General features: G+C 32.5%; 1 protein-coding gene across 8 annotated transcripts; it reads right to left on the bottom strand.

Annotated features, from left to right (window-relative positions):
• Positions 1-14,585: 14,585 nt before the first annotated feature.
• On the bottom strand, positions 14,586-48,462 carry LOC127732634 (uncharacterized). 8 transcript variants are annotated; one of them, XM_052241713.1, is made up of 6 exons: positions 48,133-48,441; positions 26,137-26,199; positions 22,831-22,992; positions 18,839-19,196; positions 17,225-17,381; positions 14,586-15,183 (listed from the first exon to the last, which is right to left on the bottom strand). In XM_052241713.1, the coding sequence occupies exons 4-6, from the start codon at positions 19,174-19,176 to the stop codon at positions 14,653-14,655; spliced, it is 1,026 nt and encodes a 341-aa protein (XP_052097673.1). In that variant the 5' UTR covers positions 19,177-19,196; positions 22,831-22,992; positions 26,137-26,199; positions 48,133-48,441; the 3' UTR covers positions 14,586-14,652. The 8 variants fall into 8 exon arrangements, with proteins under 8 accessions (XP_052097673.1, XP_052097676.1, XP_052097677.1 ...); XM_052241716.1 differs by having other exon boundaries at positions 22,848-22,992; XM_052241717.1 differs by lacking the exon at positions 48,133-48,441 and adding an exon at positions 45,738-45,874.
• Between the last annotated feature and the right edge of the window lie 23,627 nt (positions 48,463-72,089).

The following is a 72,089-nucleotide window of genomic DNA, read 5'->3' as shown; positions in this document are numbered from 1 at the left end:
AACATTAAAACGTGGGCACGACTTCACAAACTGCATACAAAAGGATTAAACCTACGTAAAATTCCAGCGATCATTATTTTTATAAATAATCACGATTCGTTGGATTTCTTATTTTCAAAAAACCTGTTAAAGTTACCGTAAGTCTTTAAAAACACGTGGATTAAAATAATTTAACATGCATGCTTGTCATTAACCATGTTTCGCATAATTTTAGTTTTCGGTTCCAATTTCTGGACCATTGAACAAACGATATTAAAGCTCCACTCAGAATAACCGTGGTTGTAGGTAAATCCAGAAAAGCGCTTCGGAAGCACTAAATTTATAAATTGTTATTTTCATTTAAAAATACATGAACAGCATTACTCAGGTACAGGGTATGAAGACTACCCAAGAATCTTGTGAAATTAATGATTTAAATTTTAGGAGATTATCACTTTTGAAATAAATCCAATAGTTTTGAGCTTCGATACATTGCAACTGATTTTCAGATTAACTCGCATATTAAAAAAAAAGTTGTTTGTCACTTAATTCAAAGGTCGCCAGTGATAGAAGAGAGGCGAAATATACCAAAGAGACATTCAAACTCATAAGTAGAAAATAAACTGAAAACGCCATGGCAAAAAAAAGACCAAAAGCCAAAAAAACAGTACACAAAACATAACATAAAAAACTAAAGAATAAGCAACTCGACCCCCACCAAAAAAACCGGGGGTGAACTCGAGTAAGCAGATCCTCCTCCACATGTGGCACCCGTCGTGTATAAATACGTAAACTACCACAGTACTTAAATTAAATTAGTTTGATTAAAAAGGACGGTCAGATATTTGAGATTAAGAACCAGGTTCTTTTATGATAATTAAAAGACTAATTATTATGATTTATTGAAGGTGCCCGAAATGACACGTGTGTGTATAGATTTATCTTTGAAGTACGGTGTTGTTTCTTTTTGATGGAGGTATGGCTGAAATTTATTTCATTGGCAAAATTACTTCATAAATACGTTACAGGCGAAGTATACGTGGTTGAATGGCATTTCGGGTTTTGAAATATCGCTTTTGGAAGTAGTAGTCACAGGTCTGACTAGTTCCTGGTCAGCAATTTTCATAGGTATAGCAATAAGGCTGTAATAGGTAGAAGTTGAATCCAAAACCCGAACATCCTTTGGGTATTCAAATAATGCATTGAGTTGAGTTGATGGAACTACATATGTCGTCAATACCTGAAGGCCTTTTGATTGAAGGCAATATCTATCATATACATTTATAAGAAAAACTTTCTGAGTAAATTTTGTTAATAAAATAAATTTTAGTCAAAACGAGAATTCATTGGCCTATGACCATACCAAGCAGCACATATAAATTTTGATTGGCTAATCGATGATTTAAGGCTTCTATATTTTCGAATTGCATCTGTAATTACCGAGGCGCCTATCTTATTGTTGAAAAATGTAATTACTGACACAAATCTAACATATTTACCATCATCAAACGGGCCTCTCAAGTTAAACGCTCTCAAATGTATTAATGTATCATGTACTTATACCATATATCCCTATAATCCTAATTTCAAACGACGTATATATTAAGTTACGTAATATTGTACAGAAAAAATATTGTTTTTTTTACTGCAGATTGATGGATTCAAAAACTCGACACACAAGAAGAAATCAACTTAAATTTAACATGGGTTTTATTTCAAACGATTTTTTTTAGTTTACCACGCAAATTTATTACACTTTAGGTAATGAAGCGTTGTATTTTATTTGATTATCACTTTTAACACCCGGCAATCGTTCTATATGATTGGTTTGCTCTCATGCATACAAGTATACAATGAAGTTTATTCCAGAAATCCCTTCGTCCTGAACATGTATGAAATATTTACCATTGGACGTTAAACAGCCAACAATCAATCAATTCAAAACCCGTGTCGAGCGCACAGAAACAGTTATCATATACGGTTAAATTTAAATGATCCAATAAATAGAAGTCATGCTTATAGCATCATTAATAGTGTTTGACCTTTTTATGTATAATAAATATTTACTGGGACTAAATACAACTGAGATGTACACGTATTTGATTGGAATGGAATCCCACCAAGGAATATGACATAACAGAGAGGATGGTTCACTATGGCATGATTATATATCATATTCCAACTAGTGAAAAAGGCAGACAATCATATGAGAGTTTGTATTTTATTTATATATAGCTCTTTTCCCCTGAAGCTTCTAAACATGAAAACTTATGAAATATATGAAATTGTTTAAGCTTGGAGTATAGATCATACTAACTAGCCAAAGGGCAATTGGAGAAGTAAAATTATATCAATCGAATACCTTTTTAACTGTTAGAATTTATCGTAAAAACACAAATTTAATATTTCGGTTACATACAATTCTTTGATTGTTTGATTGCAGTTTGCTTTGAAATGTGATTGAAATAACCACAGAAATCAGATGTCTTATGATGGAAAGACGAATAAAAATAGCTTGAACTCCAAAAGATAAAAACTGTGTATGCTGAGTCGAAAAATTTCAAGTATACATTGAGGATATAAGCAAGCAATTGGTGAAAAATGAACAAGGAAGCAAATGGTGTATGTTTTTTTCTGATCGCGATTTTGACAACGATAGGATGATAGCAAACGATCGACATTTACTTTTTCCACGTGTTCTATATAGACTGAGCTCACATGGCTAAAAAAAGAGCGTCGGACGCTAGAGCAACATCGGACCAGTCCCTTAGATGTCAGTGTTACGAGAATATTGCATACACATAATTGCTTGCTTATCTTTGTCCTCATATAAATAGTCTGTTTCTCAAATACTTTTCCTCGTCAATGATCAGCTTAAAAGGTCTTAAAGAATCAAACTACGTGGTCTGTCCGTAAAGATATGCATCTAAAATTGTTCATGTGACAATAATCCACCAAAGGCCAAAATGGATAAAAAATTAAGTATATATATACTCAAAAATACATCTGTGATCCGTTTATTTGGCAATCGCCATGGCAGTCAACAGGGTTTAAGAACATCCGTTGTTCGACCTGCTAGTCAAATGCGTTTTGTTAAAATATACTTTTCACTTTTTGGTATTTTGGAAAATGTTGTTTGTGCTGTATTTAGACCCCTCTACTAAGAAATTTGTTTTGCATGCACACGTATAAAAATTGCGGTTTTTATCCAACGCAATCATAGGTTTGAACGTTGTTTTCAATTTAGACTTGTTTATATTTTTTCGTTTGGGCTTGTATTATATTTGCCTTCGGGTTTATATGATCCGTTCATCCTATTTCGACTCTTCAAAATTCAAGAGTCAATTCCAAATTGAGGTAAATTATATGGCCTTCCAAATACCGTTTCGATTCCTAACATCACTGAAGAGACATTAATTGTCGAAATCCGGATATGGTGTACAAATTTTTGCACCTCATGTTTGCGGTATACCCTCTTTTCCGCAAGTTTATTGTTTTCTATTTGGTGTTTGATTAAAATTAAGATCCATTTTGTTACATCTGTGATCCGTTTATTTGGCAATCGCCATGGCAGTCAACATGGTTTAAGACCATCCGTTGTTCGACCTGCTAGTCAAAAGTGTTTTGTTAAAATATACTTTTCACTTTTTGGTCTTTTGGAAAATGTTGTTTGTGCTGTATTTAGACCCCTCTACTAAGAAATTTGTTTTGCATGCACACGCAAAAAAATTGCGGTTTTTATCCAACGCAATCATAGGTTTGAACGTTGTATTCAATTTAGACTTGTTTATACTCAAAAATATATAGTGTATGGCTGTTTACGGTTATGATTTGGATAATTGATGATGATGATGGATGGCTGCTTAACGTCCAGCGGCAAATTAATATGCATATTCAGGACGAGAATTTGTTAATGTAATATGAATATTAACCCTGCTTTGTACTTGACCGACACGCTGAGCCGGATTTTTAACATAATATAGTTCACAAGGTAACAGTCCGCAGGAAGACACGTCACCTTACTCGGACCTATTATTCTGAATCCGAGCCGACCAGTCTTTGCTTTTACTCCTTAATGCCACGTGCTTAGCAAATGCTAATTTTAAGTCTTTGGTTTGACCCGGCGGGGATTCGAACACCGCACTCGAGGCGAACACGCTACCACAAGACCACAGAGGCGGTCAATTTGGATAGGTTTATAGCACACAAAACAGTCGCAATTTACTAAAATCGTAAATCCCAAATTCAGAGAAGACTGTATTAATTAGCAGATATTGGCCCATCGTCAAATCAAAACTTAAAATAATATTTATTATAATATACAAATTCATTCTATTTCTTTGAAGTTTTCCTTGTGGTAAGTTACTTTTAGAACTTAATACATAGTAACATACTGATTTGAAACCAATACGAGGCTAGGGATTTCCCAGAATTGTATATAAATAGAATTCAGACTAATACATTAATCAGAAACAATACTTATAATTTTGGTAATCTGAAAAACCGCCCAAATACGCATACCTCGCCTTAACCGGTGTTGCTAGGTTCAACTTGCTATCTCATTGACGTTAACTTCACATATTTTTTTATTCAGACGAACGTCTGCTATTTATGTATTCTTTATATACATCTTTTTATGACTTTTACTAGCAAGACATTTAACTCAAGTAGTTTGTTAAAAAATATACATTTTCAGCAGAGTACGTATAACTAAATAAATGTCTTTCCTCGAAAGGTTTACAAATATTTAACAGCATATTCTGTAATTCTGTAATAAGCGAATCTGACAATCTTTTCCCATTGATATACTAATTTGTATATAAAATATCGTAAGTTTTCCTGTCTGTTCAATATCAAACTAAACATCCCTATTGATTCTGATTGTTTTATATACATTTTATATGACTCCTAGGAATAATGAAATTATAAGGTATTTAGCATATGTAAGCATTTCACACCACAGTATTTGTATGGTAATCTATTGGACAGCAAATTGTTCCAAGATTGACACCCTTGTTAATTTTCTCTGATATCAAAGTATTGTGTTTCTGTTTGTTAATTCCATAGAAATTCCATGGGAATAATACAATTTCAGTTATGTGGGAAATGAATGTCATTTAGGATTAGACAAAGGAAACAATTGGTAAGACTTCAAGACAAACTTGTCACGATGACTAAGACAGTAAATTTTGTTAGAATATAAGTTTGCAGTGCAAGTTATATAATTATCATTATAGTATATAATACAATTTTTTTTTTCATTGTTAGTGCCCAGACTGTAAGGTATGTGTGATTGTCTGTTTTCAGTACAAGTGGCGCTCCAAGACCGCAATTCAGCCTGACGTGGCAAACAACAAATAGCTTGTAGTAAAGCTAGTTTCTTTTTTTATTCATGATAATAAAAAAAAATGCATTTGCATTCGCCATTAACGATCAAAATGTATGCGTTTAGTGCATATTCATATATTTTCTGTTTTTAGTAACTGGTATTTTTTATGTTGCAAATACGAATAAAAGTTAATTAAGGTCTATGAAACAGATCACGGCAAAAAGCGACTGCCAAACCAAATTAATATAAATGGATCACCATTCCATCATGACATCAGTTATATTCAAAAATTCAAAAATGACCAGTCACCCATCATATAAAAACAGACTTGCAAGAAAAACCAATCAAAAACTAAATTTAGATACAAGGCTTAATAATTGTTACGGTAGACGCGCGTTTCGTCTACATTAGACTCATCGGTGGCCCTCAAAACTGTTAGGTAAAATATGAAAAGGTCAAGAAAAATGATAATTGCAACTATAATGAATTATTCAGCAGTAAAGCCATGCAACCATATCTCCATATTTAAATCAGTTCCGTTATAAAATTTTGAGCCAAAAGTTAGTACTAGTACATTGTATGTCCGAAAACTGCAGTTTTCTGTTCAGCCGATCATTTCCCTCATGTATGTAACAAGGGTGTTAGTAGCTACAGATCCCATGTTTATTACATATTTTGCAATTACAGATGATGAATTAACATAAATGTACGAATGTTATGAAAAGTATAATAGAGAGAATGTCACAAGAATAGCCGATAATAGATAACGTATATGTCAATTTATTTCTGAATATGGGTTACTGAACGGACTCTGCCATTTTCTAACTAAATATTTGTTAACAGTATTTGTTGAATGTTTGATAATGATTCACGTCAACCTAGAGTTACGTACAATAGAATTTGAAAACCGTGTTTTGACCGTAAAATAAAACGTCGGTTTTATGCAAGGTTTTTGTCATTTTGTGAGCTTTTTTTTTTGCAGATAGGAATACCGGCTTGCACAATGTTTTCATGGAGGGATATGCAGTATCATCTTTACATTTCACAAAATAAAACACATGCTAACATGAACATGTTGAGCTTATTCATACGGTTTAACGGAAATACAATGTACATGAGTTTGGTATTTTTCCGCTCAGAAGTCTTCTGATATCAGTTTCTATTGTTGGTTTTTAAAAAAAACATTATACATATATAACTTTCTCTTCCCGATATAGCCCCATCCAAACAATTAGGCAAACTAGAATGGGGGAAACAATGACATAACAGTTACTATCTACCAAAGATGGTATTAGCAATTAGTTACATAAAAATGACTTGCGTTCTTCTAAATCTACTTGATTGACGATTCTGACAATACAATTCGAATGTGTTTCGTGAACATAAATTACATGCATAATTTTAAGATGAAGACACTAAAGAGAACATTTGTTTCAACTTATTATTTTTAAAACGTTCATCATATTAAAATGTTTTGTCGAAAAAATTTTCAAATCATATTTCAAAAAGGAGAAAGGAAAATCAATATTTATAGAAAGAACATCCATATAGTCAAACCAATAAAAACTATTTATTTTAATCTGTATATTATTTTTTCCATGGAAATATGATATCATTAGTTTCTTATAATGAACAGAATCACTGAACCAATATTTCAAAGACTTTTTGTTAATCTCCTTATAAAAGTACTATAATTATTGTTCCTGGTTCGTAAGATATCATTCTAAAGACGCCAATAAATTTGCCTTGTTTTTGTATAATATTTCATATGATAATCAGAAAAAAAACCATTTCACATAATTCTTTTCATCTGAACACGTATTAAATTATTAACTCGATTATCAAACGAACATTGGGAATGGAGATAGCTCCTACAATCTAATATTTATTACGCATTAATTTTCGTCAATAAAATAACTTTCATAATACTTAGTCAATCTCGATAATTCTAAAATTGAAGAAAATGAGGGTTTATACCACTATACTCACGTAGATAATTATTGATAGGAAATCGTAAATGAAACTCACTTGGTGTAGGCGATATGGTGCCACGTATACCTATAAAAGAAATTGTCAAAGTATTCAGTGACATGTTTCTAAATTTGTGTAGCATTATATTTATTTAGGTAATCAGCAGAGTTTTTTTTTCTCAAGAAAATGGTGAAACTAATTGATTGTTGTTTGCCTAGAACGTCTGGTGGCAAATATTTCATGCGTATTCAGGAGGAGCAATCTCAAAAAGGGCAGAAGGGAACAGCTAAGTCCATCTAAGGTCAAAACTGCCTGATGGAATCAGAACTTAAGTTTTTGTTTAATAATTCATCAATTAATAAACGGAGAATTTATGTTCTATATCATGTCAGTACCTTTATATAGTATGTACAAAAATAAGTAATTATTCGTAATTCGTAATTTAACAGCAGTGCCTACAAAAAGCAGCTTCGCATTTCTTTCATTTGGTTGCAAATTCGTCTACACCGTTAACAGATACAAATAACTTTTAGAACAACAGATAATCCAAATATTTGACTGAGGTATAGATATATGGTCATCCTTGGACTTCTCCACACCAGCAGTAAAACCCATGCTAAAGAGGGGAGTACGTTTGTGTGTACTGGATCAATAAATAAGCAGCCATTTTCGATCTGAACAGGGACCTTTAATCCGGTGTCTGGTGTAGAGAGTGTGCCACTTCGTCTGCAGTTAAAGAACTCTTTGAGGATCGAAATTTCGGCCCCTTTTCAACATGCCCTCATTTTCCAATGTCAGTAGAAATTTTTCCTTTTCGTCTAAGTTGAGGACCTCCTTTGTAGAATCTAGCTTTTGGACTCTTTAGCCGAGTTGCGAAGTAGTCGAAATATGATAAATGTCGTCCGGGAAATTTTAATAATGAAACATAAAAATTATTTTTAGTGGCATATTAAACATCATCGCCAGACTGTAGTACTGTTTATTTGTGTTACCAGTATTCAACTTGAACATTTATGTAATAGTCAAAGAGACCCTTTCAAAAACAATTACAATAATTACAAAGATTTGCAAATAGAGCTATATATATAGTTTTAAAAAGAAAATGAGACAAATAGGCTGTTTATATACAAGAAAAACAAACAAACATTTCAGAAAGCGAAATGTAAAGAAAAAGCATTATTCATATATACTTGCCACGTTTTGAAAATAAAACACTTCAAATCCTCATTACTGTATTAATGAGCAGTCACTGTAGATTGACACAACTCCTGGCATGGTACAGCACTACAAAAGAAAGTGGTGGGTTGCACCAGGTTTAACTACGCACCATCACCAGTTCCAATTTATAAATCTTGCGCAAAACGTCAGACATTAAGTTACATAGATGTACGTGTCAACATTGAAATTCACTTCTCAATAAGAACTTTCTTTACATTAAAAACAGTACCATATTTACTTTAACGGGAAGTGCCATCTTTTCAAATGAAAAGGTCGCATGAATATCTTTTATATAAAAAGTTGAATCCAACATAATGTAACAAGGTTTGGTCTCACTTTTTTATCATTTGCCGGTAGATCACACCAGGTTTTTGGTGGGTCCGTATTTCTCAGTCTTCAGTTTTTTATGTTGTGTTTTGTATACTGTTGTTTGTCTATAGGTCTTTTTTTTTATAGCTATGGCGATGTCAGTTTATTTTCGACTCATGAGTTTGAATGTCCCTTTAGTATCTTTCGCCTCTCTTTTAAAACTCTTACATAAAGTTTCCTTCTGTCCGTCATCACATTAGTGCGCAATGCTAGCGTCTTCGTTTTTTCTCTGGTACTCTTAAAATTTGAACGAAGGTTTCCGCTCATCAAAACAACGGGTAAGTTGAAAAACAGAAAAATCTGAAATGGGGAACCAGTTTTTTTTTTGGGAGGAAAGATTGTTAAATATTCCATATTACTTCTTGTCTCCGGAATAGCCGTAAATATTTCGTAACAGATCTTCTCCAAATTTATATGGAGGTTCCCACTCGTCAAAACCTCGTTCAATATACAAAATTGAAATGGAAACCATTTTTCGGGAATGGGGGCTTATAAAAATATCATCCTGAATTATAAATTTTTCTCATCGGGATAATGCCATCGTTTTTATTTTTTATCAAATCTTTTTCAAATTAGTTGAAGGCCATACCGTGACCAATGAGTTTGCTTAAAGGTCCACGTCATTTAAACTCTGTTGGATAGTTGCCTCATTGGCAATCATACCACATCTTAGATCTTTATCAACATTTTCATTTTTTTTATTTTCCCTATGTATCATTAGTTTGAACAAATCATAATAGAAAATGTTTTGCAATAAAAAAAAAAGTTATGAAGAAATTTATGCCATTTTTGTCAATCTTTTTTTTTATGTACTTCCTTTTTAATTTAACATGTGAATAAAGTATTATTTTGTGTGGTTAGGTCGATGCCTCACTGACGTTTTCCAACCATTATATACATTTCCTCTAATTCATAGAAACGAGCGTCATCCGGTATAACATTTACAGTGACCTAACACGTTTTTTTTTAAAAAGGTTAATATCTAAAGTTTTTATGAGTCTGTAGTCGAACCAGTTTTTTTTTTTTTTGGCAAAATTTGATTGTTTGAAAGCGAAAAATAACCGATATTATCGGTCGTCCCACTGTCACTCTGCTCAGCTCTCAATAAAATTGCATATCACGGCTTTGTGACGTCAAATACGTTGACCCGGCCTTAATAACTTTGACCCGGACATATCAGCGACGTCATAATGTTTGAACCGACGTTGACAAGTTTGACCCGAACTTATTAAGTCATCTTCCAGTTTGCTGATGAAACAAAGAAAATACTTCCAAAAGACGCAAATACAGCCCGATAAATCGATTATCAGGTTAACTGCATATTGCGATTGTAAAATATCAGCTTCTCGACACAATATGAAGGATTTTTGATCTCGTTCGCTGCGCTCACTCGACAAAAAGCTTCATATTGTGACTCGCAGCTGATATTTTACAATATCAATATGCAGACAACCTGATAATCGGCACTTCTCATCGAAACCCTCAGTCAGACAATGTGTTATATTGCAAATCATCCTATCACGAAAAGAATATTGCCATATAACGTCTGCTCATATCAAACGTTTTATGGTCCCTTTGAAAACGCCTATTAATTAACTTTTGTGACACTCCGAGTGTAAATAATAGTGAAAACTAGTCTCGTTGACAATTTTCTCTTGTTTTTATTTCTTTCAAACGTAATTTAGCATGAAATATTTAATTGGAAGGACAGAAAAATTGCGCTTTTCTTTTGATAATACCTTGAATTTAGTCGCCAGAATGGTGATTCTGTATCGAACTAATAGATAACGTTTAAGCAGTTTGATAATTGTAGTATTAGTGTCAGCGACATCGCTTTTATATTTCATTTCGATTATTCATCTGTTTAATCTTGGAAAGCCGATTACGTTCTTGTGGAATATTACAATTTAAAATGTTGCCACGTGCTGACGGAGAGATGACATAAGTTACTTAGTATAGAACAATTCATTTATCTAGTTTACAAGATATTTGTTGACAAAAGAATAGATAGAATTAAAGAGACCTATGAAGAAAAAATATTGTATTAAGATATTCTACCGACTAAGTCACATGAATACTCCAAAAAAACTTTGCAAACGTTTAATACGGATTAAAATGAGAAATCCTAAAAAAACAAAAAGGTGCAGATACCTTTAGGTACGTCACGGTTCTATAAAGATAACTAACAAGACATCTGGAGGTCACTATAACATTTCAAGGAAGACTAAAGTTTAATACGATAATTAACAAATTTAGAAGAAACATTGTAGATTTGTATCACTATTCTCTGGTTTTCGCTGATCTTTGAAGTTATAAATATTGCCAAGTTTCAGTGTGATATTTAGCTCACCTTGCCAAAGGGTCATGTTTTCCGTCGTTGTAAACTTTTCAAAGTCTTTCCCTCTAAAATTCCATAACCAAATGTTTTGATCTTAGTAGTTATAATGTATGACCTATCTTCTGCATACGATCCTCATTTTGTTCCTATTGGATGAAAATCGTGTCCGACACAGTTAAAAATAGAACATATAAGGGGATTACTGCACTTTTTGCTTGAATCTAAAAGCATATTTCGAATTTTGTACATTATCTTGGAAAACTATAATAGATAGAGAGAGACATTAAATAGCAAAAATATCCAGAAAGACAAATTTACATATAAATCAAAAAGGTCGATATCGTAAATCGGCTCCTTATACGAGATATTGCCATTCAAAGATAACTTTTGCATTATTTTGATTTCTCTGAAAATACAATGTAAAATATTTCGAAACTTAGCATTGATGTATTTTATATCTTCTATACGATTCTCATTTTGCTCCTATCCAATTTTAACCAGGTGAGCGACTCTGGCTCCTAGGAACCTCTAGTTTTAATATTCTCACGGTAAACAAGTTCCAATATATCAAAATAGTTTTTGTTAAAATGTTACCCTGTCACACAAACTTAAAGACCAATAGAAGTAATATGCTTTTATGTTTTCCGTGACTTTTCAAAATCGTTTTGTTTTTGTTTATTAGTGTCTGTGTTGTTAATCTTCAAACGTACATCGCCAATGTTTAGATAGCAATTCTGTCTTATAATGCTATTATACAGTCGATTAGACTTATAGGCGATTTTTTTCAATCATAAAAACCACTTACAATGTTTGCAAATTTCACCAAAAATGCCAATCACGTGCAAATATCATGGATATATATTTCGGCTTGAAACTGTAATCGGACTTCGCTTGACAAATCATAGATATAAAAAGATGTGGTATGAGTGCCAATGAGACAACTCTCCATCCAAGTCCCAATTGGTAAAAGTAAACCATTATAGGTCAAAGTACGGCCTTCAACACGGAGCCTTGGCTCACACCGAATAGCAAGCTTTAAAGGGCCCAAAAATGACTAGTGTAAAACCATTCAAACAGGAAAACCAACGGTCTAATCTATATAAAAAACGAGAAACGAGAAACACTTATGAACCACATCAATAAACGACAACCAGTGAACAATCAGGTTCCTGACTAAGGACAGGTGCAAACAAATGCAGCGGGTTTAAACGTTTTGATAGGCGCCAACATTCACCCTACCTGAAACAATAGTGTAACATCACAACATAGAAAGACACACTATACAATATCAAGTGAAATGGCTTAACTCAATCAAAAGACATACTAACAAAAACAAGTGAACATACACTGAACGAATAGATTTGATCTATGACACTATGTAAATACAAAAATAATAATGCATGGGGGTTAGATGTAAAACAACATCAGAAAGACAACCATAACCTTGAACAAAATGTCGCCAAATAAAATAACGTACACAGGTAAATAAAAATAATTTTGTTGTAAGGTATACATGGAGTAAGGAAATAATTTTTACAAAATAAATAATTTTGTTGTTCCTAGTACGAAAACAAAAGTGAAAATTTATCGTCATACTAAACACTTATCAAATGTGGTATATATTAAAAATAGTAAGACTAGATATAACACCGAATAAGTAAACGTTAAATAACAAAAATGCATTACAAATTGTATCAACAGGCCAAATTAACACGAAAGTACGATTTGAGAGTACTCGCAGTTACTGAAAGCTAGTTAAAAGCCAAAAACAATTAATAATAAAAAAATCATGCATCAGAGACTAAAATGAACTAAATCACATCCCAGGAATTTAGTGTTTTAACGTCATGTACAGTCAAAGAAGACATGACTTGTGCAATGCCAAAAAAAGTATCGACAGGCAGTAGGATAGTTAGGAGTTAACCTGTTTATAAATATGTATAATGTAATATATAGATAGAGTAATCACTATATAGAAAATGAACCTGGATGTGTATTTATACATAAAAAAAAAATCGTTTTAAAAGAATACAAATTTAGTTATGTTTTAATTTGCTGATGACAACATCGATATTTGTGCCAATGTAAACTATATTCAAAGATCTAATTACAACATTGGTAAGATAACCTATACTAATAAGTTTGTTTAAAGGTTCGATGAGTTTACACGGATCACATTATGATTTCCGCAATTTATATATGCTTTGCGGAGGAACGGATAAGAATAAAACAATGTCTTTCTGTACCGTCGCGAGGAATAGAAATTCATAGTAATGGGTTTGAGCGCCTGTTATACAAAATAAAATAGTTACTTTATGTTTATTTCACACAAATCCCTCAGTGTTGCTCTTTTATGGGACTTTGTTTATTTCACACAAATCCCTCAATGCTGCCCTTTTATGGGCCATCTCTCTGCAATATATAACCTTAAACTGAAATGTTACTGCAACAAATGTGCATTTTTTTCTTTTCAGTGATACCCCAGGCCAACGTAACCTAAAACATATGTTGAAAAGCTTATATTACTGTAAAGGACCTACATATTAGCCAAATCCACATAATGAATCAAAGCTTTTTATGACGGAGAAATATTCTTTCATTTTAAATGATTTTCTAACTTTTATAACAGAAAATTAAAATCTAAAAAACAACATTAAAAATCGAACTTAACTTGAAATTCAAATAAAAAGTGTCGTTATAAAATACTGTCACGAGGTAAAAAAATTTAAAGTTCATAGAGTATAGATAATTAATTTTATCACCAGGAAACCATCCATCTGAGTTTTGTAACAATTCTAGTCGAATATAACTCTGAACAAACTGTCAATACGATAACAATTAGAATCGAATTTTATATGAAATTCGTGATAGAAAATAACGCTTTAAAATCATAGTATCCTACTTCATGGTAAACGGGCGTTATCCGGAAACAAATAAGTTTACCATTTGAGAAAATTCAAGGGCACAACTCTTTAAAGAAATAAAACAATAGTAACGGTGCAATTCATGACAGGAAGGCATTTTGCAAAGTTATGAAAAGATCCTACTCCATAACCACTCTGGCGGGGAGGCAACAACTTCAAGTTACCCTAAAGATTTCTACTGGGTGGGGGTAAACAAATAGTGGATCTCATAATCTTAACAATGCATCCAAAAAATGTTAAATTTGCAATTTTCATCGTGGTTTTTGCAGAAGTAGAAGTAAAATTTTACATTGTCCGAAGTTCATGTAGAGGATATTGCTCTTCCTTATTTCGGAAGTTTGACATCATAGTTTTCGATATCTACGGTTTGAAGTATAATGCCAGATACACTATATGTGTATTGTCAGTTGCTGCGTTATTCGAGACTGTGTATACTGGTGTTCAAGATATGAAGTCGTTTGCTGTAATAAAATACTTCATTTAATTAAAAAAATATATATAGTTTTATTGCAAAACGAAAAAGTTTAGGTAACAGCATTCATTGAATCTGACTCAGAAGAATCGTTTCGAAGAAGTGGTGTCCCAGAATGTGCGGAGATATTTGAATTGAGACGTTCAAAGCTATTTATATTGTAAGTGTCATTAGAGAGCAAAACAATGCATTCATTCTCATCTATTTGTCGTAAATACAATTCATTCGGTGATTCGTTAAAACAAACCGGATTGTTATTATCGACACCATTTGCATCTTTGTTATTTCTGGGTTTCTTCAGTGTTTCATAGTCATTTGAGGGAAAGTTGGAAATGTTATTGCTACATATTTCCGCTGTTGAATCACATTCATTTCCTTCTTGTTTCATTAGCACTAAATCTTCATCTGTGTTGCAGTATTTTCGATACGACTTTGAAAGAATCCCTGTATTCTCATTTTCGCCTTTGCAACTGTCAATGTCTTCATATATATGTTCTGCTAAACGTTTACAGATACAGCGAGAATCGGATGAATGTTTGTGAATGGAATGTTCGTTGTCTGAGCAGTTATCTGCAACAAAAATCTGCAATAAAAATAATCAGTACCAGGTGAAAAATTTGTCATGCAAAGTCATAAATCATTAACATATGAAAGACATTTTGCCAGTCAACTCGTATGAAATAAAAACAAAAAAGATATTTCTCGTACGAACCAATAGACCTGCAACATAAATAAGACTTAACGATGTCAACTTCAAAGAACTGTATGATGTAATAACCAATGTATTGAAACGGGACAACTCTTTTGTCATTTATTAAAAAGCCCATGGTATATAATATATAATGACTTAATATACCAGAGAGCTGTGAGACATGCTAAACTGATACTAGAGAGCTGTGATACGTGCAAAACTTATACCTGCTGTTTAATTCTATCATCTGGGTAATAACTTCTATTAAATCTATTGTAAGACTAACTTCATATTTAATAAAGAAACATAAACCATACAAATATTTATAATAAATTACTTTTTTTTCTATTAAAGCTGATGTCTATTTGTTTTTTCAATACAAGGAACAATGCAGTTACCAAAGGTTAAACTATACTTGTAATCGAATTCAAAACAATATTTTAACATTGGTATATATATATAAACGAAAACAACACGTTTATCTAGAAGACTTGTCATGATAAGCCGGATTCCACGAAACTGCCCGAATAACGAACGATGAAACATTCCTAAACGGAGCAAATTTTGAATGAATGTAGATAAACTAATCAGTAGTTACAAGCCACTACAGATTGTAGAGGGAAATACGGCAACTTTAAAACAGCGATCTACACGGAGTTGTTCCATCACAGCAGTAGTCCTTTCACTGATGACCCCATTGTCTAATGGGAAATATTTAATGTGTTTATATCCCGAACTTTAAGTCACCCGCTTACTTGATGAATTGCATTTAAGAAGATAGTTTCAAACCGTGAGAGACCTTCATGGATAGTCAAGGTTGTTAAACATCGCCAATGTAGTAGAAACGTGTTGCCGACGGCGAGAGACCCTTATGAGTAGACAGTAAAGGTTGTTAAACATCGCTAATGTAATAGCAACGTGTTGCCGACGGCGAGATCCTAATGAGTAGGCAGTCAAGGTTGTTAAACATCCATAATGTAGAATCAACGTGTTGCCGTCCGTGAGAGGCAGTCAAGGTTGTTAAACATCGCTAATGTAATAGCAACGTATTGCCGACGGCGAGAGACCCTAATGAGTAGGCAGTCAAGGTTGTTAAACATCGCTAATGTAGTATCAACGTGTTGCCGTCCGTGAGAGGCAGTCAAGGTTGTTAAACATCACTAATGTAGTAGCAACGTGTTGTCGACCGTGAGAGGCAGTCAAGGTTGTTAAACATCACTAATGTAGTAGCAACGTGTTGTCAACCGTGAGAGGCAGTCAAGGTTGTTAAAAATCAATAATGAAGTAGCAACGTCTTGTCGACCGTGAGAGCAGTCAAGGTTGTTAAACATCACTAATATAGTAGCAACGTGTTGTCGACCGTGAGAGGCAGTCAAGGTTGTTAAACATCACTAATGTAGTAGCAACGTGTTGTCGACCATGAGAGGCAGTCAAGGTTGTTAAACATCACTAATGTAGTAGAAACGTGTTGTCGACCGTGAGACACCCATATGAGTAGGCAGTCAAGGTTGATAAACATCGTTAATGTAGTAATAACGTGTTGCCGACCGTGAGAGGCCTCCATGAGTAGAAAGTCAAGGTTGTTAAATATCGCCAATGTAGTAGGAACGTGTTGCCGACTGTGAGAGACCCTCCTGGGTAGGCAGTCAAGGTCGTTACATATTATTGTAGTAGAAGAGATGTGTTGCCGACCAACGTGAATGTCGCTATTTAGAAACAAGAATTTAAAAGTAGAACGAACTCTTATAGTATTTAGTAAATGAATTCATCGCCGCAATGACTAACCCTTGTATATAAATGGTGTGTTTCTGTTTGTTTTGTATGTAGTTTAAATATAGTAAAAAGTTCTCATACTTGAGCGGCTTTACAAATAAACTATACAATACATATGATATACTAGCACATATGCTAGATTTATGAATAGCTATACTACCTTGAACCATCTAGCAACATATATTGACGATAACTCATCATCCTGACTTTTCGTTGTAAATTTGTATTCACTTCCATTACCATCTTCGGATATAATTGTACTTATATGTTCAATGACATACTTATCACGTGATAACTGGAACCAACCACACTCACGCCTGTAAAAAAACATTATCAATTATAATCTATATGAAAAGTTTTATTTATGTATATATATATATACGGAAAAAGTATATAAGAAATCCAAATATTTTAATGGATTCCTCCATTGTAAGTACATAAAACTAGATGCTTATGAACAATGTATCGCTCACCTGTGTTCATGACCACACTTCGGATAATAAAATACGAGTGCACCTCAAAGCAGAAAATAACTTTGCAATTCTTGACTTGAATGGCTTATTTATAACGTTTTCAGGTGTCCTTGACTTTCGACCTATTCAAACGAGTTTGCATTCTCACTTGGAAAGATTGTTAGCGATAAGATGTCAGTGATACAGAAACTTCAGAAGTTTAAAAAGATTTGATGTAAGATATAGTTTTCCTTTGTAACGTATAAATAAAAGGTGAGATGACAAAGGGATATTCAAAGTCATACGTCCGGCGAAGAAAAACTGACGTCATGGCAAAAAACAAAACAAAAACGACGAAAAGACAAACAAGTCTACAAATTAAAACACAACATGAGACTGAGCAAAACGAACCCGAAGCTGATGTCACGTTTACAGGAAAAGTTAGTAGATCTGCTCCACATGTGACACCTGTCGTTTTACTGCAATGAAATACCATGATAAATTGTATCACTGATTTGACATCGATATACTTGTATTTGATTATCTAATCCCAGTACCCAATTCGTAAACCATCGGTCCTGTAAATTTTCTACCTCTTAAACTTGAACGATTGTCATTTTTTAAAAACTAAAACACGCTTTTCAGGACAAAAGATAGACAAGACTGTTACCGGTAGAAACAACACAGACAGACAGATATTGAAAAAATTAAAACGCACAAAGCACAACACTAATAACTTAAGAAAAAGCGACACGAATCTTTAAAGTGATATATCATCAATAAGACAGCATCCTCTTTAATCTTTTTTTTTTAAATTTAAATAGTTTATGTTGACCTTTGAGCTCTTTGCATTGAGATAAAACTGTTTGATACAAGAAAACCCGGCCAATGACAAATCCAACCGAATATTTTCGGAGAACTACATATATCTTGACGAGCAGTCCTATTTGAATTTAAAAATCTACAGTAGTTTCTACAACAGATTTTGTGCAAATTGTTCAATTAAGTAACAATTTTAACTGGTATCAAAACGCATATTGTCTCTTTTTTCCCAAAAGAAAAAACCAGCAGCAAGCAATGTAGTTGTAAGTGTTGAAAAAGTACTGTGTTGCTGAGTCTTGAGTTTCGGAAGAAGTGGTTTATGGACAGTTGTTTAATATTTCGTCTTGATTTGCTACATGTCTATTGACATACAGTATTTGCTTACTCAGTTGGACATCCCAACATTGTATATAAAAATATGTTTATGACTTTAATGAAGTATAAAATTAGATTGCGGCATTATTCTTATTATAAATATTAAGTCAAATATTATCGCTTACCTTGCAAACCCTGCTAGTGTTATTACAACCATGACTAGGAGAACAGAAAGACAAATTCCAACAGTAGTAGAGATACAGTCCTGACCACAAGTGTCAAAAATCCAAGCCCCACTCACGTGACCCGATGTTGGAAATAGTTTTGGCACTTTAATATCACATCTTTTAGCTATATTCAGAATTATTGACATCCCTTTTTCTGGTCCCAGTTTGGTCAGTAAATCGTTAGAGAATAAATCTTCCTTAAATTCTTCTAGTGGGCAGGGTATATGTTCCCAGATTGTTAATGGATCTATTGGAAGTTCTGGTAACTCACAAACTTCACAAAAATCTGACGTCATCTTTCACATAGTGATGTCATCTGAAACATATTAAACGGGGAAAATAAAAATACTTTTATAGCTTTCACTTTCGGAACTAACTTTCAGAGGGGCAGAATATGTTATTTTTTTTAAATTCACAAACATAAATGATACATGTTGTAAAGTGATTCAGAACAGACATCGTATATCCAAATGTTTAAATGTATAATACATGTATGTTTCCAATGGTTCTATGATAGATGTGAATATGGTTTTAAAATTAGATAAGAGCATACAATTCGGTCCACCGGCCTGTTAGAGTAGTTCCTTAAATGTAAATGTACCTTGTACATTTGTAAGTATACCTTAACCCGTTACTATATGGAATGTGAACGCTTTAACATATTCTAGAACTGGGAATTATATAAAGAACCATTTCATCAAATTTAGAATTGAATTAATCACTAATGGATAAATTTGTCTAAAGCCTATAGCAAGATCTTTTGTTTCATTATTTTATAACAAAATGAAATCTGTCTCACAAATAGTTAGAAGGAAAGATACATTTCTAATAAGCCATCTTTAATTAAATTCGTTTATTTTAACCCAAAGCTAGTTATCTTGTTATTGTATTATTTGTATTTGAAGGATTAAACAGTCTGGCTATTTGTATCAAGTTCTATTCAGATAGACTAGACAACATCCATCGCTTATTTGTTTTTCCGCCATGGACAGGATGGTACGAGCCCTACAGTTAATTAATATTTTTTAGAAATACTATAGAAAATGCGCATTTAACCATGTTTTATACATACAACCATGAACGGTATGGTACATGTATAGATGTAACATGGCCGCCATGGAAGAACCGTAATTAAGAAATCATGCACTTCTAAAACCAGATTTAATACACCGGTTTCTACATAAGGAAATGCGTGTACCAAGTCAGGAATATGACAGTTGTTTTCCATTCCTTTGATGTGTTTGAGCTTTTGATTTTGCCATTTGATAAGGGACTTTCCGTTTTGAATTTCCCTTGGAGTTCGGTATTTTTGTGATATTTTATTTCCCGGTGATTTTTAATAACAAACATACAACAATAATTTGGGAAAAGCTTATATATTTGTAACGGTTTCAAGAACTTTAATACTCGTCTTTAGACAAATTAGTTCGTTCTTAACCTACATAAAATATTTGCCACTAGGCGTAAAACAACCAACGATCGACCAAGCACAAATTAATAATATGTACTCCAGAAAACCTTTAATCAAAATGTTTAAGTTACATCTAAAAAAAATTCACGGACAAATACATATATTCAATCTTTCAATCAGATTAATTGAGGTCTGGAGCTGGCATGTCAGTAACTACTAGTAGTCCTGTGTTAATTTATGTTGATCATTGTCATTTTGCTTAGTTTCTCCTGTTACCTATTCTATAGAACCTCGGACTTCTTTTAAACTGAGTTTTACTGTGCGTATTGCTATGTGTTTGTTTATTCCACATTGGCTAGAAGTATAGGGGGAGGGTTGAGATCTCATAAAACATGGTTAACCCCGCCGCATTTTTGCGCCTTTCCCAAGTCAGGAACCTCTGGCCTTTTTTTGTCTTGCATGTTTTTTAAATTTTGGTTCATTTATATGTTTCGGAGTTTAGTGTAACGTCTATTTTCGCTGAACTAATATACATTATTGTTTAGGGGACAGCTAAAGCCCACCTCTGGATGCGGGATTTTCTCGCTGTGTTGAAGACCCATTGGCGGCCTTGGATGTATTCTGCTCTTTGGTCGGGTTGTTGTCTCTTTGATATATTCCCCGTTTCCATTCTCAATTTTAACTATATAAATACATGAAACCCAGTTAAATTTTAGAATATATTTTAATCCCGGCGAGAGGAGATGCATATATACTTAAATCTCCTTTTTTATCATTATAAATGTTTTGGAGATATATTTCAGCGTGATCCGATATGCATGTAACACGAGTACCAGAATTATCGACAAGCAATCGATTGAGTTATGTGAAGTATTTTTATTTGAAGACGGTATGATCGATAGTCGAACAATAATACAACATTGTTCAGGAGTGAACATCTGTATACTTGTCCATGATTACATATTGTGCGACATAATATGAAATTAATAAGGATCAGAAATGCAAGATAAAATCGACTTATCCTTACTTAATGAACTAAAAATAAGAAGTCATTGTATATGTCTGCAACATTTGTTACATGTGAGATATCAAATATCAAATTCTTAATTAATTTTATGTAAAACATTTAATAAAAGTAAATATCATATCAGTATTTCAATATCTATGACTGCTAGATTATATATGTTGCAAATGATTTTTTTTTTGCCACATTGAGGAAAAGTTTTTAAATAATTAGGATGACCAATCTAACTCGGCACTTTTTTCTGATTATCCCTTTGATATGTACAATGACACACTAATAGAATAAGGTTGCCACGTTATCTTGTCAAGTAATGTCACTTTTGAAAAGATTCATCACTTAGACTTGTTACATAAAATGCCCAGTATTATATGAGATATGTAACAAGATTTTGGATAGATGAGTTGGACTAAAGGGGTATCTTCTAGAGCTATTTCCGACCTTTGGTAGCTATCTATTTTTCTTATTTGTAGATTCTACAATTTAAGACACTAAAAAGCATACAGACTGGATTCGAACTTGAGTGATATCAGTGCACGACACGTCTTTAAAGAAAACCTCCATATGATATAACAACTATTATGAATTGTTAAAATACTAAAAATGTATATGCATCTTTAATAAGCGTAACGTAGACGTTTATGTTTGCCTATAATTCGCAAATTTACAGAGAAAGGTGTAGAATAATGACCATACATTAGATCCTTTTGACAGGAACGCAAATTGTTGGCGTCCATGAGGAAATGCTATAGTGTTGGAGACTTGCGTGCAGTGTAGAAAAGATTATTTACGAAGGTGAGAATATTTTGATGATTAACGGGCTTAAAACTCATGGGAGTTTAGGCTTTCTCTATTTGATATCATATTTTGTACTTTTGGCGCAAAATTATTGATTGTTCTTTGCATATCTATGTGACATTAACATCTTATCTCTATGGACAATTCACGTTAAGGAAAACAGTACAAGTATACAATTTATATATAATGTATAATATACTTTTGCAAAAAGAATAAAGGATACTTTAACTTGAATTAGTATCCCTTTTTGTCTGTAAGGTTTTGAAAAAAAATCTAAAACATTATCTTAAAGACCTGATATTAATTTAAATTGACACGAATTAGTTATGAAGGGGGGTATATATATTTTAATTTCTGAGCTACATGACGACTATGTTTGGGCAGTTTTTGTCAAAACTAGTTAAAAATGTACTAATATCTTTCCACTCGAAACAATTTAATTTGGTGTTTGTCAATATCTCATTTTTGTATAAATATCAAAGAGATTTTGATTGATTTATCGCAGTTAAAACTCAGTGGTGAATTTTTCATGTATATTCAGGACGAGAACAAATTAAAAATTCAACAGGTTGGCAATGCAAAACGGACAAATCGAAATGTAGGTCGGCTATTTAGATTGTCAATTGAAAAAGTATATTGGATAGAGGACAGAAAGTAGCCTTGCAACAGATCAGGTTAGGTCCCTTAAAAAATAACTGCAAGGTTTTTAACGTCAGATACCTTAGAACTCTACTAACATGAAACATCAAATTAAACGTCCTCGCTCCGTCTGGACTTGGCTGTGTACATACGTATTTATACTGTCTGCATAGTCAAACGAAGGTCCCTCTTTGGCGTGAGTGTACTGCCATACGATTAAAGTCTCGTTTTGCCGTTGTAAGACTGTGAAGTGTCAAAATAGAAACGAGTTATATATTTCTGTGCAACATATTAGTCGTAACTGAGTGTAATGAATTAAGGCGTGCAATGTCCATACTAAATTTCAAGGTGTATTATATATAAAAAGGGAAATAAATTTCTATATGAATGCATATAACTGTTGATGAAATCTCTTATAGTGAATGAAAATAACACTAAATAAATTGCGAGCGTCCGAGGCGTTTTTCTGTCTTTATCCTTATCAGGAACGCTCAAACCTAAAATAATTATAAGCCATGCAGGGATGTATAAATATATAGAAACGTTCGAAGCTATATGACAAAAAGAACATAGAGACAAGCCAAATATTGCGATTGACTTTCAAAGTGCTGACTTAGTATAGGCACTTTCGAATGAATGCGCATGGGGTCGCAGTGGCCGAGAGTGGTATAAGTTGTTCATCAATAGCCTGTCAACACTGAGGTTGTGAGTTCGAATCCAGCACGTGACAGGTGCATTGGACTTAGATCTTAGTTGACAAGGATTGCCAGTTTTCCTGACAAAGATTGAAAGTTCTCTCCGGGCAGCCCGGTTTCCCTCACCAATAAAAACTAGCCGCCAAGCTACAGCCAAGAGTGTCCAAAGTGGCGTTAATAACTAGCAATCAATCAATCAATCAATCGTATGAAAGGATTGGTTTAAATCCGATTCAACCTTTAGGTTAAATATGTCAATCATTGCGGTTTTTATTCACTTTGAAACTTGGAAGTTAAACGTCCTCAAACGTGGCTGTGTATTTATCTAATCCGTACAGATAAGGGTACACTACATGTACATCATACAAAAAGTTAAGGAGATTTAATAACCACACCAAATTGTAAAGAGTCAGACCAGACTATCCATATGTCGTTTTGGTATATTTTCAAATTCTTGTCACTTCTCCATATTGGTAAAATTGGTATATACGTTTTATATCCTCAATTTTCAAACAGGAGCGCTTTATTGTTATCTTGTTTTTGCTCACCATACCACAAATAAATATAAATGCCACTCGAGTTCAACTCATTTTGATACTGTAAATTCATATATAAATGCGTGCATTTATAATTTGATTTGATTTGATTTGATTTTTATATCATAATAAAATAAATTGGCAAAATATTTTGTTGGAGGAATAGTGATGGAAGGGGAATAACTCAAAATATTATTGTCGCCACAGAAAAAAAAGTATCGTTTGTAACAGTTTTCATAATACGATTTACTTTAGTTACTTTTGTTTAGTATTCTGTGTTGTGTTTTGATTGATTGATTGCTCGTAGCTTGTTTAAGATCCAGTGGTGAATATTTCATGCCAATTCAGAATGAGAAAAAAAAAAACAATTCTAAATCAAATAAGCAGGTTCTGTAAATGGGTCGACTGGATGAATGACGGAAATTTCGACTGCCACTTGAAAATGAGAGTATGATGGATAGTGGTAGAAATTTTACTTTACAACAGGTCACATACACACCTTCGAAGTGGTGTTACAAGGGCTTAAGAACGTGCAGACAGTGTAGCACACTCCCTATATGAGGCATAAGATTTAATGTACCCATTCTGACCAGACGTGACTCTGTATTTAGACATACTACACAGCCAAACGGATTTAGCAAGGATTTTATTGCTACATAGGATAACTAGGGATGGCCATATTTCTTTACCCAGTTAACCCTTTTGATTACGTAATTTTTTTTAAAAAAAGTAGTACTAAACTAAATATGTGTAATCGTTCAACAATACCCTAAACCACCCATGCAGATATTCGACTTGATGCCTTTTTGTAGTGGTCATATCATTATAAAAATATTCCATATCACCTAGTCAGCATCTTAATTTCATATTGGAAATCATATACATTTGAGAAAAACTTTGTTCTTAATAATTAAAAAACCTTGTGAGAGTACAAATGTCGGAATTCTTTCATCTGTTCGTGGAAGTGATGTCCTATAATTGTAGTCTGTGTTCATTCAGTTTTACATATTTTCTGTCTTATTCAATTTTGTGTTATTTTTTCAAGTCCTTGATGTTCTTGACATTTTTGTTTTCTTGACTATCACTATATGGAGTCATGTCAGTCCTTGATGTGGGACGTGAGGTATGCGCGAGCTGTTATTCATTTATATATATATATAAATTGACTGAATAATAGCCAACGATAAATCTTACGGGGCGATGGATCGTATAATTATGATATAGTACACTACAAAATATGATATATAACAAGTCTAAAAGGGTACAACATCACCAAAAAATAATAATAAAATGAACAAATGTTAAATATTTCGGATAACAGATATCCTTCATCTGTTCGTGGAAGTGATGTCCTATAATTGTAGTCTGTGTTCATTCAGTTTTACATATTTTCTGTCTTATTCAATTTTGTGTTATTTTTTCAAGTCCTTGATGTTCTTGACATTTTTGTTTTCTTGACTATCACTATATGGGGTCATGTCAGTCCTTGATGTGGGACGTGAGGTATGCGCGAGCTGTTATTCATTTATATATATATATATAAATTGACTGAATAAGAGCCAACGATAAATCTTAAGGGGCGATGGATCGTATAATTATGATATAGTACACTACAAAATATGATATATAACAAGTCTAAAAGGGTACAACATCACCAAAAAATAATAATAAAATGAACAAATGTTAAATATTTCGGATAACAGATCTCCTTCATCAGTATGATCACGATGATCATTTTACATCGTGATCATACTGATGAAGGATATCTGTTATCCGAAATATTTAACATTTGTTCATTTTATTATTATTTTTTGGTGATGTTGTACCCTTTTAGACTTGTTATATATATATATATATATATATATATATATATATATATATATATATTCAAATGTATTTAATCAACATGCATGATATGTTTCCTAATACCATAGCTAATCTGTAACGCTTTCATACAACACAAACACTTACAAAATATGCTTTCGAAAATGGTTTAAAATTAGTTTGTCATCGCAGTATTATAATATTATGAATATATAGCTTATAAATTTCATTTCGTCGCGTATATTTGGATTAAAACACGCGATCACAACTCGATTACATATATATAAAACATTATTTTACAAAATGTATATAAAAGTTTAATAAAAACTTACCTTTACAACATATGTAAAAAGGAATAATACTTGTGTGTCAAATTTTGTTTAGTAACCACTTTTCTGAAAAAGTAATTATTTCCAGATAAATCAACAACTACTTGTTAAAATGCTAGGTTAAAACACAGCAGTTATACTCATAAAATGTGCTATTTGAGCTACCTTGTGAAAAGTGACTTCAGGTTTTATTTTCAACAAAGGAACTTGAATGTTTTCAGTGATATGCGATACGTAAAAGCTCATGTATATAGGATAATGATACATGTCTACTCGACTAAAAGTAGTAATGGCCTCAATTTCGGAATTTTAACTGTAAATGTATCAAAAGAAGGATTTTATTCAGACATGGAAGCCCCGCATTCACAGTAATAATGCTTGCAAATCGGATTTAGTATCATTCGGTTGGATTTAATAAGCATGATATTATTGCAATGGTTATAAATTCTGCAATAAAACCACATTCACTGCATGGCAATATACCATAATATATATCTTTTCTAAGGTTATAGTTACAGAGATATATAATATATGAAATACTTAGAATATTGATTATCTTCTTTAAATGAAAATAACGCTTTATAAATTTCGTGCGTTCGAAGCGCTTTTTTGGATTTACCTTCATCGGGAACACTCTAACCCAAACATTTGAAAACCAGAGATGTATAAATACGTAGGAACGTAAGAAAAGTATAACTATAAATAGAAATGCCCAATCCAACTTTGTATGAGTTACCTTCCAACTAAAACACGCATATCGATCGATATAATTTTTGAACACTATACACGTTTGATAGTTTTTCAATTTACATATGACTTTCATGTAATTAATAAAAACATATATATTTTTAAGTAGTTCATAGCTAACCAGAAGCGTGAAAGATTGAACTCTTTTCATAGATAGAAAATTAAAGCAAATTTCCATCTAAATTGTACATAATAAAGAAGTATACCATGTCTAATAGTTGTACTAAATGTACCAGGAAGAAGGGGTTTGACAAATATGTACATATCTACTTGAGATATTATACCATTAGTTTTAGTAATTGACATGAACTTAATTAATACACTCATCCTCAATCACGGAGAAAGATATTTAAGGACATATTAAGAGATACAGTCAGAGACATTTCTCATTACGTCCGCCCTGTTTTCTAGGTAACCTTTAATAGGGACACGAATAATTTACAAAGTCTTCCTCTTTTAATTACTTGCAATTCATCCTTTAGTCTTATTTTTTAAATAGGGTTTGGTTTAATAAGATAACCTTTTTTAACTTAACAAACTTGCACTCGCACGAATGAATTTGGAGAACTCGTATATTTTAGGTCTTCACCTCTACTGGTCAGTGTCCCACAGTATTGCGTTAACGTATATCCTATAAAGGAAGCCCAAAGGACACCGACTTCATAACTTCGCTTAAGTTGTGTGGCTGATTTGGTAGGAACATCAAATCAATAGATAAATATTACTACAAAGCCAGCTGTCGCTGTTTCCCACATAATAAATATCAAATGTTCACCAATTGTAGTAATGAGGTACTTATAGAGAGAAAATGACTGTCATTTAATCACGGTGTTTTTAACTGTGACAAGAAAATAACGGTAGATACTGGATGAAAACGGAAATAAAATTGTTGCTTGGTCATTGATAACTAAGAGCGATAATAATATACTTGATGACGATAGGGTTCGACCTAGCTGACCTTCCTATGCAGTTTTTAGCTCACCTGGCCCAAAGGGCCAAGTGAGCTTTTCTCATCACTTGGCGTCCGTCGTCCGTCGTCCGTCGTCCGTAAACTTTTACAAAAATTTTCTCCTCTGAAACTACTGGGCCAAATTTAACCAAACTTGGCCAATATCATCATTAGGGTATCTAGTTTAAAAAATGTGTCCGGTGACCCGGCCAACTAACCAAGATGGCCGCCATGGCTAAAAATAGAACATAGGGATAAAATGTAGATTTTGCCTTATATCTCTGAAACCAAAGCATTGAGAGCAAATCTGACAAAGGGTAAAAATGTTTATTAGCTCAAGATGTATCTGCCCTGAAATTTTCAGATGAATCAGACAACCCGTTGTTAGGTTGCTGCCCCTGAATTAGTAATTTTAAGGAAATTTTGCCTTATTTGGTTATTATCTTGAATATTATTATAGATAGAGATAAACTGTAAACAGCAATAATGTTCAGCAAAGTAAGTTCTACAAATAAGTCAACATGACCAAAATGGTCAGTTGACCCCTTAAGGAGTTATTGCTCTTTTATAGTCAATTTTTAACAATTTTTCGTAAATTTTTGTTATCTTTTACAATCTTCTCCTCTGAAACTACTAAGATGAATTTAACTAAAGTTGTAAACAATCATCATTAGGGTATGTAGTTTAAAAATTGTGTTTGATGACCCCGCCCTCAAACCAAGATGGCCGACATGGCTAATAATAGTACATAGGGTAAAATGCAGTTTTTGGCTCATATATCTAAACCCAAAGCATTTCTAGCAAATCTTTCAAAAACAAAATTGTTCATTAGGTCAAGATCTATCTGCCCTTAAATTTTCAGACCATTCAGGCAACCCGTTGTTGGGTTGCTGCCCCTGAATTGGTAATTTTTAGAAATTTTTTCAGCTTTTGGTTATTATCTTGAATATTATTATAGATAGAGATAAACTGTAAAGAGCAATAATGTACAGCAAAGTAAGACCTACAAATAAGTCACATGACCAAAATGGTCAATTGACCCCTTAAGGAGTTATTGCCCTTTATAATAAATTTTTAACAATTTTCATAAATTTTGTAAATTTTTACAAAATAATTTCCACTGAAACTACAGGGCCAAGTTCATTATAGATAGAGATAATTGTAAGCATCAAGAATGTTCAGTAAAGTAAGATCTACAAACACATCACCATCACCAAAACACAATTTTGTCATGAATCCACCTGTGTCCTTTGTTTAATATGCACATAGACCAAGGTGAGCGACACAGGCTCTTAAGAGCCTCTAGTTTTATTACGAAAGATACGCCTTATACGTCCTAGGAATGGCTGTAATATTTCCCTTGCTCTTTGAAATTTCATGAGACTGAAATCGCACACGGAAAAAACGTCATGAAATATAAAAAACAAGAATGTGTCCATAGTACACGGATGCCCCACTGGCACTGTCATTTTCTATGTTCAGTGGACCGTGAAGATGGGGTCAAAACTCTAATTTGGCATTAAAATTTGAAAGATCATATCATAGGAAACATGTGTACTAAGTTTCAAGTAAGATAACTTTTATTACTCATTCAATTTTTTTTTTTTAAATTCTATGTTCATGCATATGTATAAGAATAAGTATATATAACCAAATTATTTAAGGAAGAAAGATCTGACTTGTGTCATTCGATGTATATATTTTTTTCTCAGCTGCATAATAACACTTAATGTTTGCATATACCCTGAAGGGGGTCAACAAACAATAACGATTTTTCCATACAGATAAACCACAGATATATGTATGATAGTCATCCTATCATGCTTGGTGCTCTTCTTTGTTTTTGATGTATACCGGTGATAAACTCCCGACTAATTGCATTATCTTTAATCAGCCCACTCACCTTGTAATTTCGTATCTCATTTCCAATCATTTGTAACACGGTAGTGATCAGATAAAATATTCCCCATGGCTCATGGCATATATCATATGATTTTAATGTTTTCTGTGGCTCTCATCGCATGGTATATCAAATTGATGTCTGATTGAATAATTGACCTTTTTCTTCCAATTGATATATAATTTGTGTTCATGAACTGCAGTATCTTAATGAGACCTCATGCCTATACAATAGAAACCTTATACCCCATGGGAATATAACATATACACATTTTGTAGTACATTGCTTTGTCATAAAGTTCCCTCGCCATCGTTCGACAAAGTCGTGACAGTTTATTGAAAAAAATAGTATTGCATAAACCCATTTAAACTTAACGATTTTTTCACCCACGAAAATTTCTCTATTTGTTCACATGCAATGTCTATCTAAAATTTAAGGAAATACTTATTATTTAGAAAAGTTTTAACACGATATACTAATATCAATAATGACGACTTCAGTATGTACACTAAAGAGATTTATCCTGCTGAACTGACTTTAAATAAAGCTAATACTAACAATGAACACTGCCCTTTCTTGGATCTTGATATCTTTAACGGGAAGCTTAATACCAAAATTTATGATAAAAGAGATGATTTTTCATTTCCTATTGTTAATTATCCATTTTTAGCTGGTGACGTTCCCTTGTCACCATCTTAAGGTGTTTATATATCTCAACTTGTTCGATTCGCTCGTGTATGTAACAACGTATTTGATTTTAACGAAAGAAATCTATGTATTACTGAAAAATTATTATACCAGGGTTTTCGATATCACAAACTAGTCAAAACATTTACTAAGTTTTATCATCGGTACAAGGACATCATTCGTAAATATAAATCAATATGCAGACATCTTATACGTTCAGGTATTTCACATCCAATCTTTTATGGTAATATTCTTTACAAAGTACAAAAATGTCGGCATTCACATCAAAAGCTAACCAAACCTTTAAACAGACTTATTAAGAAGGGATATAGTTACGATACTGTTGTCAAGTCATTAAAGATGGCATATTTTGGTTTTAATATTGATTCACTCATAGGGTCTTTGCATCGGAAATAAACACATTTATTCTAAAATCAGTTGTTGACATGATACGGGTTATGTTCTTCTCGTATATTTTATGATGGTATGATACTAAACCCCTAACGGGAGGGATTGTGCTTGATTTTCATATGATGAAGACATAATCTTTCAATCAGTTTAATTGAGGTCTGGAGCTGGCATGTCAGTAACTGCTAGTAGTCCTTTGTTAATTTATGTATCATTGTCATTTTGCTTAGTTTCTTTTGTTACCTATTCTGACATGGGACTCGGATTTCTTTTAAACTGAGTTTAACTGTGCGTATTACTGTGTGTTTGTGTTTTCTACATTGGCTAGAAGTATAGGGGAGGGTTGAGATCTCACAAAACATGTTTAACCCCGCCGCATTTTTACGCCTGTCCCAAGTTAGGAGCCTCTGGCCTTTGTTAGTCTGGTATGATTTTTAATTTTAGTGCATTTATATGTTTTGGAGTTTAGTATGATGTCCATTATCACTGAACTAGTACACATTTTTGTTTAGGAGCCAGCTGAAGCACGCCTCCGGTTGCGGGATTTTCTCGCTGTGTTGAAGATCTATTGGTGGCCTTCGGCTGCACATGTATTCTGCTCTTTGGTCGGGTTGTTATCTCTTTGACACATTCCCCATTTCCATTCTCAATTTTAGATGAAAAGAGTAGATTTTGAAAATGAACTTTTCTAATTTTTGAATAATAGTTATAATTCGTAATGTTTCTCTTTAATATATGATTTTTTTAATCTCTTAATTGAAGTCGATTACACGTATAATTAAACATAGTCGTACGATATTTATTATGCTGGCTGCATGAGCCCTTTTAAGTTTGAACGGTCATTAACAATTAATGAATATTTGATTACTTCGTTTACAGAAAGTTCGACCTGGATGCGGAATGAGAATAACAGGATGGAAACTGTTGATAATAAGTAAAAATTAAAGTGGGCTTCTCTTAAATCTGTCTAAAATATTGTGTAAGGAGTGCCATTATAAACACTGGTATGGGAGTATAAACGAAAAATGATAGATTTTTTTTATACATGCCAAAATGTAGTATATATGGTGGTATGTTCAAGAATATAATAAAAATGATAGGTCATCCAGCATTTTTTCAAGCTACAGGTTGTGAAAAAACGACACATTTTGTATGGATTATACAGGAAAAACCATCATTATCTGAATAGAAGGTAATCTAAATGATAAAATTGTGAAATAAAATACGAGAAGACAGCTCTAAGAAAATGATTTTCAGAATATATAAAGAAAAGATAGGGTCACCGTATGTTTTTCCCTGTCATAACATAAAATAGAAAAATTTCATGTAGGTTCCTATAGAAATTATACCTTTCAGAGTTACCTCCCCTCAATACGCTAATTAAAAAAAACTGAAATCAAGCAAAAATAATCTACGTTTGTAAAAATATTAATATTTATAAGTTAAAACATTATAAATTTGTTCATTTGAATAAATATTCACATTCGTTAATTGCATTCCAGCATCAAATTTTGCTGACTCAATTAAAAATCTGGATCTACTGTGTTCTGCTATTCTACAATCCAAGATGACGAAAGACACCCATACTACCTCAAATGGGTATTTCTGAACAAGTATAATGTTGGCTCCTTTAAGTTCACCACCTTAAACATTGCAGAAACCTATATTATTTTTTTTGGAATTTCAAATTTGTTGATAATAATTTAGTTCACACTGATATAACACCAACATCTTTCAAATCATTATATTTATGTTTATAATAAAGGTTTATACGGGTTTCCCCTGTGCCAGTAGATCTATCACTTTGTTGAGCTCTTCATAAAACTGCAAATCATGGCATTATGACGTCAAAGTTTCATCCGGCCTTTGTAACTTTAACAGACTTATCGCAATTGTGATAACGATTGACCCGAGCTTGATAAGTCTGATCCGTGCTTATTAATTCATCTTCCGGGTTCTTGGTAAACAAAGAGAATTTATTGTTTCTACCATGCAAAAACACACAAATTCAATAACTCGATTATCCAATTATCATCATACATCGGTATTCAAATTGTAAAATATCAGCTGCTGTACACAATATATAGGCTTTTTGAATTCATTCGCTGCGTTAATTCCACAAAAAGCTTCATATTGTGACCGTACAGTTGAGTGCTAAAACCCGATAATCAGTATATACTAAGATTTATTGTTCTGCAATAGTGGCCATTTTCCTTTAAAAAAAAAAGTTTTCAATCATTTCAAATTGGATTGGATTATTTCAAGTTTGCTTTGATTTATATCCTTATTGTTTCAGACGAAAACGAAAGGCGCGTGTTCAGTGAATTCCGTTAAAAGAGCACATCACAACTTTTTGGCCTGGACCATTCACTCAAAGTAAAATCGATAGTAGAATATAAGGTAACTATCAAACGTATTGTCCGTGTTATTACTGCCGTTCTAGTAAAACTTACTTTGTGAGAAGTTTACTAGAATGACTAGTAAATTAGCTACAAAGACAAGTATTATAAAAAGAAAGACTAGTAAACAAACAAATGTATACTACATCTATTTCTCCCGTCTCTTTATTTCATTAATTGGTAAATCATACCACATCTTAACCCGAATAATTCAGTCATTATATTCCGCTGATCTACGATGGCTCGCGTGGAAGAAAATCGGACTCGGTGAGGGATTGAAATATTCGAGTTAACCACATCTCCACTTTTATTTATTTAGGATTTCGCTGATACTAGATTAGTTAGTAAGTTTACTAGTTATTTTTATTGTTGACGTACTGTTGTTTTATATATCTAAGATCCATGAATTGATGTATATAATTAGGTCTTTCCACTTTTCTGTGGAAAGACCTATTGTATTTGTTCTGTTTATTGTTATTTTCTTCCGCCTAATTTTGTTCTCGCGTAAAATTTTTGTTTCGCAAGATGTCGCTTAAATATTTCTTATATACTTATAAAAAAAAAACAACAAACAAAAAAAAAAAAAAAAAAAACAAACAAAAAAACAAAAAAAATATATCTTATATACTTATCATCATCATCGTCCTGAATATGCATGAAATATTTGCCACTGGACGTTAAGCAACCAACAATCTATATACTTATCATACAGATTATGCGCTTTTTATTTTCACCCATTCTAAGCCAAACAATTTTCTTTGTAGGAGTTCTCTCCCCGAACACTGTTGTGACTGCATCTCCTCCGTAACCGTCAAAAAAAGCGACAAATTTATTTTATAAAATTGCTCGTTATATCCTTTGCATGATTTGTCCTATTTTGACTGAAGCGATATGAATATTCCATATGAGAGTTATTTCCCCTTATGCATTTGATATAAGTGATATGCATTTCTTTCTTGTAAACCATAAGTGATAGAGACCTAGGATCTTTTGATTTGAGGTCCTTGATCCAAAAAAATAAGAAAATTAGGTCATGCTATATACATATTATTAAAATTTTTTGATCTGTTTTACATTAACTATACATAATAGAGACTTAAACTTTCTAATTAGAGTACATCACTGTATGTGCAAAGTATATTGGAATGATGTATTGAATTAATTAGTTCAACGTGAGAACGATTTGTTTTTGAAGTAATATTTATTAAGTGGATGATAACAAAAACAACGTGTAAATGATAATTTATGCAATATTTGAGATAAATAATTTAATGATTGTAAACATTATTTCACACTGAGTTTTACTAGAAGTGTATTATTATACTTAAAAAGATGAATGACTTTGAAATTAGATTTACAACACGCACTTCAATTTTCAATGCCGCTTTGTAATTGGACATTTAGTGCATGGTATTTTTTATTTATCAGAAAATTTGGGACAGGGACCCAGCACATTTATTAGCAGAAAACCGGAGGACTAGAAAGATCTGAACTAGATGTGATGAAACCTAAAAAAAAATGCTGCTTATACTGACTGGCTATTATTTTTAGGTCCTATGTGTTCATATAGCTTTTCAACTATTTCGGTTCTAATACATCCTTGGCTTTCAAAATTCGGCTTTTAGTATTCCTCGTGAAGGTATATCCAGAAAAGCGCTGCTTCCATAGATAGCCAATTGAAGGCGAAATACACGAATTTGCTCAAAATACATGTAAAATAAGGAGATGTGATATGATTGCCAAGGACATACACGAACACACATACAGGTCACGGCACGGTCGTAAACACTGAGCAAAATCCATACCGTATAGTAATGTGTAAATATTGCATTTGGTAGTGAAATAAATCTATCAATTCTAAAGCACTCCATCCGTTTTTAAAGGCATACTGTAAAACATGGTACGGTACGATGGTATGGTATGTGTTATGGTATGGTGGTATGGTACGAATACCACCATACCATGGTATGCATGAATGGTACCATGGTATGGTATGATGGTATGGTACAAATTACTATACCATGGTATAATTTGATGGTATGAAGCATGGTATGGTTTTTTGAAGTAGGAAATTTTGAAAAGTTAATTAACTTAATTTGAAACATGTTTTTTTTTTAATTTGGTGACATTATGTATCTGGTTTATTTTTGAAAAGGAAATATTACTAAAAAAACAAAGTGGATGTAGACAAAACAGATCACTTACATAAAGTTGTGAACAGAAAACAAGAGAAAACTCAATTTATACATCTCAGATATTAACCATACAGTTAAGATTATTAAGATAAATATTATGTCCTGGTCTGACACATTGAAAATTTCTGTCAATTATTCTTTGAAATTTTGGTAAGTACTCATACATTATGATTATAATCTAGATAATGTAGTTAAAAAGTTTTATTGCTCAACCTTCTGTTAATGACCAACTTTTATATTGTTTTGAAAATGACACTTTCAACAGTTGCATATTCTGTCTACATGTATGCCCAATAAATCACATTTAAAAAATGTGAATAAAAAGTGAATGCATCTCTGCATCAATTGGAAAACACCATACTTTCATATTAAACTGTCACTCATATAATACTATGTTTACTTAGTTGATAGATACCACATGTTTTTATATGTGAAAATTGTTGCATGAAGGAATAGTTAATACACAATATCAATCAAGGAATGTGTCTTCTTTTATCATGTGCTATTTTATTTTTTAAACACTTTATTTCAATTTTTTTAATTAATTGCAAAACTGGAATATTTTGTATACTATATGTAATAATAATTAAATGTTTGAATAATAGCCAACGATAAATCTTAAGAGGCGATGGATCATATAAATATGATACAGTACACTACAAAATATAATATATAATAAGCAAGTCCAAAGGGTACAACATCACCAAAAAAATAATAAAATCATGAACAAATATTAAATAAATAAACTTATTTTGACATGTGGTAGTCGAACTGAAATAATAATCTTGAATGTTATACAAATTACCACGAATAAATACGCTGGTAAATTTTTTCAAATTGATGTTTGGGAGGAGGGAAAAATTCCTTAAAACTGTGAGAGTCCTGTACTGAAGCCTGAGTTACAGAAAACAAGTGATGGTAGGAACTTATTTTATGTTTTTTCATTAATGCCCTCTGGGGAAACTGTCCTTAACTTTCTTATCCAAAAGCTTTCCCGAGCAAGTCTGTCGGCCCTTGACCAACCCTTGTTGTGGTCCATATGTAATAAATTGGTGTAATAATAATTAGATATCAAATTATATCTTGAAACTCAGGATAAACAACAACAAAGAATATTGTCAAAAAAAAAAATCAAACACAAAAAATAAAAGGGTGACCATTACACATGTGTCTGTGAATTTTCTACGACTCTTAAAGTTTAACATTTTTTTGTTTTAGTAATCTGTTTGATAAGTAATAATATCTGTCATCTTATCAGCATGGTAAGCTCTGCTTAAACATTTTATGATTGAGAGAAGATATGTAATTTCCACTCTAAATGTGGTTTCTTGGGCAAAGATGTAGGACTGTAGAAATGATTGTTTGCAAATATACTATAGCGGAGGTATACTGTTTTATAAAAACGAAATTCATTTTTGTCTTGCCGTGTAACTTTGGTCATTTTGATCCTAATATTGTAGTGGCTAGAGCATTCTCTGTTACTACATGTCGAGGCTATATTGCATTCAACTTGTCTGTATGTCAGTCTATTCGTCCATGTTTCCCCCAAACGTTTCTCATATGCTTCTAAACTGAATAACTTATATTTGGTGAGCAACTTGTCAATCTATTAAAGTGTTCATGCTAATAGGCAAACTGAAAAGGAAAGAAACCAATAATTTTGGTCATTGTGAAAAATTTGTAGACCCTGTCCTGTGATCATTATTGCTATTAAAAGTTTCACTTTATCTATATATATTATAGTTTTGAAGATAATGAGCAAAAATGTCAAAAATTGATAAAACTCATCATTAAAGGGCTTTAACTCCTATAACTTAGCACATAAAATATTCCAGCTTTAGTACAAAACAGGGTCAACATTCATATCTCTTTATCTATGCTTGTCCTGAATATGCATTTAACTTGCCACTGAACGTTAAACAACCATCCATACACCCATTTATTTTAGCCATGTCAGCTATGTTGGTTGACTGGCAGGATCAAAGGTTACATTTCAAAAAAACAAAATAAACCAATGTAATTGTGGCCAAATTGGTTCCAATCATTGGCCTAGTAGTTTCAGAGAAGTTTAAGTTAACGGACTGCAAAGTACGACTTACAACGGTAGCCAAATGATTAGAAAAGCTCACTTAACCCTTTGGGTCTGTTGAACTGAAAAAACAGACAACCAATGATATGTCCAATGCATGAAATAATTGTGAAGCCAGAAGTGCATAACTAAAGTTTTTATAATTTTAGTCATTTTCTTTTGTATGTCAGAGGCAGATCCAGAATTTCAGTTATGAGAGAAGCGCTACATGCTTCATTTATTGGTTCTATTGATTTTGATAATTGTGTAATGAGATGGTAACCTACAAGAACTTACAATCAAAATTTCAGACAATATTGAGAAGAGATGTTTTTATACGACCGCAAAACTGTTTCCGTTCGTATTATGTTATGGCGATGTCTTTGTCTGCGTCTGAAGACATTTTGGTTCGCAGACAATAACTTTAGTATAAGTGTATATACTTTTTTTTTGGATCATTATGAAATTTTAGCACAAGATTCCATACCACTAAAGGATGGTTGGGATTATTTTTGGGGGTATTGTCCTAGCCGTTTTTGTAATTAGGGGCAAAAAAGGTCAGTTTTACTGGTTCGTAGAAAATAAATTGGTTCACAGACAATAACTTGAGTATAAGTGTATGGATCTCTATTAAATTTTAGCACAAGGTTCCATACCACAATAGGAAGGTTGGGATTTATTTTGGGGGTTAATGTCGTAGCTGTTTAGTAATAAGGGGCCAAAAAGGGCCCAAAACAATTATTTTTCATGTTTCAGGACAATAATTTGTGTATAAGAGTATAGATTTCTATGAAATTATACTACAAGGTTACATACTTCAAAGGGAAAGTTCGTATTGATTTTTGGGGGTCATGGCCCAAACCGTTTAATAATTAGGGGTCGAAAAGGGGCCAAAAACAACTATTTTTATGGTTTGCAGGCAATAACTTGAGTATAAGTGTATGGATCTCTATTAAATTTTAGCACAAGGTTCCATACCACAATAGGAAGGTTGGGGGTTATTATTGTAAAGGGGCATACAAGGGACCAACAAAAACAATTATTTTTCTGGTTCACAGACAATATGAGAAACGTTTGCGGGGAAACATGGACAAATAGACTGACATACAGACAATTTGAATGCAATATAGCCCTGACATGTAGTAATAGAGAATGCTCTAGCCACAACAATATTAGGATCACTGTGACTAATGTTACATGGCAAGACAAAAATGAATTTCGTTTTTATAAAACAGCATAACTCCGCTATAGTATATTTGATGTTATAGTTCCATAAGCAAACAATCATTTCTACAGTCCTACATCTTTGCTCAAGAAACCACATTTAGAATGGAAAATACATATCTTCTCTTAATTATAAAATGTTTAAGAAGAGCTTACCATGCTGATAAGATGACAGATATTATTGCTTATCAAACAGATTACTAAAACTAAAAAAATGTTAAACTTTAAGAGTCGTAGAAAATTCACAGACTTATGTGTAATGGACATCCTTTTATTTTTTGTGTTTGATTTTTTTTGGACGATATTCTTTGTTGTTGTTTATCCTGAGTTTCAATATATAATTGGATATCTATAACTATTGTTACATATAGTATAGAAAATATTCCAGTTTTGCGATTAATTAAAAAAAAAATGAAATAAAGTGTTAAAAAAAATTAGCACATAATAAAAGAAGACACATTCCTTGATTGATATTGTGTATTAACTATTCCTTCATGCAACAATTTTCACATATAAAAACATGTGGTATCTATCAACTTACATAGTATTATATGAGTGACAGTTTAATAAGAAAGTATGGTGTTTTCTAATTGATGCAGAGATGCATTCACTTTTTATTCACATTTTTTTTAAATGTGATTTATTGGGCATACATGTAGACAGAATATGCAACTGTTGAAAGACTTAGTGTCATATTTCAAAACAAAATAAAAGTTGGTCATTGATAGAAGGCTAAGCAATAAAACTTTAACTACATTATCTAGATTATAATCATAAGATATGCAGCACTTACCAAAATTTCAAAGAATAATTGTCAGAAATTTTCAATGTGTCAGACCGGGACATAATACTTAACTTTATGGTTATATGAGATGTTTAAATTGAGTTTTCTCTTGTTTTCTGTTCACAGCTCTATGTAAGAGCTCTGTTTGTCTACATCCGCTTTCTTTTTTTAGTAATATTTTCTTTTCAAAAAAAAAATCAGATACATAATGTCTGCAAATTAAAAAAAATCATGTTTCAAATTATCTTAATTAACTTTTCAAAACTTCCTACTTCAAAAAACCATACCATGCTTCATACCATCAAATTATACCATGGTATAGTAATTTGTACCATACCATCATACCATACCATGGTACCATTCATGCATACCATGGTATGGTGATATTCGTACCATACCACCATACCACAACACATACCATACCATCATACCATACCATGTTTTACAGTATGCCGTTTTTAAAGCCTATATGTATACGATCTGTTGTATATTGCTTATCTTTCTGTCGTTCTTCAGGAGTAATTTTCATATAACTACTTGAAACCACTTTACTTTTACTACATTGAAATATAACTATACCATGCATTATTCCTATTAATAATTATAGTAAAGTGGTGGTATTATTTATTTAACATTTGCCTTGCACCTTGTAACTAATGCAGCTTTCACATCTGTCATAGTACATTCAATAACTTTCTCTTTATTGAAGAGTCTTTCTTGGTTATTTATGTAAGAAGAGCAAATGAAATTTTGTGATAACTTCGCCTATTGATCAAAGATGTGCTGTTCTCATTGGTTCATGGTTTCATTTTGTAAATATTGCCGTGTACACAACAACCCCTATCCCCCGCTCTTAATCACCTTCAAGTGCACTTTGTCAATGCGATGTCTTGTGAGAGTTATTGTATCTATAAACTTAATGGGTGTCGATTCGGAAATTGATTTTTGATATAACAATATTTGCACAATTTATGAAGTCAATATAAGTCTGTCTGTACGAAATAGTAGAATCATTCTATCTAATTGGAATGAATTCCCGAGTCCTATTTTGTCATTTGCAACAGTTTACACCAGCAATTATAGTGATAAATATAAATATGTATACATACACTGAAGCTTCAAATAAATTACATCAAATATTTTGAAGAACATAACATGCATTGATGTTTTTGCTCTTTGGGGTAGAAAGGAGGGGGGGGGGGGGGGGGGGGTATTATTTTTTTTATTTGTTGTTCAATTTTATTCAATAGTCTCGCTCGTACTAAAAATTTTAATTAACCAAACGCCGCTATATATGCATTTATCTAGGAAATGAGACTATAAAAGAATTACAACCTATCAATGCATAATGCATGCTTACAAGTGTTTGAATAACAATGGCGTTGTGCTGTAGAATGTTTATGTCTAATACGCAAACACCAAACGAACAAATAGTATATCAGTTACACCTAAAAGAGTCCAGGAACCATACGTAAAACAAATTAGGGTCCAGGAACCATACGCAAAACAAATGCAGGGTTTATTAGTATATGCAAAGCAACCCGTCTGATCTTGGAACAGAACATTACTTTAATCGGCAATAAAAGTGCTAAAAAAACTGCATGTAGCATAACAATATACAAGTCATTTACATCATTTGACACCCCATTTTGAAAATAATTTGGTACGGTTACTCTCCTAGTTATGATGCTGATAAAATATTGGGGTTCAATCTAGCTGACTGACTTGACAGAGACAAATTAAGTGTCCCATTATTTCACTCCTTTTCATTGTACCGGATATATGACCAACTAAGACGTTATTATATAGAGACTTTTATACTTGTTGTTTATTGATCATTCCTTCTAGTCTTTTAACATTAGTTCGTTAATTTACAATTTAAAGCAAAACTAACACTTTTCTTTCAGTTATCTCTGAATTTAAAGTGTGTACGGATTTATTCTTGCCATTGTATAAGATCGTACGAAATCTATTCTCTAGTACAGCCATCGATAACGGAGTGTAGGAAGGCATGATATAGGGTTTTTTGAGCTTGTTTCCCGCAGCTGCAATTGAGCATTATTTGATACAGTATATATATATATATATATCGAGTCTAAATTGAAAAAAAAACGTTTTATATATATATATAATTCGTCTAAACAACAGCCCAACAATGTTAGATCAGTAAATTTGCTACTGAGATATCGTGGCACCAAATCGCCTTGCACTATGCCCGATATATATATATATATATATATAGTGTTTATATATTTGAAGAACGCAAATTTGAAGATCTAACATTTGTTGAGCTAAATTTGAGACGAGTTATATATTGTTTATATATATATTGATTGTACTTGTGTGTGCTTTTTTGTAAGGTTTTATACCGGGGACAATTCTTTCTATAATGTTTTATTGTACGTTATTGTATGTTATTGTATGTGCCTTTTGTTATTCCATTGAAAGTCGCTAGTTCTCACGTCAGAATATTAAAGATACAAATTCAAAATTGTGATGAGCTTCCTGTCGAAGTATATTTCAATTGTATTTCAATTGCATCGTAAATACTTATATTACAAATGTATATAAACATTTCAACCACTTCGTCAAGTGGTTGTTTTTCAACACGTGTAAGTATAGAACTAAAGATATTTTTTACATCGTTTAACAGTATATTGATTGTTATTGTGTAAGTATAAGCACAAAAGACAAATTTATATATATAGTTCAATTTCTAATCGCTATCTTTATAGTTATATGTCGTTTGTCTATTTCAGGTTTTGAGTGATTAAAAATAAATGTTTTTTTCATAATTTCATAATTGTAAGCAATACAATGTCAGTTGTTTCAGAGGAACGAAACATTTCGCATTCAAAGTGTCATTCGTGACTTCATAGACCACATGCCACCGTCATCATGCATATAGTTAGGACAAAAAAAAAGTTACTAAATCATTCAAATTTTTACCAACATCTTTTTTTTAATTACTCCAGGGTGTTCCCGATGTATTATTGTTCATGACTGCTCCTACTTGCGTTTATACATGAAGTGTGTATACTTTGCTCTTTGGTCTTTAAAGTGTTAAGAGCACGTGGTCGTAGTAGTCTAGGCATTGATGCAGATGTTCAACTTGTTGCTCGAAATAAGGTTTTCATTATTGCTGTTATTATATTTTTTCATGTACATTTTGCAGGTAGCGATCTTAATTATTTTTTATATCTTTATTTAAAATGTTTTAAAAAGTAACTTGTGAAATCATATTTTTCACATGCTATTTCACAAGGACAAGTCCGTAGGAAGACATGTCACCCTATCCAGACAAATTCTTCTGACCATTCTTTCTTTTACTCCTACACACCCAATGGTTGGCGGAGGAACAGTAAATACTAATTTCCAAGTCGTTGGATTGACCTGGCAGGGATTGATCCCACGTCCGCTCGCATTGGAGGCGAATATCTACACGATGAAAATGTCTTTACTAAAGTACTTTAAATTTAAAAAAAAATTAAAATGGAACAAATAGATAGAACGGCAGAAGAATCTTCTTCTGGAATCAATTAATGTAACAAACAATCAGTTTTTTTGTTTGGTATACAACTGCACCGATTTTAATGTTTTGACATTTAATCTTAATTGTCAGGTACAACACTACATCAACAAAGTCTTAAGTTTTAATTTTTTTCTATAGGAAGTTCATACTTATTGTCATTTGTTAGCGTGACAATGTTTCATTTCTAAATAGCATGTAATCTTTCTAAATTGCTTCTCCATTTATTGTTGTAACCTATATACACAAATATTCCGGGCGTTTTTTTTAAGAAGAGGTTATGGTGCATACGATTTGCAAGCATGCACCTTTACATTTTTGATAAGTTAACCTTGTCTTGACATTAAATGAATGGAATTTTGATTGTAGGATCAATGTTACTGATCTAAAGGAGCCGATGACATTGAATATGCTTTAGCAATTTCAAGATTGTATATCAAATCGGAAAGTTTATGTCCAAAATCTTAGTTTTATGTAATAAACATGCGTTTTCACACAAGAAACTTAATATTATGTAGAATACAGAGTACACGTTTTACGTCTTATAGCTTTGTAGCTTAGTAGGTTATGACAAAATGAACTGTACTATCTCGAAGTTCAAGTTTACATCCAAAATCAGAGAGAAAAAGAACTCACAGAAGACAGAACACCAATCTTGAGCAAAGCTTGAATGAAACTTCAAAGAAAGAACTATAAATTGAAAGTAACGGTCAAAGTTTAAATGTTGTATCATGAAATATAGAAAAGATTTTTGTCCATTTATTATTATTTAGGTTGCAATTTCTTTGAAACCCCTTATCATCTGCAAATGATATGCCTACCATACACCAATGATACATTGCTAAATATACTAAAAGTGCACAGTGACCAGTATTGTTTATGTTCCATTTCATCAACGAACGAGAACCATACTGTATATTGATACAAGATTGATGAAGTGGATGCTAAAAATTGAAAGATATGTAACCTTTAATTCATTTAGCCCGTAATCATTTTCTTTAATGCAAGCAATTAGTGTAAGAAACACATTTTTCTACAGTTTTCCGTCGTTATCAGCATATTTTGAAGTAAATCATGTTGTAACCGTATCAATAATATTTTGTAGTTATTTCAAAGGATGGTTAGCAAATTGTTAGAGCCTCGTTAAATAAGGTTCCAAATAGAAGAATAATTAGATAGCGGTGAAACAAGCTCATTTTTCCTCTTAGGTGTAAACTACTGCAAATTAGAATTAATGAATACTTAGGCGCACGCGACTGGACAGAATGAAGGAAGGATATAGAAAAGGCAAGACAGGTTAAAAAAATAATATCCAAGTCAGTCTTCAATAAGCACGTTTATGATATTTAGGATTAAAGATAAAACATATGGTTAAATGAAAATAAAAACTTCTAATCTATTTTACTTTTCTATATATTATCAAAAGATTTTTCTAATTATCTGAACTTTCATTTTATCTTTTTTCGTGCACTGAGATGTCGGAAATTAACATTGATGATACACGATCTTGAAAGCAGAGTGGATATTAATGTTAATGAAATAAACATGTTATTATTTATTAATTACGTGCGTGATATTAAAAACGGGATCATTGTCACTTTTGATAAATCTTTCAGAAGTATAATGTATGATTTTCTGTAGATTTTTATATTTTGGGGAACTTAACCCCTATGCGATTCCACTTGACCCTATCGTTTTTTTACACAGATTGTTCCTTCCTGCACACATATATAATCTGTACATTTTAATGTTGAAATAGAGATGTGTTCGTTACAAAAAAATCTTTTATGGTGGAAAGTATGCTTCTGAATTATGTTGGGCTTCAACTAATGCATTTATTCATCTCATGGAATGTTTTAGTAATAAAACTTTTAATTATTGAATAACACTGTTTTGTCTAATTTATTGTTTTAGGTAATCATTATTACTAATGTTAAAATAGTCTCTGCTGAAATCCGTTTTTACACTATCTTAAAGAAATAGGAATTCTTTTTTTAAATTGCCACGTTGGTTGTGAAAATAAAACATGTCCTATACTTAAGTTTATACGGGTAAACCGAATTCAGTAATTAGTAAAATCTTGCTGTTTGAAGATTACACGAGAAAAGAAAGATTACCTCACTTGAAAAGACTATGATCTTAAAGTGTAAAAAATCCAAAGTTTCTAAGAAAAAAACACAATGAAATAGTGAGAAGGTGTTGACCGTGGAGGACCTAGCACACCTATGATATTTTTAATCCGTTACACTTATATTCAAGCGACAGCTGGGTTTTGGGGAAGTACAATTTAACAATGAAATCAAATCGTCAATTATTTTCGTACTGCTATGTATATATCCTCTCAAAATCAACCATTTATTTTATTGTCCCCATTACATATAACTGATTGCTCTTGAACAATTTCGAAAAAAAGGAATGTCAATATTAGGTTTGATTTCATGTAATTTGTTTTTCAGATTTTACTCTAAACTTTTAGGAGCTTGAATGTATAGACATGAAGTTCGAATACTCATTATTTGATTGATTTCGCTACTGTCTTTAAATTACATCTAAGCTCCTAATTCCAACTCTCAATTTCTTATCTTTAAATATTTACGAAGCAGTTGGAGGTATAAGCATATGGCTTAAGCAAATTCTACTGGAATAAACTATACATGTAGAATCGAATTAAATTTACAACATAATATTTTCTCAACTTCATATATATAGCTTACCATATGTAAGGGCGATGTACATCGACGCGGATCCTTAACTATACAAGTTCTCAGTATAGTACAGTACTTATAAATCATGAAAGCCGGAAATTCGTAGTTTTAGGTTTGGATCTGAATAAGTGCCATGTGGGATACTTAAACTCTCAATTTTTCGTCACGAATTGCTTAATACGTGATAAATTGAACCTATGCTTTATAAAGAAAACTTATTTAAGCATGAGTTTAACATTTGACATAACAGTAAAAGATATAAAAAAAAATACAAATGCTTTTTGTGAATTTGCCTTATTAAATAATAATGAACAAAGCATCCATTCAGAAAAAGAAAAGGAGAGTTCATATCTTCATTTGATGATCTTACTTAACCTGTTGACAAACAAAACACTCATGTTGTGTGCTTGAATCGAAAGTAATATTCTCAGGTGATTAAAGACCCAGTTTGACTTGGATCGGATCGTTTATGGCAAATCAATGACGAAAATATAGAATTTTGTCAATTAGGATTCTCTTAGTATCCTCCAAGTTTACATAGCGAACTTCCATCAATCTTATATAAGCTTATGTCACAAAGCAACTTCAGTCATATCTTAGGATGACAACTCTTAACCTAATCGGAAGTCTCTTAGGTCCACAAAATAATTCTAGCCGCGCTTGTATGAAATAATTTGTCTGACTTCGTGGTTTATGACAGACTAAGACAACCTGGGGGTAACAAAAATTAATTTTCACACCATAAGTATGTCTTTTTTTTTTTGTACAAAGAAGACTGCAGAAAAAGAAAAAAAAATGATTGATTCAGTGATTGTTGGCTGTAAAATTTCATTTTTTAGGGAAAAAAACCTAACCTAGTAGTGTTTTCCAGGTCCAATAAACAATATTTAGGACTAAATTTACAACAATTCTTGTGTTTCACTTTCATGAAAAATGTACACAGATGATGATGGATATGTTGTCGTTACCACAATCCACTTTTCCTCGAATGTGACCTACCAAATTAGACTTATCACCGGTGTTGTACTTAAATGAGCAACATGACGGGTGCCCCATGCGCAGCAGTCTCTGCTTACCCTTTCGGAGGAAATGAGATCACTCCAAGTTTTATGTGGGGTTCATATTGCTCAGTCTTTAATTTTGGTCGTTTTTCTTTTTTTTTTGCCATGGCATTGTCAGTTTGTTTTCTACTTATGAGACTGAATATCCCTTTGGTTTGTTTCGCCTCTTTTTTGTCTCATCTATCTTTTTTAACAGAGAGCATCTACTTAACTTATGTCTGGCTATACCACTGGCCTTATGTATTCTAAATATTTTAAGGTCATAATTGCCGTTCCGACCTAAAGTTTTTAGAAATCAACTCTCTTAACTTCTAAGTTGTTTTACTAAGTTGTAGTATACGCGTATTGAAGCATTTTTTTTTGTTCGGAGATTATGCCAAAGTGTGGATATTTGGCTTATTAATATGAATAAATCCGACGTTATAATAAATAATAATGGTTGTTTTAAATGCATTTTATATATAAGCTTTATAATTATTCTTTTAATCTCCGCTGCCAAAAGGATTCAAACTTCAAAAGTAAAAAATGTATCAATTTATAACGGATTATATAAAAAGATGTTATAATATTTCAAAATTATTTATGGAAACAGACACTGTTTAGTTAATCTTCAATTTCAAATAACAAAATATTTTCTGTTATAGTTCTAAGTTTTCTTTGGCAAACTGTCCTTTATGGGAAAACATATGTACTTTTTTCAATTTCCTGCCTGCCAAAATAGTTTATTCTACTGAGGCTGCATAACCAAACAATTCCTTATCTTTGAACAGGTCCTTCAAACTTTAAAAGCTTTAGCGATAAATTTCCTCATTTGACCAGAACTAATTATTTATCATTTATACGTCTGGTTGATCAGTTTAATCTACTTTTAATATAAAACACTTATTTTAATATGATTTAATTTGCAAATGGCACGTTCTGGTACGACCATAACATGCCCTTGGCGGCTTAAACTACATGTCGTTTTGCTTGACAGAAGGAAGTAATCATCTTTTTTTTCAAGAAAACTTAATGAAATTTAAAATTATTTGAAGAGTTTGAAGATATCGGAAACATCAATGTATCATAAAATATAAATTCTTGACGTTTTCCTCCTAAAAGAAGACATAATATGCAATTTATGTAAGTAAACTGTACCAGCATTGCCTGAGAAGGGTTATCAGTTATTCCCATTTTGTGACACAATATAAAAAGAATACTTGTTGTAAGCATCTAAGCATGCATGTTTTTATTTAGCTTTTTGGTTCTAAATGGAATACTTTTTTTATATAAATTTACTCCATATGTGTAATTCCTGTTACTAAAATCACTAAAATTAATTTGGTTATTAAAATTCTGCTTACCTTACATGTCCGAAATTTAATTTTTGTATTCCAATACACCAATAATATATGTACACTAATTAAATTAAACAATAAAGAAAATGTCAACTTTGAATATGAGCCATCCACTTCAAACGTGAACCGTATATATTATACTTTTGTCAATTTAACTGATGGGTGGGCGCCGTATATAGCCTTCCCTTTTCCTAATTTCTATACAGTATATAATTAACAGTTGCATTTATCACAACGTTTAACATAATGTCGATTTTACGATATTCCTTCCTGTACATTAATCGCTACGGGTTATTACAGACTGGGGTGTCGTGAAATTAGGCGTTAATATGTTAGATTGGTATGGCTAACGGCAAATATAACTGTATCTTGATTTTTTCCTGATTGTAGATATTTTTACTGAAATGAGATCTAACTGGCGAACATTGTCAATATATTTTCAGGTGAAATGTTATAATTTTGATTGTTTCGTTTGATAATAAATAACATATGTGAGGTATGGATTTTATCGTGTTCTGTGTTTTAAAATAGTTTACGTGTAGATATCATACCATATCATTTCAAACAACTTTTGACATTTCTCTGTCGCGGGTTGTAATAACTGTAACTGCTCAAATTGACTTGAGCAGAATAAATTTTGTAAAATGGCAACGAAAACAAATCTTTTCTGACCTATTGACATATCCGGATGCAGATATTTACATATATTTAGATATGATATTTCACTATATAAAACTTTTTTCACTACCATGCAAGCGAAGTGATTACGTTTTCAAAACTGTTTTGCCGAAAACAAGTCTTAACATAAGACTCTTATCCACTACATTGAAATTTGTGCAGTTTCTTTCTAGACATTTCACAAAATCGTGTCTTCCTGCGAAATACTAAGGATTTGCTACCCCAGGAATATATTACCTTGGCTGTATTTTGGCAAAACCTGTCGGAACTTTGGGTCTCAATTATCTTCAACTTCAAACTTTATTTGGCCTTTTTAACTTTTTTGATTCGAGCGTCACTGATTAGTCTTTTGTAGACGAAACGCTCGTCTGGCGTACACAGTTAGAATCCTAGTATCTATGATGAGTTTATTTATTAAGAGTGTATAGGCAGGCATGATTTCATAGCAGCAGGCTAAGTCCTTTGAGCTTGTTTTAACTAACTTATACTGCAAACTTTCTTTGATTATATTGGGGTTTTTTTTTGCACATGTGTTGTTTGCTAGCTATTATATAGTTAAGTGATTTGCCTGTACTGATTTCTATTGTATTTTCTGGTATGTACCTCTTGTTAATTCATTGACCCAGATTAAAAGCAGAGAGGATTGAGATCTAACAATCGATCATTCCCAGTCACGTATTGATGTAATTGGCTCAAGTCAGGAACAACATCAGTGGTTGTCTTTACCATTCAGTCGTTATGTTTTTGATTTTAGTTTTGTTTTTGGTTTTATATTTTTAATTGAAATGCTCGCTGTTGATGGCAATTATTTGGTGGTTTCTGTAAAACTTTTTCATAGTTTCTGGACTCCTGCTTTAGAGCTTGGATATATCGGGAAATAGTGAACTAATTTTACTTCAGTGTCCCAGGTTATATTGTGTTGTCAAAATGCTGTCTTACCGTCGTATAATAAAAAAAGACCTATGATTATAGGGCTCTCCTCCTCATCGGGCTAAATTTTGTAAAGCAGTATTAGGACTGAATAAGACAGCCACTAACATAGGTGCTAGATCAGAATTAGGTAGATTTACTTTGGACTCTTATATAAAAACTCAAACACTCATGTATTTTTATAGAATAAACTCTAATGATATTAATCCTCTGGTGAAAGAATCGCTACAAACAAATATAAATTTACATTCCTCAGGAATTTATTCTTGGTACTCATTTGCAGATAAAAATTTTAAAGATATGAAAATAAACCCAGAAATCACTCTGATATTAATGTACATTTTAAACAATCAAAAAAGTGTTAAAATGTAATATTTAAAAGTGTGTTCAGAGGAATATGAAAAAAACACTTTCAAAATTGGATTCATCATCCAAACTTTGTCTTTATGGGAGATTAAAAACTAATTGTCAGTCTGAGGAATATTTAAATTGCAATATTTTTATTCATAGGCAGTTACTCTCAAAATTTAGACTTAGTGATCATTCCCTAGGCATTGAATTGGGGAGATACAGAAACATTCCAAGAGCACAAAGATTATTTTAAAAAATGTGGAGTCCTAGATGACGAATTTCATTTCTTTTTGTAGTGTGACATTAACATAGCATTGCGTTCAAATGTTTTTGCTTACCTAAAAGACTATGTACATGTACCATTATTTCAACATATTGATGCATTTAATAAATTAAAACACATTCTAAACCCCACACCTGAACTTGTTTGTCATATTGGAGTCTTCATTAAGCAGTCTTTAGAACTGAGGGGGTCAGACCCATGTCAGATAAGCTTATGATTGTGTTTTTTACATAAATTTGTTAATTGAACTCTTTCTTAAAATATGTTCTATTGTATTGTATTGCATTGTGTTGTATTTAATTGTATCATAATTTGTTTGTGTTGCTTGACCCTTATGGTTGTAATTTTGCAATAAAGATTATAGATATAATAAAAAATCAATGAAAGACTTGTCTTTTTTTAAATACTCACAATTTGATAACACCAGGTCACTTAAATTGATAAGCCTCCTTAATATCATGTTTGTATTTTGCAGTCAGTTCTTCAGAACGCTGTCCCGATTCAATTTAAAAATTAAAGCAACCGATGTATATTAAAAGTTATGAATGTTAGATTGACAAAATATTGACAATTTCAGAGGATATCATATTTAGATGAACTTTATTTGCATCAATGTTGCCCCTAACGGATATAATGGTGTACATAAGGAAGAGCGATCGGACTTTCACAATTCACCCGATGAAGAAGAGGAGCCCTTAAATGAAAATAACAAATAAGGAATTATGTGCATTCGTAAGGAAGGCTAAAATAAAAAAAAAATAATACCAGTGATACATAAATACTTGATGAGCTATATGACCTTCAAATAACCCACATAACCATATAAGGTCAAGTTTGCCTGAGAGAGCTGGAACCTTCGTTTCTAATAATTTTATAAAGGCAACTTTTAGAAATGTTTGTAATAAATCATGCCAGTCTCGAACCACTGACTATACTAGGCTGATGAAACACTAATTGTTTACCTTAAAGAAAGTACCCTTTTTTTCTCGCGGTAGGAATACGTTTTTGTTCTGTCTTCCCGTCTGACACTTCAATTGATATATTTCTAAAAAAACAAAATTGAACTTACCATCGGGAACACCGATAAGAACCTTGTTTTCACTTAAAAACCCGTTTCAGGATCTCAACATGGATAATTTTAGTTTGTACCGGTTGAATTACAAAATATCTTACACAATTTTAAAATTTTGTTTATGTATAAACACATTTTATGAATCTACATAATTAAGAAATGAAGTGTTGACAATTCACTTGGTACGTATCATGATTAAACTTAAACGGCACCTACTTAAGATGGAGTTTTGGATAATCATAGGTCAATTTTTATTATCGTTTGAAATTTCAACTCAGTGTAGTGAAGGAAGATTAAGATGTTCTTTTTAGTTGAAATTTCAAACGATAATAAAAATTGCAAAAATCAGCAAACAAAACCAGGGTAAAGAGTAACGGTGATTCGATTCTAAATAAATTTCAAGTTTTCTCCATATGAAATGATATTAACACATTTAACTTCTCCACTCTGTTAATAATTCTAGTCAACTGAAAGACATATTTATAAATGATGTCAAACATTTATATAAAAAAAACTATGGCCTGCACATATACTTATATATCTTGATTTAAGAAGGATGAATTATTCTTTGTCTACTTTGATTCTTATAAAAGTTGCCAGAAAACAATCATCTAAGTCCAATAAAAACAGACAGTACCATGGCCAAAAATCAAAACGACGAAAAGACAAACAACAATAACAAAACATTATACATGCAGAAAACTAAAGATTGAGCAACTCGAAACCCAACAAAACCCGGTGATGAATTCTGGAACTCCGGAAAGTAAGCAGTTCTTGTTTCACATGAGGCACTCATCGTCTTGCTTATGCAAATAAAATTTGATGAAAGATGCATTTGTTAATCTCCCGATAGAGGTAAAGAGGACGGAATTGTAGTTCGAACATATCCGTAGTCTTCTGCGACAAAGATACAATAGCTTCCTTTTAAGCAATAGCCATCTTAAGGAAATCGGGAAAGAAAGCGCACGTCCTAGAATATCGTATCAACTGGGAGATAATACTACATATACAGGCGGTGCTGGAATACTGCTACAAAAAAATGGAAAGTTCACAATGGGAAAATTGATATCATCTCCAAAAGTTTTCTTGAGAAACTTCGTATAGGCTCTGCCTCGTAAAATAAAGAATCAAGTCGGCAAGTAAAGGAACACAGTTGGCTCCCATAGGAAAGCTGATTGTTTGTTGAAAAACACATCCTCAAAACGTAACACATATGTTGTAAATAAAAAGAAATCCAGCATTTTCAATAAATTATGAAACTTCTTTAAAAATGAATTTCTTTTTATGTATACATTGCTGATATACACCTTTGATATAAATAACAATCTAGCAAGAAATGTACACACAAGAGCGCTTACAGTGCGGGAACATTTCCCAGTTATAATTGGGTTTTGAGTAAGGGGGCAGGTATAAAATCATCCAAAATGAGAGAACAACTTTTACCTTGTACAATAGACTGACTTATGATATGCAGGAAATATATTCAATATCTTTTAACGAAGTCAATATCTTATCTTGTTATCTAATCTTACTTTAAGATGAGCAGATTACACACATTTGACAGTTTAAACATATGCAAGGTTATTATCTTAATTTCTAAAAGATTTTGCTTGTCTAGGCTGATCGTATTATTTTAAATGCTAATTAAAACAACAAAGGAGCTTATGCTTTAATTAAATACAATTGATCTAATTAGTGTTTTTTCTGATTTTTATCAGATTTTATCTTATTTGACAGTACATCCCATGCGTAAATAACTATGGTAGATAATCATCATATTTTTAAGAGCTATATTTAATCATAATATTACAAACATGTACATTAGTAGTTGCATATGATCTAAACGTGTTCGATGCATGCACATGAGGGGAACATGAAAATATGAAAACAAAACAATATGCACATTCGTAATTGCATTGCAGAGGCGAATTACGAGGGTCAGGCCCCCTCCTTATGGCCCATAATTTGATTATTTTTGCAGTCTTGGTTTATTTTTACTGCGCCCTTAATTTTCGACTGGCGTCTCCACTCCATCCTTTTGAAAGTCCTGGACATGCTACTGCAGACTAAAGAGGTTCGATACAACCATAGGAGCGGGACATCACAAAATGAAAACAACAATCTCTATACAAGTTGTACGTCTTTACATCTTTTCTAGTTAAAGTGTGGTTGATATTGAAACATTGGACGGTCTTTTAAATTTATTGTAGAATTCTGGAACCCAAATATGGAAAGGCCTTACAATTAAATGACAATTAGTGTTCCAAGTAGCACTAGTTGTATGCCTTGCGACGATTTGTACCTGTTTTTGCTTGAGAAGGCTTTATCTAAGTTGATATATATTTATGTGCCCGTCCCAAATTGTGAGCCTCATTATTGGCCGTCTTTGGTATCTTAATGTCCTTGTCTTTTGAGAGTATTTGGTATTGATGCTAGTTCTTTGATTGTCTATATTTGATTTATTCTTTACTTTTCAAGACTGTGGACTATTTAGAGCCTGTCATATTGTATTAATCACTAGTCTTCTGTTGAAGATCTTATTTAAACCTATAGATGTCTTATGTTTATTTTTTGTTGTTTTGTCTCATTGATGTATACCCCCACATAACCTGTTTTTTTCATACTGAAGAAACAACTTGAATTTTTAAAAATACTGTAAGGATTTTCATATTAGCTTAACTGTATTTGGCAAAACCTTTCGGAATTTTCGGTCCTCAATGCTCTTTAACTTCGTACTTTTATTTGGTCTTTTTACCTTTTTTTGTTCGATTGTCTTTTGAAGACGAAACGCGCGTCTGGCGCACAAAATTTTAATCTTGCATTTATGATAAGTTTGTTGACCTTATGTTTATTTCGCATCAACTTATATGATTAACGGAATAGTCGACTTAGAAACTACCTACAGAATATACATCTATAATTTAGCTGGCAACCAAGTCTACTTCCTACGGAGCCCTGTTGGTCTCACACAGATTATAAAGTGTCTTTTAAAGTCCTGCGCTGAAGATGTGTAAAGTCTAGCGCTGGAGATGTAAAGTCTAGCGCTAGAGATGTAAAGTCTAGCGCTGGAGATGTAAAGTCAAGCGCTGAAGATGTAAAGTCTAGCGCTGGAGATGTAAAGTCCAGCGCTGGAGATCTAAAGTCTAGCGCTGGAGATGTAAAGTCAAGCGCTGAAGATGTAAAGTCTAGCGCTGGGGATGTAAAGTCTAGCGCTGGTGATGTGTAAAATCTAGCGCTGGAGATATGCAAAGTCTAGCGCTGGAGATGTAAAGTCAAGCGATGGAGATGTAAAATCAAGCGCTGGAGATGTAAAGTCTAGCGCTGAAGATGTAAAATCAAGCGCTGGAGATGTAAAGTCTAGCGCTGAAGATGTAAAGTCAAGCGCTGAAGATGTAAAGTCTAGCGCTGGAGATGTAAAGTCCAGCGCTGGAGATCTAAAGTCTAGCGCTGGAGATGTAAAGTCAAGCGCTGAAGATGTAAAGTCTAGCGCTGGGGATGTAAAGTCTAGCGCTGGTGATGTGTAAAATCTAGCGCTGGAGATATGCAAAGTCTAGCGCTGGAGATGTAAAGTCAAGCGCTGAAGATGTAAAGTCTAGCGCTGGGGATGTAAAGTCTAGCGCTGGTGATGTGTAAAATCTAGCGCTGGAGATGTAAAGTCAAGCGATGGAGATGTAAAATCAAGCGCTGGAGATGTAAAGTCTAGCGCTAAAGATGTAAAATCAAGCGCTGGAGATGTAAAGTCTAGCGCTGAAGATGTAAAGTCAAGCGCTGAAGATGTAAAGTCTAGCGCTGGAGATGTAAAGTCCAGCGCTGGAGATGTTAAGTCTAGCGCTGGAGATGTAAAGTCAAGCGCTGAAGATGTAAAGTCTAGCGCTGGGGATGTAAAGTCTAGCGCTGGTGATGTGTAAAATCTAGCGCTGGAGATATGCAAAGTCTAGCGCTGGAGATGTAAAGTCAAGCGCTGGAGATGTAAAATCAAGCGCTGGAGATGTAAAGTCTAGCGCTGAAGATGTAAAATCAAGCGCTGGAGATGTAAAGTCAAGCGATGAAGATGTAAAGTCAAGCGCTGGAGATGTAAAGTCTAGCGCTGGAGATGTAAAGTCAAGCGCTGGAAATGTAAAGTCCAGCGCTGGAGATGTAAAGTCAAGCGCTGGAGATGTAAAGTCTAGCGCTGGAGATGTAAAATCAATCGAATTATACGAATTCCAAACAAAAAGAAATTAGAAAATTCAGCAAAGAGTCAGAAACTCACTAAAATAAGTAAGAAAATACCAAAACGAGAATAAACAAATTTATAGACGGAAGAAGAAATGAAGCACACTATGACCAGCAAACAACCATTAGATAGCTGATAGTGGGGGCATAAAGAACCCTCAGATAGCTGATAGTGGGCATAAAGAATACATCTCCAGCGCTAGACTTTACATCTTCAGCGCTGGACTTTACATCTCCAGCGCTAGACTTTACATCTCTAGCGCTAGACTTTACATCTCCAGCGCTAGACTTTACACATCTTCAGCGCAGGACTTTAAAAGACACTTTATAATCTGTGTGAGACCAACAGGGCTCCGTATAATTACGTGTCATAGTATGTAATTAACATTTCATTGTTGATTTATTATGCAGGAGCTTGTGTATAGTGACTTACCTTCTTGTTTGAGCAAATTTGATTACTCATAAACAAGTAGTTAGAAGAGATTAGATTGGTGTCATCATTGCAGATGTCTTCATCACAACTATCACAACTAGCTAGTTTTCCCCAGGTATAATTGTAGACATATAAAGATAATAAAAGATTTCAATGAACATAACATTTTTCTACACTAAAAATCTATTTCAACTCTTGGAAATCCAAGTTACAATTTGTAAATTTGGTGTGTTCAACGCGCTTATAAGGAACGCTCACACACAATAGTCGAAAGCTGAGAATGTATAAATATTAACAACAACTATGAGCTTAGTAACATAAAGGCATGATCTTTAAAAGACAAGTCCATAAGAGCATTACTTGATGAAATTGAAAATAAAGATGGTTAAAATATTTAAAATGATTGCAAAACCTTATATTTTTTCTTACTTCTGTTAACGTTGATGGAACAAATATTCTATACCCTTTATTTCGTTAGGAACAAATACTGTTATAATTGTTCTAGTGGAAATAATATTACAGAATATTTCTTACTCTTGGAAACTATATTATGAAGGAACTTCTATTTCGTAACACTACCAATTAAGTAGCCAATATAGTTTTCTCTCCTTGAATGGCACTAACAAGTAAACATGTGATGTGCAAGACAGGATGAAAATATTATGAAAATCGCATTGAAAAGCTGCTAATGGGAAAATTTAAATTCAACCTACAAATGTTTTGTTTTACATCTATTTAGGTGCACTTATCATTTAGAAATGCTATCTTCTAAATGGATTTTCACACGTTGATTATGTTATTTTTCAAATGATTTCAAAACAAGAAACTTTATATAAGATTTCTAAGATATATTAGTGTGAGATTGATATTAAAACTCGCACCTAATGCAGACAAATTAAGCTAGGCATGTTTGTAACTAGTGCATTTGCTTCAAAGAATATAATGAATCGGATGATATAATATATTGCGTTTGTTACAAATTAGTTGACTATCCACAAACATCGTACGTCACATACGGTCAGATAGGTTGGTTATGTCGAGTAATGTCATTTTATTGGAAATCTCTAATATTAACAGGTTACTATGAACACCTTTCGAGAGTTGTACTAACGGTTTTTAAACGTTTAGATGGTATCATTCTTCTATTAAATATAGAGTGCCGATTTTAATGTCCTTATCCCAACCAAACATTGCCATATTTCAAAATCCTGAGCGGTCAATGAGGGTGTGGATGGGGTTGACAGAATAGAGAATAACGGGGGGGGGGGGGGGATAAATAATAGAGAAAAATGGGGTGCTAAAATATAAAGAATGACTGCAAACATTAAAGAATTGAGTAAAAATATACTGATTACAGAAATGAACAATGTCCAGAATACAGTTATCACGTAATTACAGAATAGCCATTATTTTTAAAGATAAAGAATAATGAGCGAAAAAATAAAGAATACAGAAATGAAAGACTCCCCATCCATACTCTCGTCAATGGACACGTCCTAATCACATGCACGACTTAATGTTATAACGACTAAGGGACCGGTCATTTGTAACCTGAAAGAGGGAATGGAAGGACATTTAGGGGTGACATCGAATTTGTTATTCTTTTATTTTGGAATCGAAAAGGGGGTGCAATTTTTCCAAACTTCAAATAGGGGTATCGAAATAAATTTTCAAAATTTGAGCAATTCTGCACACGCAAAAAATATAGCTAATTTGATGAATACACTTAATAAGTATCTGATTTATCAGTAGAAGTGTCTACAACACTTGATTCCGATGTTACCTATATCTCTAGTGCCATTATTTTTTACTTCAACCTTCATTTCCATGTTTGTTTCATGTGATTCATTACCATTTTTTGTTTGTTTGTTAAACATAAAACACGACAATATCAGGGACATAATTTGGTTTAATATCTTAGTTTTTGCAAGTTTTCTCGAAGCTCTTCTGCTTATACTCATTTCAATATGATACAAAACACTGAACATACTTATAGCTGTTTCCTTACATGGTTAATTGAAAAACTCGTGATTGAGCATATAATTCAATGATTTCAGTTAATATCTGGGAGTCAATCGTGGCATTTTGACATGTCCTTACGTAAATAGTTTTCCTTCATGACCTGGAGATGCGAACTCAAACGACCTACATACAAGCTTTCCCGCCACAAAAGAAAAAAAAATTTTTGGCACGAAAGACACCACTTTTATTTCGCCTCGCTCCACTCGACTAAATCCAAATTTAACATTTTCTCCGATTAAGATTTTTTTTACTGAAAGTTAAAAAATAAAGAAAACTGACCATTCTCAAATTTATACTTTACCCTACAAAATAGATTTCAGTTTTCCTATGAACTTCAACTGAAAGCTCGGTTTTTTAAAAATGTTTGTGGATGTATTGCGAAAAAAGTGCTTTCATTAAATTAAAAGATATTTAGCCGAACGAAGAAAGCAAATAAAATAAGTGAACAATAGATCATAGTACAACTTGCTTATCATAGTTTTTATTCATATGTAAAATGAAGGTTGATAATTGTTTAAAAAGAGGCAGCAGGCGCCATTGGACATTCAAAACTCATCAGGCGTGAACAATTGACGATGCCATGTCAAAAACGAAAGACGACGAAAAAGACAAACAAGTTCACAAATCACTACATAAACTAAACTAAACACTGAGCAACATGAAGCAATGTAGAAAATACAGAAAATTGATTTTCCAATAAAAGAGAGCCGAAAGCTACCAAAGGGACATTCAAACCCATGAGTCGAAAAAAATGACAACGACAGGGCTAAAAAAGAAAAAAAACCTACAGACAAACAATATTATACAAAACACAACGTAGACAACTAAAAACTGAGCAACACGAACGCCACCAAAAACCTAGGGTGAACCCAGGTTCTCCGGAAGGGTAAGCAGATCCTGTTCCACATGTGGAACCCGTCGTGTTGCTCATAAAAGTACAAATTCGGTGATAAGTCTAATTCAGTAGGTAACATTCGGGGAAAAGAGGACGTGGTTAAAATTTGGACATATACGTCGGCATCTGTGAAGCAGATATTGCATAACGGTTAACCAACTCGTGAAGGCGTCCTAACTAATAGGTTATTTCATGAAAATGCAAATACGTGTAGATCATTACTTTAAAAGTACCAGCTCGGTATTAAAATTAAAAAAAAATATCCTCATAAAAGGTAAAAAATGAAGAGGGAAAGAATTTACATCTGTGTCACAGATAAACACGGATATGTTCCAATTGTTGTAACCACAATCCCGTCCTTTATTCCACGATTGTGACATCGCCGAATGAAACTCATCATCGAATCATCCTATATTTCATTTGATTTATCTTGTCATTCAAAATATTTTCCATTCATTAGACTCTCAATATCTATAACTGTTTTTGTGAAAATTGAAAAAATTGTCAAAATCATTGGTGACCTTTTGATCCTTAATTAAGTAAGTCGTTTTGTCCCATGGTCATTACTGAAGACCCCATGTCTCTATCACTAAGAGTTATAACCATTCAAACATGACAACACAAACTGACAATAAGTTTCTTTTGTAGAAAATCGAAAGCACCTAAAGCACAACTAGGTACATAGGGCTAGTATGTCGAATGAAGGATTGAAAAGATTCCAACCACGGCCGCTGACAGATTCAGGCGCAAGAAATACGTAAGTACAAGGAAAATAATATTAGGAACTAAGTAAAGACATTACATGTTCAAACTTTGTTTGGGAGAATAAATAACTGCTTGTTGAACAGAAGCTTGAATATCAACAATATATTATTGATTATAGAGAGTAATATTTCAGTCATTCTGACCTACCATTTATTCTAAATTGAAATTTGAGAATTTGTTTTTTTGCATCGCATTGTTTATTTTCTCATATTTATTTTCTTAATTGTGTTTGCTTCTTATACATGTTATATGAGTTATTCTTCAGTAAGGAAGTCAGCATTTAAGCAAAATAAATCAAGCTTGTCGATTTTTCTTTCGGTTTATCTGTAAAAGAGAGGCTAAAGATACCAAATGGACATTTAAAAACTAAAATAAACTTACAAAGCCATGGCAAAATACGAAAAAGACCAAAAGATGAAGAACAGTATACAAAACACAACATAGAAAACTAAAGACTCAGTAATACGACCTGCGGGAGTTTTATCTCAGGTTCCCCGAAAGGGTTGACAGATCCTCCTCTACATGTGGCACCCGTCGTGTTGCTCATGTAAGTACAAACCCTGTGATAAGTCTAATTCGATAGTGTACAACGAGAGAAAAAGAGGACGGATTTGTGGTTACGTCAATTGGAACAGATATTCCATAACGGTCAACCAGCTCGTGAAGGCGTCCGTAAATTTTCGATGGAATAATTTCAACTTCATCACTTGGAACTCTTGGTTTAATAACTTCTTTGAGAGCAGCAATCCTCTACAAAGAAAATCATGATATGAAATGCAAGCTCTGGAATATCGTATCAACAGGGAGATATAAACTCTGTATGCAGTGAGAAAACTTTTCTCCGTCATCAACTTAGCCTGGAAGGCTCAATGTCAAAAGTAAGGAAAACAAATCGAACACAATATTTAGCTCTTTGATAGGAAATAATTAAAAAAATTATGAATTCAAAGTACAATTAACTTGCGGTTTCCTCAATAGATTGTGTTAAGCACTGTAAGAAGGAATTATGATGTTTAAAAGTCTAAATATTGAAAAGATAAAGTCGATTATATGCATTACTTGATGAAATGAAGATGAAACTAAAGATTGTTACAATTTCTATTGAAAAAAAGATTGCATTACTTTATTTTTTACTTACCACTACTGGAATGTTCAATAGGGTTGTCTCTCTTTGAATGGCACTCATAGGGGTAAATTCAGTAACAAATCTCCCATTGACTTTAATGCTAATCTATGTCTTGAATTAAATTTATACCTGATTTACCTTTAGAAATTGGAAGCTTTCATATATCATTCATAAAAGTACAAATGTAGCCCTATCTTTTGCAACAATAAAAACATAGCGTCATGCGGCATTTTTGGGCATTCACATGGCCTTGTTTACAAACACTGTAGATTCGCACTTAATTCCTTTACTGACCCCCATTACTTTTCAACCCTGTAGTAAAAAAATTTAGTACATTCAGCATTCATTTTTTAATTTTTTTTAACTCTAGTTTTGATCCATCTATCAAAAAATATTTATTACAAACATTATCTACCAATCAGAAGAGCACAGGACTTCAGTTTTCTACAGAAAGCTCTCCCCCAAATGGGCGGTCCCTGATGACGTATATTTATTTACTGAATTTACCCCTATAAGTACATATCTGATGTGCCAGACAGGGTTAAAACATTCTGAAAAATATCCCACTGAAAGCTGCTAATGGTAACATTAAATCTTACAAGTCTGATTATTTAACAACTATTCAGGTGCACTTATCTTTTAGACCTGCTCTTTTTACATTGGATTTTCACACGTTGCTTGTACTATCATTCAAATGAATTAGAAATAAGAAACTTTATATCACATTTCTCAGATATATTCATGTGAAATTGATATTAAAACTCGCACCTAATGCAGACAAATTAACGCCGCATGTTTGTTACTAGTGTTTTTGCTAAAACAAAAATATAAAGAATTGGATTATGTAATAGATTGACGAGGCTAAGACAGTAAATATTTGTTGTTGATTTCTTTATCCCTACACTGCTGTCACCTTACTTTGTAGAACATAAATATCTCCAGTAACAATCGCCTCAAAGACTACATAACAAAGCCGTTTCCATTTGAACGGGGAATCTGCTTATTTAATTATTAAATTATAAGTCAATTGTCAATCTATTGCATAACTTTTTAGAATTTTCCGTTATAATGATCTGATTTGATTTGTCCATCTAACTATTATGATTTGAGCGTCACTGATGAGTCTTATGTAGACGGAAAGAGTGTCTGGCGTACAAATTATAAGCCAGGTATCTTTGTTGAGTTTTTTTCTATTTATGACATGTGATGCTATGTGTAAAGAATATGTAAAAAAAAAACATTTGAAAAATTCAAATGTCCAATTAAAAAAAGGCGACAGTTATTAACCGATGTTCAAATCTCTTAAATAGACTCGGAAGATACAATTTAAGGTAACAAATACAAACTGGGAATTTCATTCATATTCTTCAAAGAGGCAAATCTCACACTTCAGCTGGTGACTTAGTTTTTAAAAGTGTTGATAGATGTATAAAACGTCAGATATTTTCATTACATTCAAAGAACTTGAGACAAACACACCATGCAAATGTAATAAGATATGGAAACTTCCTAACTTCGTATTGTAATTTCACACATATTTTGCTGAATATAAAATGTTTTAATTCAAATGATGTCTGATTCTTATGAATATATAGAAGAATTTTCGAAAGAAAAATTGTATGAAAGCTTAGTTCAAAATTTTGAATAAGTTGCAATAGATGGAGAGCAACACTTACAGTCAAGTCACAGTAACAAAAAAACAAATATGATAGACAGCAACGAACAGAACAATTCCATCAATTTTATCCACGAGCTTTCAGATTTTCAGAAATTAACGTTAGCAAATTCCACATTTAAACAAACAAAATAACAATGAACGGTGATGAACCACGTGACAAAGGTAATTAAAAAGTAATGCAGATTGACAATTTTACTTTGCATTTGGCATATCGGATCACACTTTGATGAACATATAAACGGGAAAAGGTTAATACGGACCAGACTGCTCAAAAACATGAAACCAAATGCTTGAAAAATGCATTGAAATAAAAGTTTTGTATTTTTATTCAAAAGGGGCTTAGAATATGATTGGTTACGTTTCTATATGCACCCAGTATATATATTGTGTTCAATATCTATTACAAGTTAGGTTCTGGCTTTTAATAATATGAAGAGGAATATGTGAGTTAAACATTCTGTGAAAAATAAGATTGATGAGTGTTTAGTTAAGATAATTTCTAATTTTTATATTTAAAGTACCATGATAGAGGTTGTTGCACCGGCGACGACAAAATTTGGACTACTTCTGTGTCATTAAATTGCTATTTGCATTATTATTATCAACAAATCAAATATCGTGTTATTGAATTTCCTGTGTAAAAATGTTCGTTAGAAAACTGTTACATTTTTGGCGAGAAACAAAGTTCATCATATACGATCAGTAAAACTATCCCTGCAAATTTTAACTTTTAACATATCATTAAGCATGCAGCTCCTCTATTATGCAAAATTATGCCTGAAGATTGGGATTATCAAAGGTTAAAAATTCAAACGTTTGTGTTAATATATGAATCAACCTGTTCGTCTGTGCTTTGAATTTCCACCAGTCTGTCTACAAGAAACACAACTCAATCATCTCTTGAATAATATTCTTGAAAATGCAACAGTATTTATTGTACGGTGACCAAATCCAAAAATTAAATAAGGCAGCGTACAGAAGGAATGATCGGAAGGAATTCTGATGACAAATTAAAGCAATAAAGCTTTTTCTACATGTGCATATCAAGGCTTACAGTCACAAACATTTCGATTATCGTACTCAGACTCAGACTCAGAAATTATCTAATCGCAAAACTATATTTGGTGTTTCGAGCACACATTTTGTTATCCTAATACTGAATAAAGTTCTTTGCCTGAAAGGCCAAATCGTATAAGTAGACAGTAAAACTTTCTTAACTTTTGAGTAGATCGATTGAATCGTTCTGTCTGCTTTCTTCGAAACCAAACAATAAAGGAGAACCTTTAGGTGTCTTGGGTTCATACGGATATCTTGGTTTAAACACTTCGTATCAGGAGATGCCGATTAAAAAAAATAGTGTAAAGAGTTAATCTAACAATACTATTATCTTTGCCTTCGGCTTTACCTAATTTTGATCATATCCTCATGTTAGCTTATAAACTTTTACTACGGGTTATATAGTGTAGTTACAAACTTCCTTCTATGTAACTTTTCATTGTTTTGACTACCGAAATATTATGAGCCTGTAGAACCTGCATCAGAAATCTTTAAACATGACATTTTCCTACTACAAAAATTGCTGAAGTGGTATCTCATCCTTCAAACAGACAGCAGCAAATAACAGATGAAAATGCAGAAGGTACTAAATGGAAATGTATGAACCTCTTGCATTCACAAACAGTTCAAGAATTCTGAAGTATAAGCGAACTCACTGACATAATGAAAACTAAATATCATGGCATTTGTGTCTAACACAGATGTAATGATTTCTCCATTTGATTTCCTTGCCTGGTATGAGCATTGACATGCATGCATAACATGTCATATCATGCGTATCAGCTTCCTCGACGCTACTGGACACCTCTAGAAAGTCGGATACAGAAAAAGCAGTGAACTGTTTAAAAACCCCTAGATTAAACTAATGTCTCTGTTAAACTTTTGAAGATTGCAGTTCTTTCTAAGTATAATTAAAGAACGTTTATTTCCAAGCAAGAAACTTTTGAAGTCAGGAAATTTTCTCATACAAAAAACTGGATACCCTTTGGATGTAAACAGTTTAGTGCATCAATTCGATTTAGCGGATCAGATATGCCACTGATATATGACGTAGCAGCATCCCCTTCTTTAGCGTGCGTCTGAAACAGTTTTTGGATGATTGTGACCCAACACCAATTCTTCTGATCTAGTTTTGAAGTCATACATTTAAATGTTTTAGTTTTAGATTAGAATTTGGAGTAAACAAATTATTTTAGCTGACCCTCAGATAAATCATTCAGTCATATTTTTACCGTTATCAATAACAGAGAGCCTACCAGATGGCATGATGCAATCAAGATTATATTCTGTATATTTTCAAGGCAGTAGGTCGATTCTCTTCATGGCAAATTTGTTTTTAGAAGGAATAAATGTTCTAGATTGTATAATTTTACTGAATGAAGCTAGGGCATGTATAGTAAGTGACCGACTGACTAAAATTGATTTCTGGCTAATAAAAACTCATCAAAGAAAACCGGCTTATAATCAAATATGTCAAACGCGCGTCTATATAGTCATCAGTTGCACTGAATCAAATAATTTAGAAGGCTAAATAGAAAACGATATTGGTGTGCATTTGTAAGCAATGTAAAATTGCCATGGTTAAGGAAAACCAATAAAAGTTCAATTTGATTTAGCTATAAATATAAAAATAAGGAGACGAGGTATGATTGCCAATGCGACAACTATCCACTAAAGTTCCAATAAAGTGGATGTAAGCAATTACAGGCAACCGTACGGCCTTCAACAATGAGAAAAATCCATACCGTATAGTCGGCTATAAAAGGCCCCGACATGAAAAATATGCAACAATTCAATTGAGAAAACTAACGGCCTAATTTACCGTTTATAAATTCTGAAATTATACAGAAACTAAGGTTTCAATTCCCTCAGGCAAAGTTGGCCTGAGATGGATTTGGCTATTTTTTTTTGTCCTGTTTGGTTTATAGCTCTTCAACGTTTTTCGGTCCTTATACATCATTGAGCGTTCATGATGAAGGTAAATCCAGAAAAGCGCTTCGGACGCATGAAATTTATAACATGTTGTTTTCATTTTTTTTTATATAACAAAATAATTAACGAAAAACAAATATGACAGACATGAACCAACGACAACCACTGAACTACAGGCTCCTGACTTGGGACAGGAACATAAAGAATGTGTCGGGGTTAAACATGTTCATGAGCCCTCCCCTAACCTGGGACAGTGGTGTTACAGCACAAAATAAGTAAAAACTATAAAAATCAGTTGAAAAAGGCTTAACTCATCAGATCGATACAAAGCAGAAAAACAACATCAAACATAAACACAGACCGGACGTGGCAGGATACTAGTATTTATACATCCCTCGCCCATAACAACAAAAAGGACACTTAAGTTCAGATCTGAGAGTACTCGCAGTTACTGACAGCTAGTTCAAAGCCAATAACAACTAATAAAAAAAATGTATCTTAGACTAAGATATCAATTAGTACATATCGAACATCCAATTGATTTAGTGAACAGACGTCATTAACAGTCAGAGAAAAACATGACCTTGTGCAATGCCAAAATGCCAAAGGATCGACAGATTGTAGTACCGTTAAAGTGCATATGTGTATAACAAAACTATTAGTATGATTTTAATTTACTGAATCAATATTTATACCAATAAAAACAATATTCAAAGATCTCATTACAGTGTTGAATTGGTAACCTTTTAGAATAAGTTTATTTAAAGGATTGATAAGTTTACCCGGATCGTATATCAATTTCCGGGCTCGACAAACAACATCACCGTAAAATTTAGGATGTGATATTCCGTCTGAAATAATTTTTTTACAGGTACAGCCAAACTTGCAAACCAAATCTGTGTACCTATGGAAGAATTTAGTAAAGGTTTTAAGGAATTTGTGGTAACGAAATCCCTGACTTTATAATTTACATTTATTGCTGTTAATATTTGATTTATTTAAAGTAAGTTGCTGTGGGTAAAGTTCGGTAGTATATTTAGAGAATTCTTGATTATTTAACGAAAAAAATCATCAAGATAACGGTAAGTGTTGTTGCGTTTATCAAACAAATGGAATTTAGACGGTCTTTACTGAGTTTGGCCATAAACTGTGATTCATTACAGTACAGGAACAAGTCTGGTATTAAAGGGGCACAATTGGTGCCCATAGGAATACCTACAATCTGTCGATAAACTTTATTGCCAAAACGAATATAAGTGTTGTAAAGGAGAAAATTTATGGCTGTAATTATCTCATCACACCTTCAGTAAGTATATCTAGCATATTTACCTTTATCGTTTGAGAAAAAGGCTTAATATGAGTTGCAGCAAATAAATTTGCAATTAGATTTATCGAACGACCATTTAATTAAATAGGAAAACTTTGTTTGATAAGATTGTATGGAAGTGTGGTGTAAAGAGTGGAAAAGTCAAAACTGTCAACCGAATCAAAAGGACCATAATTTATCTTAAACATCCAAAGGTTTTTTAAACTCCAAAAATGGTTAATTCCACTATTTTCATATGTTTTATTACAAAAATTAATTATCAGGTCTTTGATAGTAGTTAAGAAACTCGTTAAAAGCACTGAAATTCTAGTAGTAGAACACTTACTAGAGGCCGAAATGAAACGATATTTTACGGTTTTTTGTGTTGTTTAGGTAACCAATACATAGTGGGGACCTTCAAATGTTCAGAAGAGGCCTTACGCTGAGCTGTGGTTGTGAGATGATTATTTACTATGACTCTCTGTGGAGTGTACGGCCTTGAATGTAGTTGAATGTATAATTTCATTCTTAAGGACTTTCGTGTAGTATTTACGTCATACCACCACCATATTGTTGGCTGCTTTGTCGACCGGTACGAACATAAAACGCTTTGCGAGTACTTGAATTTTGTTTTTAATCCTAGAAATGGGTCTATTACTTATTCTTTTATTTATTTCTAAATTATTTTCGAAATTTGATATGCGAATATCAACAATATTGAGACATTTATTCAAATAGGAATCAAGTGACTTTTTGTTAGATTTCTTCCGTTTACACCATTTTTTACAATATGATGAAAGAGCATCTTTAATAACCTGACGACACTCTTTCCAATTTATTTCGACGGTGGACGATATTTTGGTCCTTTTTTCAAAAAGTTTATAACCTCTCGGTCTTGGACGATATTGAGTTCCCCTGTAATTACATCCTATACTGACGTCTGATGTAACTGATGTATAATTAAAAATTAAACTTCTACTAATTTTTTTTTACGAATAAGAAATTATAGGTGGCTCTATACTAGACAAATTAATAAAATCATTACCTCTATTAATTTTTTTTTTTAATTTTTAGGAAAGACTTTTTATGACCGTCAGGTTTGTCAATTTGAGGGAACAGCCTATGGTGACAAAAGGCTGTAATAATTCGTGTACACATTTTGAAAAACGATACTGTATCACACTCGTTATGAATATTATGTAATTTGCTAATTGGTATTTTACCCAGTTTACATAATAATTGATGTATATCATTGTTTTTAAATATAGATACAAAATCAATTAGTGTAAGATTAGAACGATGTTCATTTCGTTGATTGCGGTTAATGCGTTTGCCATGAGACCTATGATTGCGTTGTCTCTTATCAACAATAGCCATGATATCAATAGTGGAAGTTTTAGATATGTTCCCTTGGCCCATGATATAGTCCCATTTAGACATAGGGGATACGCTGTATGTAGTCGTCTAATCCAAGACAGTTCGCAAAGTTTAAGGGAATCTTCAAACTTTTTATGCTAGTGTCCTGGTTGTTTTTGGACGGTTTGAAGTGGTTGGAATTTTATGAATTTAATATTGTGTTTGTGTTTTTTAAGTTGAGATTTGCTGATAAACAACAAAATCGAAAATATCAAAGGATGCAGATAATCATAATTTAATTTTTTTTTAATATGGAGTAGATATAGGAAACAGTACTTTACCGTTGTTCAGATCTTATCAATCGATTCAGAATAAAGATAACGAACAAAACCTTAGGCAATCGCATGAAATCCACTTTTTAATCGTCTAATTTACTTTCAATTGCAACAACTTTTTTGTTTGCGTGTTCGTTAAATTTATTTGTATGTTTGTTTGAATGTTTTAGTCTGAGAATGACACTCGGTCGCTAACTTTCTTTATATTTCGATTCTGCGATTGTCTATCACACTGAAACTTGTTATGTCCTAAATCTACAAAATGATATATAAACTATGTCGTCGGAATAATTCTCAGGGCTTCGAAATATAACAAAAGTTTCCGACCGAGTGTCATTTCTCAAAATTCAAGTTGGGTACCTTGTGTTATATTAAGGTATATATGATTTTTTTTTCTTCAGAGACAAGTGCCAATTTATTGGCACATTAACCTTTTATGTCTGTTTGGGTTGCTCGCCCAATTTTGTCAATGTAATGGAACTATAAACAACTGTCATACATAAAGGCAACAGTAGTATACCGCTGTTCTAAATTCATAAATCGATTGAGAAAAAACAAATCCGGGTTACAAACTAAAACTGAGGGAAACACATTAAGTATAAGAGGAGAACTAAGAAACAACAGAAACACAACATTAAAATGTAACACACACAGAAACGAACTAAAATATAACAATGGCCATTTTCCTGACTTGGTACAGGACATTTTAAGAAAAAAATGGTGGGTTGAACCTGGTTTTGTGGCTAGCAAAACCTCCCGCTTTTATGGCAATGTTAAATATAACATTAAAATGACAACATTACATGACAGGACTACAATACAAATAAATGGGAGAACATATAGGACGAATATAGCTAACAAAAGGTACCAGGTTTAAAATTAAATACGCAAGACGCGCGTTTCGTCCACACAAGAACAACCAGTGACGCTCAGATAAAAAAAGTTCAAAAGCCAAAACAAGTACAAAGTTGAAGAGCATTGAGGACCAAAAGTTCCAAAATGTTGTGCCAAATACGGCTAAGGTTATATGTCTTGGATAAGAAAATCCTTAGTATTTAGAATAATTCATACTTTTGTAAACAGTAAATTTATAAAAAAAATTACTATATAATAGATATACATGATAACACCGAAGTGGTGACTAACTACAGAATAAAAACGGATACATAGAATGCAAGATTTGGTTTAAAATACTCATATAACATTTATTAATAACAATGAAAATTACAATACTGATTAATATAAAATGTGGTAGTAGTTAGATAATTAATAGTATTATCTAGCTATGTATACAAGTGGGAGGTTTAGCTTAATTTAAAACCCGGTTTAACCCACTATTTTATTCGGAAAATTTCTTCACTAAGTCATGAATATGACAATTTTCCATTCGTTCCGTTAGTGAGATCACCCCCAGTTTTTGATGGTGTTCGTGTTGCTCAGTCTTTAGTTTTCTATATTGTGTTTTGTGTACTATTGTTTGTCTGTTTGTCTTTTTCATTTTTAGCCATGGCGTTGTCAGTTTATTTTCGACTTATGAGTTTGAATGTCCCTTTGGTATCTTTCGCCTCTCTCTTGATCAAGTCTCGCGTTTCATTTTGTCATTTTTAATGGACATCCCCTTTTTGAATTTACCTTAGAATTCAGTATTTTGTTAAGACTTTATCACATAAGGTTTACAAAAACACCCACTAAGTAAAATGCTGTCCTGATTGTTTTATTGGTTAATTCGTTGTGAGTATGTTTTTTACGAATGCCTCTAAACTGATTATCAAAGCGTGAAACCAGTATGTATAAATAAAGTATCAACTATGAGAAATTTGAGATAAAATGTGAGAAATTTCTAGACAGTTAAACATGTCAATCGCTTAACTAAACACAGCCAATTTTCAATAATATATTTGAGTTAAGTTACTTTCTCGCAACGACAATTTAGAATTTTTGATCAGTATAGATTGAAACATAATATCTATAACAATTAGGAGATAAATAACAAGAATAAATAAAAATAATCTTATGTGACATGATTGTCAATGAGACAACTTTCCACCAGAAACCCAATGACGAAGATATTAACAAGGTAAGGCCATCAATAATGAACAAAATTCATACCGTATAGTTATCTATAAAAGGAAGCGGTGTGACAAAATGTGAAACATTTCAAGAGAGAAATCTGATTTCTGCTAAAACAATAAACGAGAAACTAATATGACAGACTACAACCAATGACAACCATCTAATTACAGGCCTCCGTTTTGAGACATGCACATACATAATGTGGAGGGGTTTAGTATATTTGTGAGCGTACTGTCTTCCCCTTGCCGAGGACAATGGTGTAAGGGCACAACATAAGAATAACTGTAAAAAAAGAGTTGGAAATGGCTTGTCAATGACTTCGCAAATTGACACAACAAAATGTCAACAGAAAGACAAAAAATACACAACGCACCAATTTAGGAGCACTCGCATTTACTGAACGCTAGTACCAATATAAAAGTGCTCGGAAGTACCAAAAACTAAATCAAGCCCAATTTTAACTAATAAGTAAACCATGTTTTCCAAGAGTAACATATCAATCAGTAAACATCCAACGGATATGGTATTAAAAAATTAGATACTTTGTCTGACAAAAAATATGACGTTTTGATTTATTGAAAACAATATCAATGTAAGTACAAATAAAGACAACATTCAAAAGTCTTGCTACCGTTTATTAAAATTGATAACCTTCAAGAACAATTTTATCAAAATGATCAATATGTTTACCTGTATGAATCGTTTCTAAATTTAAGGGCTCTTTAAACAACATCATCGTTAAGTTTAAGATGTAATCTTCCGTTTGAAATAAGGTTTATACACGTACAGTCTAACGTTCATGACAAATCTGTGTATCAATTAAACATTTACTAGTTGTCAAGGTTTTAGTAATTCGCAAATTTGGTAAAATCGAAGACTTAATTTTCAATGTATTTTTGTTCAAAATTGTTAACTGATATCTAAAACGTTTTAGTAATTCGCAAATTTGGCAAAATCGAAGACTTAATTTTCAATGTATTTCTGTTCAAAATTGTTAACTGATATCTAAAAACTGATATCTAAAAGTGAAATTAGATTACTATTGCTGTATGAATTAGTTGTATTTATAATTAGTTCCCTTGAGTAAATTTCCGCATTATAATTAGAGAATTTTTGATTATTTAAAGCAACATTATCATCAATGTAAAGGTAAATGTTATTTAATCTAAATATTAAATGGAATGTAAACGCATCTTTATCAAATTTGGTTATAAATTGTTATTCATAGCAATACAGATAATGAACAAGCCTGTTATTAAAAAGGTACAATTTGTACCCTTAGGAATACATACAACCTGTCCGTAAAATTTATTGCCGAAACGTTCATAGATGTTATCTAAGAGAAAATTAATAGCTTCGATCATCTCATCACAGTTCCAATAAGTATATCTAGAATATTTACCTGTTTCATTATGGAGGAAGGCTTTACACGAGTTGCAGCAAATAAATGTCTAATT

Source organism: Mytilus californianus, unplaced genomic scaffold (genome assembly GCF_021869535.1).
Source record: "Mytilus californianus isolate M0D057914Y unplaced genomic scaffold, xbMytCali1.0.p SCAF_26, whole genome shotgun sequence".
In the NCBI taxonomy this organism is placed as follows: domain Eukaryota; kingdom Metazoa; phylum Mollusca; class Bivalvia; order Mytilida; family Mytilidae; genus Mytilus; species Mytilus californianus.
The sequence above is the reverse complement of the archived record's forward strand: the minus strand, read 5'-3'. Positions and strand labels throughout refer to the sequence as shown.

Excerpts from the sequence above, each read along its gene's own strand:
- LOC127732634 (XM_052241713.1), bottom strand. The coding sequence starts at position 19,176 with ATGACGTCAGATTTTTGTGAAGTTTGTGAGTTACCAGAACTTCCAATA. Across the intron at positions 17,382-18,838 it reads ACACTAGCAGGGTTTGCAAG|GCGTGAGTGTGGTTGGTTCC; the intron begins GTAAGCGATAAT and ends GTTTTTTTACAG. Across the intron at positions 15,184-17,224 it reads ATGTTGCTAGATGGTTCAAG|ATTTTTGTTGCAGATAACTG; the intron begins GTAGTATAGCTA and ends TTTTTATTGCAG.